Genomic DNA, 72089 nt, shown 5'->3' with positions numbered 1-72089 from the left:
TATATTTTTATGGAAAAATATCATACATACTTCTGAAATTTTCCAAAATATTAAAAATACCCATGTATTCTTGATAATATCAAATCTATCCTTCTTTTTTGTGATACTTGCTAATGTGCCCTTCAATTTAATAAGCTATCTATTTTTTGTTTTTTAATCCTACATCAATGACATTAAAATTAGAAGTTGATGCATAAAATTGCTTTCTTTAATTGTTTGTTGCATACAATAGAAGTTTATATGGCTCGCAACATTGTTAACTTGTCATTGCCATAAACATCTCTCATTTATAAAAAAATATTGTGAGATATTCCTTGCTGCTATAACAATTAATATAAATGGGCAACTAATTCCTATTGCATTAGTATTGTGAATGTTGAAAATAGTGACTATTGACTATGGCTCTTACAAAAAGTGAAGACACCAATTCTTACATCCCATCCACTAAACTACAAACTTTCAAAGTTCACATTTTTGTCTTATTAACAAAAAGGTCTTATTGATGCTATCAATCTTATATTTCCCATATGCAAATACTCATTTTTCATATACCATTTAGTTGAAAAATTACAATGACAATTTAAAAATCCAATGCTTATATGACATCTCTGGGCAGCAATACATGCATCAACTATTTCAAATTTCAACATCAAACTCTCAAAAGTTTAGGCTATATCTGAAGAAGTTGCATAGTATTTGATGAAAATTGGATCACAATATTAGATATTTTCATAATTTGACAAAAACCAATTTGGCCACATGACTTTGAATATTACAAAATCTTTAAATTCCTAGATCTTAGAAGCACATGAGATACTGTTGATTCTGATGCTAAAAATAATTTTTTGTCAATTCATAGCATGGTATAATGAGTGACGTATTATTACAAACGCAATTATTGGATCATTGTCAACTAGTGCACATTAATAAATTCAATAGTTACTGATATTTGCATATGGCTATTGCATCATTCTTTTATTCTATACCATCTTTGAATGCATGTCAGAATACTCATTTGACTTAAATTTATAAAACCACATATATACTTACAATCAATGGCAGCTATCTAGAATCCCATGTGTGCATGCAATTAGCATTATGTTATTCATGTAACAATCAGTTGCTGATTATATTACTTACTTTCAAACTATTCAAGTCTAATAAGAAATTTATGTAGTAGCCATCACCTCAATACGATCCATTGAGCATTGGACAAAACCAAGCAACAATAAAATTGATGTCACTCTAATCCTACCACTCTTCACATGACATATATCTAGTTATCTCCTAAAGGGTCGCATCCATACAAAGGATATGGAAACAACCAAAAGAGTGATTAGATGTAGTCAATGCAAAAATACTGGGCATAATTGCTTATCTTGCAAAAAACCAATTTTATTTTGTTATTGAAGCACTAATTAATGTAATGTTTGATTTTATTTTTAATAATTATATTTTGAATCAAAATATGAAGAAAATTTTGAACTAAATTAAATATATATATATATATATATATATATTTTAAAGGAATATTATTTTATTTTAGACTTAAAATAAATAACATATAACTTTTTATTGATTACAATAAAAAATTGATTGTATATAGCCACGTCCATTATTTTTTTTTAAAGTGTAGCAAGAAAATCTTTGTAATGTAATCATATGACAAATTGCCTAAAAAAACTATTATTTATTTATTTTTACATTAAACTTTGAAGTAGATGTTTAAATTTTTATATTGATACATGTATATTTTCATACATATATAGATGTGTGTATGTCTAATCAAAAATATATTTTTTAACTAAAATTTATAATATAATAATTTTTTTTTTAATTTTTTTAAAATTTAGAATAAGATATAGAACAATATGATTTGTCTTAATTGACACAAATTATCTTTATGTCAGAATATTAAAGATAAATGCATATTAAGCACTCATTGAAATAAATCAAATTTTTATTTTAATATTATTTATAAATTAATCATCAATTTATAGATTTTTTTATTTTTATTATAAAATTATAAAAAATAAAATCCATAAAATTGTAACCATCTAAAGAAATAAAAGTAGGATTTTATTTTATTTATTTTGAATAATATTATGTAATATAATAAAAAAATGAAAAGGTTAATAAAATCTTGTAAATGATAATACAGACATAAATTATTATTTTTATTTATTTTTTGCTATTAAGATTTGGTGGTATCTTAAAATGAATTAATATTTCTAAAGTTACAAAGACACTAGTAAGAGATCTAGAATAAGTACTGAAGCTACCAGATAGAACTTCATTCTTTCACAAATTCTTAAAGTGTCTTACTATCAAAAATAAGTTTGAAAAAATCCCAACTTTTAACAATTGTTATAATTGACTTGTTAGTATCTTGAAAATGTCATTGTAAGATCTTATCTTTTTAAAAATTTAAAAAAAATAAATTATATGTATAAATATGTTCAAATATTTTTAAAATGTTTTAGAAATTTTCAAAAGAAACAATGATGACCAATATTATGTGTAGTTTGGAGATTAAATATAAAACTAAAATGGTTGTTTGAAATTATTATTACTATTTTTATAAAAATTAAATTATGAATGGTTCATTATTTATTGAACTACAAATATAAATATTTTTTTAAAAATCTTAAATATAAATATTTTTTGAAATAATTATTTTTGAATTTAAATAAATAAAAATTGGAATTGAATAAATAAATAAATAACTAAAAGATCTTAAACATCTTGGTGTCAGATGAAAATTTGAAAATTTGAAAAAAATAAAAAATAAAAAATACCACATCTATTTTTTTTTAATTTTTTTGTAATTTTTGGACTAATTTATCTAAGCACCAATTTTTTTTTTTTTTTTTTTTTTTTTTCTAGTGATTAGGTAGCAATTGGTGCATAGATAAATTAATCCAAAAATCATAAAACAACTAGATGTGCTAAACTTAGAATTGCTACCTAAGAAGCTTCAGCAAATCAAAAACTGCAAAAGTTGCAGTTTGTCACCTTTTTCTGTAAGTTTAAAAGCCCACTTGGTCTACATAATCTGATTGTTATTAAGATAATCTTCACTCATTGATTTTAGGTAACGCAGTTGTCAATGCACTTGACTATTAATTGCTCAACTAGTTTGTAATCCAGTTGAAGAAATGTGAGTGTATATTAAGAAGCAGGTCTGGGTCTCAAGGCAGCAACAAATCTCAAGGAGTGTATGATATTCTGAATGCTGGCTAACAGTAACAAAAGAAGAAATAAATTGGTTTCAAAATGAAGAAGATTCAGTTGCAAACCACCTCGGGCTTGATGTGAAGGCCAAGCTCAAATCCGATGCACAGAGTTGCGTCCGTTTCTAGATGATTGGTTTGTGATGAAGCGCAATCCAACGCTCAAGTCCATCGATCATGCTTTGCAATTATCACTAAAGGGAGGAATAGAATACATGGGTATTTTTGACATTCGGCAAATTTCAGGGGCATATATGATATTTTACCTACTTTTATTAAAAATAATGAATTCCAAAAAATACTATTTTTGCAAGAAACATAGATTATTTTTTTAAAAAAATAAAATATTATCTAAAATTTATTTGTAAAAAGAAAATGTAAATGTATATGATTTTGTAATTATTTTTTTATAGTTAATATATATTTTTTATATCAAGATTAATCAAGTAAAAAATCGGTCAATAATTGTTAATATTGAAACTAATATAGACAGCATAACCTAAAGTGATCATGATCACTTTTAGTTGTAATTAACATTAGCATTTTATTTTATTTTTAGTAACATTAGCATTTAATTTAATTTTTTAATTTTAATTATTATTTTTTACTTCAAGAAGTCATACTTAACTTAAAATTTAGTACTAATTATTGAAAATTTTAGATGTGGAACATATATATATATATATATATATATATGTAGATTCGCTGACAGCCCATGAAAAGGGACACTGAGAAGTTAACAGGTTCAACCCATTGAAACTCTCAGTGAATTAAGTGATGGGCCTCGACCCAGGAAATATTCCGGGCAATCCTCCATTTGCGTCAGACCCGGCGGCGCTAACGATTGTTAGCACAGCACATGTGAACACGACATCCATATTAGCTATTTGTGTTTTCCTATCTTCATCGTCGTCCTGGATGATGCACAAGGCATCAACCCAGAGATACTCTAAACCAAATATTTCAACAAGGGAAATGGCGTCCACGATAGACTTTGAAGTAACAACAGAAACGCCACCATCTTCTCTTAGTCTTGCCATTGTCTAACGCTTCAATTGTAACTGTTCCACATCACCCCATACGCAGCTAAGTGCCATACATCTGCAGTTGTGCGGCGCCTCAACGACCTTGCGTCGCTTAACATCGATTGACCTTAGGAGTAGGTCAGGTGCATTGTCGAACCAACACTCTGGGCTGCAAGCGGGATGATTTGCTTCACAGAAGGAGAGCCAATGTTCCTTAACGAGATACCCATTTGTGAGATGCCGATGCATAGACCAAGAAGACTCGAATCTTTGCTCCCGTCCAATGGATCCGAAGCAAAAAGCTGGAGACCAGGACTGTAAGTTGGGTACAATGACTAGATACCGTCACTGTATGAGAAATTTTGCTTTACACCTCCAACCTTAAGATCAAACCGAAGGCGAGAGATGTACTCATATGTATCAGTATCACAATAGTAGTCAGGATGAGTGTGACCAAGTGCTTCGACAGTCATAGAGCACACGGCCGAAGCAGACTGCAGATCCTCGGCTGCACGGACTATGCTTACAGCTTTTAGCGCCAAAGAACAGAATCGACACTCCCTCGCTGTTCTCATAAGGTCATGTAACCCCCACTATCTGACCGGCTCGCTTGAAACCAGACCTCCTTGATTTTTGAAATATTTTAGGAAGTCGCCTGATCTGAACTCACATTCCCTACACAAGCTGTTCTTAAGCAGCTCGCTTCCAAGCTCGATTTCCATGCTATCCATCACTGAGTCAAAGGTTTGCTAGCTTCCAATTCCAAGCTCGGCCACCACACACACAGTAAGCAGTCCAGAGCCGTGATTCAGTCCTCGTACAAAACAATAAGGTTGGCATTTCAATTCATGACGGAGGAGGGCTTTCCCAGGCTGAAAAACAAAGAATGAAGATATTAACATAACCCTGTATTTCAATGTGTCCAAGACCTTAGAACACGGCAAAGCAGGTCGCTGCAGGGAGGAGCTAAATCAGAAAGCGAGGAGATAGTACTTAAGGTTGATTGTGGTGAAAGAAAAAGTGATCGCTACCTCATACATTCGTCTTCTTGTCTGTTGTCTGTTGTCATCCGGTTGGCTATCACGGCACGCAATTCAACAAGCCCCAACCAATAGTATTCCTTGAGAACTGCCAGTGCAGCCAGATTGTCATCGCTTTTGACGTCAGTGATGACCACTATCGATCAGGGGCCGTCTTCTCTCCTTGCGCTGCTAGGCAACACCAGAGAGCGCATCATAAACTCTAGATTTTGGGCTGACACTCTCATATAAGAAAGGCCATCCTTCCCACCATATTGGCGCGGTGGTGACATCAAATCCACACGAGGAAGTCTCCACTTTAGTAATGATTTAGGCGCATACAATAGGGATCGAGACAAATTCAAAGAAAGAAGACGATGCGGCGTAGATGACAGTTGCGCACCTTAACTCTGAACTCCCTCTGAACAAACTCTAACATTCTTTTATCACACACTGGCTAAAGGCTGAGATGGAGCGGACTTACCGCAAGAAGTAGCAAATCGGAAGGAGAAGAGTCATCGCGAAACAGATCGGAAGAAGGGAAACTCAGTCGGTGGTCGATGCCATTCAAGGGAGCGAGAGAGGAGAAGGAAGGCTTGAACAGAAGACAAGGTCCCAAAACCCCAAATCTACGATCGTAGGCATGGAAAGGAGGTGAACAAACAAAAAAACAGGAGAAAATAAAGAGTCCCCAACATTAGTCTTCACTATTGTCTTCAAAGACCCTAATTAGCTTAGTGGTGCGGTCTTCAAGGTGCTCCAACTGGTTTATCAATGGATTACCATGAAATTTAAAAAAAATGGTTAAAAATATCAACATTTTCATCATTTATAGTAACAGATTGGTCTTTGATTTAAAAAATAACACTTGAGATTTTTTAAGTAGAAAGTATTACCATGTGCGTGTTTGTACTGCTATTATTAGTCTATTTTGATTTTAAGATATTTTTTTTGTCTTTTATATTTTATTTTATTCGAATGTGGCGGTTAGAATCATCAAATGTATGTTGGAAATTGAGTTTGGATAGGTGATTGATTTAGAAATTGATGAAGATTTTAACATTGAATGGAGAGCATTGGATTTCTTTTACGTTATAGTTTTTCAAATTTTGAAAATAAGAGTAAGTTTTTTATGATTTTTGAAAGATATTAGAAGAAAAAAGATTGGGGTTTGGGATATCTTGGGAATTGGGGTCGGGGTTTTGAATATCTTCTAAATCAAATCTGCAATGGAAAAATAACCCCGGAATTGAATTCTTGACCTATCAATTAGTCTGGAAGGAAATTTTAGAAATTGTGGGATTTTTTTGGGTAAATTCCATTGAATTTTTAAGGTTTTTTTTAACTATCTTAGAAATTTGAAGAAAATTAAGAGAGATTTCAGTTTGAGAGCCAATTAGAAAAAATAACCTATTGGAAAAATATGATAAGATTAACTAGAGTTAGCATCATTGGCCCTTGAAGAACAAGATATTGTTTCTTTTTAATTATTATTGGATAGAATTAATTAAGAAATTAGAAAAAAAAATCTTAGGGAGGATTTTTTGGACTTCAAGTTGCTTCTATTGTGTTCAAAATATAGAAAAACCTACAGAAATAATATTTACCTCTTGTAGAGAATACTAATCAATTTTCTACTAATTGTTAGATTAGAAAATGGAGAAAATATTCAAACATTTCTTTTGGAAAATTTGGCCTCATCAAAAAATTAAAGATGGTAAAATTAGTCTAGAACAACTTCTTGAACTATCACTAATTCATTAGAAAGAATATTAATAAAGACCAATAAAAATTAAAAAACCTTGTGGGTGGAGTAAATATTTTTGAAAAGACAATTAGGTAGTTAAAAATAGAAATTGATCCTCTCAAATCGTCTTAGAATATAAAATTATGTTGAAAAGACCTAAGACCAAAGTATTAATTAATATAATAGGATCTTTAAAAATTATAATCAAATTGAGTGGTTTTTTACCACCTAAATTTTTTACTTTTTAATCAATAATTAAAATTATTATCTTCAAGACTTTCTAATGACTATCAAAGTAAAAATTAAATAGATTAACTATTAGCTTTAAACTACCTGTGAATATAATTAAAAGCTCCAATGATTAGCTATAATTCTTTTTGTAATTTTTAACATATTTTTAGTAATTTTAATGCTAATATAATAAATTAATAGGTCCAAATTAGTATTTAGTTAATTATGACTTTGATCATATCTTTAGGTTATTAATTAGATGGATACTTCTAATTAATAGATTCATTGACTATTTTAAAACTCAAAAGAAAAAATAATAAATTTAAAAGGTCTATGATTTCTTGAATTACTTTAAATCTTTTTTTAGTGATAAAACTACAATTTTAGTAGAATTTCTTTTCTAATTCTTAGGAATTATATCTTAAATTAATCCACAATCTTAATTTTCAATCCAAAAGTTAATGTTTAATTTGACTATGGTTAGAAAGTCCCTTAAACCTAATTACTCTATCTTCTTAATTAATTTTGAGATTTTTAAGCTTAAATTTTATTTTGCAATTTAATTGGATTAAAAATATAAAGTCTAATTGTTAAATTAATGATGATCTTAAAAGGATGGAGATAAGCTAAATTTTTTGGTGGAGTTTCCTCTCATAGTGATTTTAATCACTACTTGAAGTTGGAAAAAATAAAAATTGGAAAATATCACAAGTGTATTAATTCAAGGCCAATTTGCAATTAGATTCTGGATTTTCCAAGAGTTCATGCTTAAGGGACTTAAAATTGAAGAATGGTGATTATGAAGGCTTCGATGGCAAGAGTCCTTGCTGATTTCCAAGTAGGTTAATTAAAATTAGAATTGTAGTTGAAATTTACAACTAAATTAGCAAATTAATTGGTTCTTATGATTTAGAACTCAGATTTGGGCTTGTGAATAGTTGATCTGAGGATAAAAATATGTTTTAGAGACATTGGTGGTGTTAGTTTTTGAGTTCTAGTCATTTCCAGCCTTGAAATCTGGATTAGGCTGAGAGTTATTGAGGACCCTTGATCTTGATTAGGGATTTTCTAATTTTGATGGTAAAGATGTATCTGCCACTTTTGGGCCTCCTCCCACCTGGTTAAGAGGGCTTGGGTGGCCAAGCTCCCTCTCTCTCCATCTTCTTGTGGCGAAGCCATGGCAAAATGTCCCCTCATCTTGTGAATGCAAATCTTTTTCTTAAAACTTATATGGCCTTGGTTTTAACTCGCTCAGTCTATCTCTTTTTATTTTATTTCTATGAAAATTTGTAAGAAAATTCTAATCACTTTTAGCTTTGTAACGGCATAATGCACGCTTGGTTTGAAGTTGTGATGAATTTTTGGCGAATTTTCAAGATGGCAAGGGTCTACTAGCTTAGCAGAGTAGGAGCATCGGCTTAAAAAATCTATAACTCGGTGAACTTGAACTCAACTTTGATTTGGATTGTTGAAATGAATGCACTCTAAAGTTTAGTTTACTATATAATTTAAATCAATAATTTCCAAGCTATATCAAATTTTAAATGAATTTTTAAATGCAAAGGGATCTACTACCTTGATAGTTTTACACAACCAAATTTGAAAACTTTTAACTTAGTATTTACCAACATTTTTTTACTAATTTATTTTTGAAAAGGAACTATACTAAGTGTGGTTTTAGGAATAATTATATTTGTCAATTTTAAACTATTATCCGATTTTTAGTGAATTTTTAAGTAGAAGGGGGTCTGCTACCTGGGCAGCTCAAGTCACCTTGCTTTGAAAACACATATTTCGGACATCAAACCTCGTATCACCATGAAATTTGGTAGATAGGATAAACTCTAAGTCAACCTCAACCACAAAAAATTTCAAGTGCATAGGAGCTATAGGAAAATGTTGGCAAATTTCCGAACGACAAGGGATCTGCTGCCCTCAACTCGACATACTCTAAGTAAATTTTCCTTCCCTAATCACCTTCTAACCACATCCTTTAGCACCTAAATTGCCATATTATCACTTATTCGTCTTATTATCATTAATAAATATTATTTAATAATTTCAAAGAAATTTTTACCTCACTTTGGAAATTAATCTTAAATTCTTTTCTTCCATCCATTTTTACCTTTTAAGGATAAAATAAAATAAAAAATAAAAATTAATCTGATCTTTTAATTTTTTTCCTATTGCTTTTAATCTTAATATTTAAACTTTTACTTTTAATCTTCAACTTCAAACTTTTTACTTTTAACCTTAACCCTTAAACTTTTACTATTATTACTTTTGAACTTTCACTTAACTTTTAATTATTGATTCTAACTTTATTTTTAATTTTATATTTTAATTTTAATTTTTTAATCTTCCAACTTTCATCTTTTATCTTAAAAATCTTATCATCATGTTAGTGCTGAACTTAAATATTTAAGGCTATTTATTACTAAATTTTCAATTCTAGATGAAGTTTTGTCATCAAAACTTCATCCATAGATAACTTCCTATATAGAACTCTGATTTACATAGTTAATACCCTCTTGGAAAGCCTTAGACTAGCACTCCAGTGTGGTATTCATTATTTATTTTATTTTATTTTATTCTAATTTTTAATTTTCAGAGTTTAAGTTTGATGGAATAAGTCTTGGAAGGTACTTAATTAAATGAACTACAAATGCTAAAAATTAAATCATAAAAATGTGTATCTAACTTGTTGTGTTGTTGGATTAATCTTGATCATTATATCATTTTGTTTTTCCTATCTTATATATGATTTGCATCTCCACATCAATTAATATTGGGCTCTAATCTAAGCTATAATCTAATTAAATTAAATTTAAGTGAGGGAAAAAAAATCCACTCACACTACCCTTAATATTATTTAAAGCTAATATATTTATTTTGATACGTTTATTTATTAAATTATAATTATAATTAACAAAAATTGAAAAGAAAATAAAATAATTGTAAGGAATCAATCAAGTTATTGGTAGCACTCACATTAAGATCATGTAATCAATAAATTTTTAAGATTTAAAAATCTTTAATAACCACAAATTTATAGATTTATAAATCTACCATATGATAGATTTATACTTTGTAATGGTATATTTGGGATGCATTTATGCATGTGTTTTATTTCATATTTGTCATGGTTTATGGCACTTGACATGTTGCAATACATGTTGGCTATTTATACAACACCATATACAAAAAGTTCAATATCACCATGCCCAAATCATATCTTTGTCTATTGTGATGTTTTTGATTATATAATTTTCTACTTTTTGCAATAATTTTGGTATAGATTGAGATGTAATGAGGTCTACTTTTAATTCCACTATAGTTTCAACTGAAAAGAACTTGCATTTAAAGATTATAGCAATTCAAGTGAAAAGAGGTATTTGAGGCTTACTTCACTTTTTAAAATTAGAACTCCAAAATATGTGAATTAATTTTACAAAATATTTATTGGATTATCACTATTATTTTTATAATTAATAAAATTTAAAACTTTTACTATTTTTATATAATTAGACCTTTAAGTAAATATATTCAGATTGAAAAAAATAACTTATAGTACAAGGACATCATGAAAATTCCAAAAATCTAAAAAAAATCTAAAATGTAAAGGATTAGTTTTGTGATATTTTGCTAAAAGGTTGGAGTACCTTATGAATGCTATTGAAAACTCTATTAGTTGATTATACTTATTTTTTCTATATTTCTTCAATTTTTTTAAATTTTAATATTAATATGATTAATTATCTTATTAAAATATATATTTTTAGCTTAATTTAGGCTAATGGATAGTTTAGGACCATTGACTAATAATAAATTCATCTAATTAATAGTACAATACTCATTAAAATGTCTTGGAAATTATAGATCTAATCCTTAATCAATTGAGAAAAAATCTATGTTGATGAAAATTGTTCAAAGTCGATCTAATTTTTACAAATGCAACTTTATCAATTGACATTGTTTAAAAGAGCATTCCAAGCTAATTTCATCTTTTTTAATCTATTGGCAATGTCATAATTACTAAAATAGATGTTTAAAATTCTCCTTCATTATTATAATTTGATTATAAATAAAACATTAATTAATACAATCTAGAAGGAAGAATTATGGTCTCTGAAGGTTTTGTTGTGTTTTTGACACAATAAGAGCAACCTAAGAATGAGAAAATTCTTCATAATTTATTTTTTCTATCTCTCTAATTAATTCCAAATGATTACAATAAAAGAATTAAAATCTCAATTTCCAAAATTTAATCATGGTCAATTTTAATTAAATTTATTATTTTTCTTAATTGGTAATTAATTTTTATTTAAGTTTTAATTTAGAAAAAAGAAATTCTAGTTTATAGTTACTTTTGATTTTATAACATAATTTTAAAATACATATGTTGAATTTTTTTTAAAAAATAGACTTTCTTATCTATTTTTTTATTAACACAACATCTACAAGCTTTTTTGAAATATTTTTTTATTATTTTTAAGCATTCTTCTAATATCTGTATTAAATTCATTATAAAGATAGTATAAGAATAATTTTATAGAATATTTTCTTCAACAAAATATTTAAGTATCTAAAATATATAATTTTTAGATTTTTTTAGTATTTTTTTCTAATATAATCTAAAAATATATATAAATATATAAAAAATATATCAAATATTTTAAATTATAAATTTTATAATAACAAAGATACACACGTTTTTTTTTTTGCAAATTTTTTAGGATTGTATACCAAGTAAATTTAAAAATATAAAATAGAGTATATTGAGTCAAATTAAAATATGTTGTTTATATTTAATATTTTATTGATTAATTGGCTTATATCTTTTAACTTTTGAGAATATCAAAAAAATAATTATTATAATTTAACAATTAAATTAGTAACATGTGTTTTTAGAATCACTTCAATTATATATTTTGTATGACACTAATTTCAAATTGTTTATCGAATAGTTTCAAATTGCACTTAGATGAGAGCATGATTTTTCTATATTTGTAGAAATTGGTCTTACTGATGGATAGATTGGTTTTAAAAAATAAAATTAATTAAAAAATAAAAAAAAAGTTGATGTACTTAGTAGTATAAAATAAAATAAAATAAAATACGGATTGATGTCAATATAAGATAAAAGAATATATTGTGATTGTAGAAAATGTTTAAAATTTTAAAAGTAATTTTAAGTAGGATAAAATACATTGAGAAGAAAAAACAAAGAAAAAGTTATAATATCTACATTTTTGTCTAATAATGTGCTTTTAGAACCAACTTACTGATATTGTTATATAGTTGGATTATAATATTTGATAAATTATATTTTATAGTATAGATTATTACAAATAAATTATCAATAAGATAAAAGAAAAAATAATTGGTTTAGAAGAATTTTATATATATATATATATATATAATTATTTATTATATCAAAAATAAGAATTTTTACTAAAGATTGGATTTTTTTCATTGATAGATAAGAAAAATATATATTTTTTTCATTAAAAAAATATTTAATAATTTAATCTAATTATTACTTTTTCAATGCATTATTTGTATTATATAAAAATTTGATATTTTTATCTTAATATTTTTATTTCTTTAAAAAAATATATATTTAATAAATATGGTGTATATGGTTTAAAAGATAAGTTTAGTAATTATAATAGAAAGCTTGTATTTTTATCTAGATTTAAATTTAATTCAAAATATTTATTTTTTATGTTTAAAGTTATGTATATTTTTAATTTTTAATTAAAAAAATTGATGTAGTTTACTATAAAATATATTCAAAACATACTTCAAAATTAATTATGTAATCATTTTGATATTTTAGAAGATTATAAGATGGTGTTGTGATTCTTTAAAAAATCAAAGCTAAGAATCTTAGCTTGGAAAATGTAAAGATTAATTTTAGTTTTATATATATATATATTGCATGTGTGAGTCATTAAATTTACTCATTATTTGTTTTAGGACAAAAAGATTCATTTAGAGTACTTAAAATCAGAATATGTGGTGAATAGTGTAGAAATACTTAAAAAAATAGAACATTAAAATATTAGTTACAGTGACAAACAAAACCGAGTACAAAATCTGAACACTCATAGTTCATTGATCCTTCCAACTGACACATAAGTCAATTGATAGAATTACTTTTTTATTGTGTGTATTCATCCAGTCCTCTACATGGATGAAAAATCTCATTATCATTTGAGGTAGGGTTTATGAAAAAAGTGTTGTAGAAGCACAGAGACGTGCATACTCAGTTTTGGTTGCTTCTTCTTGCTGAATTTCGAAATTTCAATGTACACTCCTTGTTGCAAGATTTGAGGGCATTTTTTGTTTGTTGTGTTGCTCTTGTTGTGTACTATCTATAGTGAAAGTTGATTTGTCAATTGTATCTCTATGCCTCGGTTGTGTGAATCATTGAAGCACCAAGCATTGGTGCAGCTTAGGAGTGGTGTTTCTACAAGAAAAGTTGCAGACTTACTTGGAATGAGTCAGTCTTCAGTAGCTCATCTGAGGTGGGAGATTAGTGGTGAAATAGAAAAGCAAAGAGGAGGACGTCCAAAGGTTTTAGGAGAGCAAGAGAAGCGACTTGCTGTGCACCTTGTCACTGCTGGTTGTCTCAAAACGGCAAGTGCAGCTGCAAAACAACTTCGAGAAAAAACAGGTAAACACTTCTCAGACATCACCTTGAGGCGTGGTTTGACAGAAGCTGGTTTGGGTGCTTGTGTGCAACAAAAGAAGCTTCTACTTGCCAAAAGACATGTTCTTGCAAGGTTGAGTTTTGCTCATAAATACAAAAATTGGACCATTGATGATTGGAGATGGGTTATTTTCAGTGATGAGACAAAGATTAACCTAATCAACTCAGATGGTAGGTCTTGGTGTTGGTTGAGAGAAGGAGAACGATCTGGACCTAAACATGTTAGTCAAACTGTCAAACATGGTGGTGGTTCAATTATAATTTGGGATTGTATGACTGCTTTTGGACCGGGTGCTTGGTATCAAATTGAAGGTAGAATGGAGCAACACTTGTACAAAAAATATTTAGAAACCTACTTGCAAAGTACCACACAGAATTACAACTTAGATCCTACTAAGGTGGTTTTTCAACATGATAATGACCCCAAACATATGGCAAAAAGTGTTCAGTTTTGGCTCTCTTCACAGCCATTTCAGCTCCTTCGATGGCCAGCTCAATCTCCAGATTTGAATCTAATGGAACATTTTTGGGCTCTTCTCAAACAGCGTTTAAGCCAAGTCACTCCAAGGCCAAGAGGTGTTCAAGAATTGTGGGAGAATGTTTGTAGTATTTATCCTAGTTTTGATGCAAAAGATTGTGAGAAACATACAAAAGTATGCCAAGAAGGATTTCAGCTGTTTTGGAAGCAAAAGGTTATTGGACTAAATATTGAAGTTTGAAGATTTTCTTTGAATAATACTAAATACAAGACATAGTTGTTGATTTGACTTTGTAGAAGGATGTTTAGTTATCAATTTGATGTACAACTTTGTACATGTGTACAAGACTGTTGTCACGGACACAAAATACAGACTTGAAATCTAACAAGAAATTCAAGAAGAAGTGGCAGAACTAGATTAAACAGATGAGTACAAGAACGACACCAGAAAGGTGAGCTAGAACTCCAAGAGATGTGTTGTCGAGACTGAAGAACTCTTCAGCCTCGATCTCTATATATACTCTTACTTAGGAAGCTTCTCGAGCTACTTCTATTAACTAGGAAGCTTCTAGAAGGTTCCAGAGGCTTCCTTTCTAGAAGGTTCTAGAAACTTCTCGAGCTACTTCTATTAACTAGGAAGCTTCTAGAAAGTTCCAGGGGCTTCTTTTCTAGAAGCTTCTAGAAACTTCTCTTCTATAAGGTTCCAGAGACTTCCTTTCTAGAAGCTTCTAGAAACTTCTCTCTAAAAGGTTCCAGAGGCTTCTCTTCTAGAAAGTTCTAAGGAATATGTCCCTAACATCACCCCCTCCTTTAGCTTCGAGGTCTCTGAGAAGCAATGTTGATGATCAGTACCAACGCAAGAAAATGAAGATCTATCGCATAACTTCTGCTATGAACTCCAACTGTTGTTCACGAGGCAAGTGGTTCATCGACCCTTGAAGCCAATGGTAATGGCCCACGCCTTCGACTTCTGACCAAGCATGAACTTCCGTGTCCTCATTGTGAAATTGTCTTGCAAACACGCCTTCTGGCTGACCATTGTAAGCAGGCTCGATCTCAAATACGATCACTAGTGATCGATTACTCGGTATCCTCCGTCGTCGTCGTGGTACATGTAGTTCTTCATCTCGGGGTCACCTTCGTGAGCTACTCGGTTGCGATACTCTGACTGGCATAGTATCTATCTCTTGGCTATTCATATCAAAAGACCAAACTACGATCTATCTTGGAGAAAATAACTACATCAACTACGAATTTTGTTGGTGCTCTCCTCTTTTCTTATATTGTTGGGAGAACAAGCTTCAGAAAGAAGCTATCGTCGAATTGATTTAGGTTTATCAGGATGTCGTTGATGAAACTCCTGTACCTTTTGTGGCGCATTTGCAAGATTTTTAGCTGGCTCCCACGTTCGCTCATTAATGTCATAGCCGCACCAATGAACAAGATATTCTAACTTTCCTCACCTTCGCCGTGAATCCAATACCTTTTCAACCTCGTATTCTTCATGGTTCTTGATTTCAATACTAGGTGGCAGACATTGCACTCTTCCAGGAAAAGATGACTCTCGATAAGGTTCCAACAGAGAAACATGAAAGACTGGATGTACCTTCATAGAAGCCGGTAACTCCAGTCGGTATGCCACTGGATTAATTTGCTTCTGGATGATAAATGGTCCCAATCTTCGATAGTCCAACTTATTTCATGGTCGCTTGGTCTTGATATTTCGTCGAAGAAGCCAGGCTTTGTCTCCAACTTTGAAAGTAGGTGCTTGATTCCGAAATCTATCTGCAGACGTCTTATAGGATTCTTGAGCGGATTGTAATTGAAGCTTCAACATAGTTTGAAGCTCTGATAGTTGCTTCGCAAATCCTTCAGCTGCTGGATTGTTATTTGTTGATGGACTCAATAAATCAAGCTTCGGATGATACTTATAGTTGGAAAAGAATGGTGTTTGTTGAGTCGATGCATGGAGGGTGTTGTTATATGCAAACTCGGCTAGCGGTAGATATGCAGTCCAATCGTCTTGCTGATAGTTGATGCTGCATCGTAAGTACTGCTCCAAGACTTGGTTCACCCGTTCCGTTTGGCCATCAGTTTGAGGATGAAAAGCTGAAGAAAGCTTGATATCCACCTTCAATATTCCAAAGAGAGATCTCCAAAACTTTGACACGAACTGGGTACCTCGATCTGATATGATATCATCTGGTAGTCCATGATATCGATACACATTATTGAGAAAGAGTCTTGCTGTGACTTCACTGGACGATGTCTACTTACAAAGAACAAAGTGTGCCATCTTTGTAAGCCGATCTACCACGACAAAGATGTTATCAAATGAGTTTGATGATGGCAAGTCCGTGATGAAGTCCATAGAAATTGAAGACCATGATCGACGTGGAATTGGCAATGGCTGTAGAAGTCCATAAGGGCGATGCCGAGGATTCTTGGATCTTGAATAGATATCACAGGAGAGGACAAAATCTTTCACATCCTTCTACATTTGGGGCCACCAAAAATCTCGGGAAATAAGCTCCAAGGTCTTGTTGAATCCAAAATGTCCCGCAGCTGGAAAATCATGGCGAGATTGAAGAATTCGGAATTGTGCTGGTCCTTTTGGAATGTACAATCGCTCTTCAAAGTATAAAAGATCTCCCTCCACCTTCAACTTGTCATCATTGGTACGTTGCTTGATATCAATGGCTACTGAATCTTTAATGGTCATAGCACGTACCTGATTTAGGAAGTCAGCATCAAATGATACAATAGTAGCACAAAGTTGAAATCTCTTTGGCTTCAATAACGTTGTACATTGTTGATCAAACGCTGCTTCTCCAGCCTTTGGTGCAAGATACGATCTCCTTGATAAAGCATCGGATAGTCCTTGCTGCTTTCCAGGTCGATAAGTGATAATAAAATTGAATCTAGATAGCGACATATTCCACCGAGCTTGACGCCGATTTAAAACTCGAGCCGACATGAAATACTCCAAATTCTTGTGATCCGTATATACGGTCACTGGATGTGCAGCTCCTTCAAGAAAGTGACGCCATTCTTCGAAAGAATCCACTATAGCAAGAAGTTCCTTATCGTGGATCTCATAATTGATTTCAGCAACAGAGAACTTTCGAAAATAGAATGCAACTGGATGGAGCTTCTTGTCTTCACTCATTTGTGAAAGCACAGCTCCCAAAACAAAATCTGAAGCATCAGTCTCTAAATAGAAGGCCTTTGTAAAGTCTGGATGTACCAAAATTGGAGCTGTAGTAAATGCTGTCTTCAAGTCTTGAAATGCCTTCTCCGCCAAAGGTCCCCATTCCAACTCATCCTTGCATGTTAATCGAGTGAGAAAAGCAGCAACTTGAGAATAATTCTTGATGAAGATCCGATAGAAGTTAGTAAAATCAAGAAAGCATTGTACGTCTCTAACCGTCTTTGGAACCTCCCAAGACATGATTGCTTCTACTTTCTTGGGGTCCATCTTCAAACCTTCTTTAGTCGCAATGAACCCCAAAAACTCCATCTCCGTCTGGTGAAATAAACACTTTTCTAATTTGGCATATAGTCCTCGCTTGCGTAGTTTCTCCAAGACCAAACGAACATGCTTCTCATGCTCTTCCTCATTTTTAGAGAATATTAGAATATCGTCTAAGTAGATGACAACAAAATCGTCGAGGTGTTCTCAAAAAATATCATTCATCATATGTTGGAAAACTGCTGGACCATTGGTAAGACCAAAAGGCATGACATTATACTGGAAATGACCATACCTTGTACGGAATGCTGTCTTCCACTCATCTCCTTCCTTGATTTGTACGAGATTATAAGCTCCCCTTAGATCAATTTTTGTAAAGATCTTCGCATGTCCAAGTTGTTCTAAGAGACTAGAAATCAAGGGTAATGGGTAACGATTTTTCTTTATTATCTTGTTGAGGCCTCGATAGTCCACTGTCACCGACACAAAATACAGACTTGAAATCTAACAAGAAGTTCAAGAAGAAGTGGCAGAACTAGATTAAACAGATGAGTACAAGAACAACACCAGAAAGGTGAGCTAGAACTCCAAGAGATGTGTTGTCAAGACTGAAGAACCCTTCAGCCTCGACTCCTATATATACTACTGAATAGGAAGCTTCTCGAGCTACTTCCGCTAACTAGGACGCTTCTCCAACAACTTCTACTAATTAGGAAACTTCTCGAGCAACTTCCTAGAATCTATCAAAATATTTTAGAACCTTCTAAGAATATTCTAGAACCTTCTAAGAGAATCTTTAGGGAATATTCTAAGAATCTTTCTAAAGGAATCTTTAGAGAATCTTTAGAGAATATTCTAGAAGAATATTCGAAGAATCTTCCAATGTATGTCCATGACATCACCTCCTCTTCTAACTTCGAGGTCTCCGAGAAGCAATGTTGTTATCAGTCAATACCAACGCAAGAAAATGAAAATCTGTCGCATCACATCCGCTATGAATTCCAATTGTTGTTCGCAAGGCAAATGATTCATCGGCCCTTGGAGCCAATGGTAGTGACCAACACCTTCAACCTCTGACCAAGCGTGGACTTATGTGTCTTCATTGTGAAACTGTCCTCCAAACACACCTTCTGGCTGACCGTCGTAGGCAGGCTCGACCTCAAATACAATTACTAGCGATCTGTTGCTCGGTATCCTCCGACGTCGTCGTGGTGCAGGCGGTTCTTCATCTCGCGGTCGTCTTCGTGAGCTAGTCGCTTGAGATGACATAACAAGTATAGTATCTTGACTATCCATGTCCAAAGGCTAAAATGATGAGAGCAAATTATAGTTGCTAACAAAGTTCTACACTATCGAACTATGGATTTTGGAGGTGCCCTCCCCCCTTTTTATGTTACTTGATGAGCAAGCTTCAGGAAGAAGCTATCGTTGAATCGGCTTAGGTTTATGAGGATATCGTTGATGAAATTCTTGTACCTTTTTTGGTGCATTGGCAAGATTTTTGGCACGCTCCCACGTTCGTTCATTGATGTCGTATCCACTCCAATGCACTAAATACTCCAATTTTCTCCTATTACGCCGTGAATCTAGTACCTTTTCTACCTCGTATTCCTCATGGTTTTCAATTTCGATACTTGGTGGCGGACTTTATACTCTTTGGAGAAAAACTGACTCTCGATAAGGTTCCAACAAAGACACATGAAAGACTGGATGTACCTTCATAGTAGCTGGTAACTCCAGACGATATGCCACCGGATTGATCTGCTTCCCGATAACAAATGGCCCTAATCTCCGATAGTCCAATTTGTCACATGGCCGCTTGGTCTTGATATTCCGTCGAAGAAGCCATACTTTACTTCCAACTTTAAAAGTAGGCGCCTCATTTCGATATTTATCTACAGATGCCTTGTAACTCTCTTGGGCAGATTGCAATTGAAGCTTCAACGTCGCTTGAAGCTCCGATAGTTGCTTCACAAATCCTTCAGCTGCTGGGTTGTTATTTGCTGAAGAACTCAATAAATCAAACTTGGGGTCGTATCCGTAGTTGGAGAAGAATGGTGTTTGTTGAGTTGACGCATGAAGAGTGTTGTTGTATGCGAACTCAGCAAGCGGTAGATATGCAGTCCAATCATCTTGTTGATAGTTGATGCTGCATCGTAAATATTGCTCCAAAACTTGATTCACCCGCTCCGTTTGACCGTCAGTTTGAGGATGAAAAGCCGAAGAGAGCTTAATATCCACCTTCAATATCTCAAAGAGAGACCTCCAAAACTTGGATACAAACTGAGTACCTCGATTCGACACGATATCATCTGGTAGGCCATGATAACGATACATATTATCAAGAAAGAGTCTTGCGGTGTCTTCACTTGACGATGTTTTCTTGCAAGGCACGAAATGCGCCATCTTTGTAAATCGATCCACCACAACAAAGATGCTGTCAAATGAATTCGATGGCGGTAGGTCCGTAATGAAGTCCATAGAAACTGAAGACCATGGTCGGTGTGGAATAGGCAATGGCTGGAGAAGTCCATACGGACGATGTCGAGGGATCTTGGATCTTGAACAAACATCACAAGAAAGGACAAATTCCTTCACATCCTTCCACATTTGGGGCCACCAAAAATCTCGTGAAATGAGCTCCAAAGTCTTGTTGAATCCAAAATGTCCCGCAGCTGGAAAGTTGTGGCGAGATTGAAGTACTCGGAGTCGAGTTGGTCCTTTCGGGATATACAACCGCTCCTCAAAATACAGAAGATCTCCCTCCACCTTAAACTTGTCATTATCGACACGTTGTTTGATGTCAAGAGCTATAGAATCCTCAATGGTCGTAGTACGTACCTCGCTGAGGAAGCCGTCATCGATAGTTGCAACAGTAGCAAAAATCCTGAATTTTTCTGGTTTCAACAATGTTGTACATTGTTGATCAAACGCTGCTTCTCCAGCCTTTGGCGCAAGATACGATCTCCTCGATAATGCGTCAGATAATCCTTACTTTTTTCGAGGGCGGTAGGTGATAATAAAGTCAAATCGTGATAGAGACATATTCCATCGAGCTTGACGACGATTCAAAATTCGAGCTGTCATGAAGTACTCCAAATTCTTGTGGTCCGTATAAACAGTCACTGGATGTGCAGCTCCTTCGAGGAAGTGACGCCACTCTTGGAAGGCATCCACTATAGCAAGCAACTCTTTGTCGTGGATCTCGTAGTTGATCTCAGCAGCAGAGAACTTTCGTGAATAGAACGCAATTGGGTGAAGCTTCTTGTCTATGCCCATCTGTGAAAGCACAGCTCCCAAAGCAAAATCTGAAGCATCGGTCTCTAAATAGAAAGCCTTTGCAAAGTCAGGGTGTACCAAGATTGGAGCCGTAGTGAATGCCGTCTTGAGATCTTGAAATGCTTTTGCTGCTTGTGATCCCCATTCGAGCTTGTCTTTGTTTGTTAGACGCGTGAGTGGTGCAGCAACTTGAGAATAATTCTTGATGAAGATCCGATAGAAGTTGGCAAATCCAAGAAAACACTGAACATCTCTAACCGTCTTCGGAACTTCCCAAGATATAATTACTTCTACCTTTTTTGGATCCATCTTCAAGCCCTCTGTAGTCGCAATGAAGCCCAAAAATTCCATCTCATTCTGGTGAAATTGACACTTCTCCAACTTGGCGTAGAGTCCTCGTTCGCGTAGTTTTTCAAGAACCAAACAAACGTGCTTCTCATGTTCTTCTTCATTCTTGGAAAATATCAAAATATCATCCAGATAGATGACAACAAAGTCATCGAGGTACTCCCGAAAGATGTCATTCATCATATGCTGAAAGACCGCTGGAGCATTGGTAAGACCAAAAGGCATGACATTGTACTCAAAATGGCCATACCTTGTATGAAAGGCTGTCTTCCATTCATCTCCTTCTTTGATTCGCACAAGCTTGTAGGCTCCTCTTAAATCAATCTTTGTAAAAATCCTTGCACGTCCAAGTTGATCTAAGAGGCCGGAGATCAAAGGTAAGGGATAGCGATTTTTTTTGGTCACCTTGTTGAGTCCTCGGTAGTCCACGCACATGCGCAGTGAGCCATCCTTTTTCTTGACGAATAGGATTGGTGCTCCAGCTGGCGACTTTGAATGTCGAATAAAATTCTTGGCTAGATTCTCATCGATGTACTTCCGCAATTCTGCCAACTCCGTCTGCGATAGGTTGTATATTGGACCAAAAGGTGGTTGCGCTCCTTCCTCTAAGTCTATGGCACAATCATATGGTCGATGTTCCGGCAGTATATCGGCGTTCTTCTTCTGAAACACGTCTTCAAAATCCCTATATTGCTCTGGTATATTCGATATTGAGATATTCTCGCCGCTAGTTGGAGCTGCATAAATGACAAATGGTGAGCCTTCCTTGGACGATCTTAGGAATGCTCTCGCTCCAATAAACATGGATTTCTTCATGTAGGTTCTACCAACAGGTTTATTATTATTTTTTTCAGGAAATGTTATCCTTCGTAGCCTCCAATCAATGGACGGATTATGATCTTCTAACCAAGAAAGACCAAGGATAACAGGGCTTGATGGGGTTCTAATAATATTAAAAATAACGTGACTACTATGGTCCTTAAACACCACTTCTATAGGTTCTGATTCGTGGGTAACGTTGCCTGACAATAAAGGTCGTCCATCTATCACCTCTACGTGAACAGGTTTGGACTTCTGTACTAAACGGATCTTGTGGCGTTTAGCAAACTCTTCATCTAAAAAACAAGTAGATGCCTTCGAATCCAATAAAGCTAAAGTTTTTTGTTTTTGAGGGCCTAAAAACAAAGGAATTGTAAAACAACGGGCAGGTTGGACAGAGAAGGAGGAACCTGATTGTTGTCGTGATATTAGATTGTCCAGCCGCACGGTTCCTACTGTGGCTGGGCGTCGTCATTTTCCAGAATCATCGCACTTCTAGTCTTGACAGGGTGCCAATTTTGCTTCTTTGGGCAATTTCCAACCTTGTGACCTTCTTCTCCATAGTACAAACATAACCCTTCCTCCATACGCCGTTTCTTCTCTGTTGGAGTAAGAGATCGGACACGCGCCGTGTCGATTTGCATGTCTGTTGCCTCCGAATGTGAGTTTAAGCTATTTTCAGACATAGTCACATCGTAACGAGTCATTTGGTGTCTTGGACGTTGGTCTTGGCGAAGCTGGAATAGGCGGTTGTCACACTTTACAGCTTGGCTAATAGCTTCGTTGAGCGTTTGAGGATCAGGAAGAGATAACAGCAAGTCCTTCACATCATCCTTCAAGCCCCAATAAAACTGACTCACCAACGCCTCTTCACCCCAATTAATGTCACTTGCCAATTGTCTGAAATCCGAGGCATAGACTGATGTAGAGCGTGTTCCTTGTCATAGCGATCGGATCTTTGTTGTAGCCCATCGAACTTTATCATGCTCGCCAAATGCTTCTGCAAACGCCTCCAAGAACGTTTCAAAGTTGCTCAGGATTGGCGATCGCTTCTCGAACAAGGGAATAAACCAAGACAGAGCTTGTGCTGTAAGCAAGGTTCCAACAAGCCCAACACGCGCTTCTTCCGTCGGATAACGTTCGGGCTGTAAAATTGTTATCAACCTGATTTGGTTGACAAAACCTCGAAACTTGGAACGAGTTCCATCAAACTTATCCGAAAGACCAACTCGAGGCTCCTTTCGTTGTAGGACTACTCGATCTTGTTGAAATGGAGGTAGAAGTGCTTCTTCTGGCGCAGAAGTTTGAGGCTGATATGCTTTAGATGGCGCTATCCCAGATGCTCCATTGTTATGGAGTCCTACCATGACTCCTTCGATCTCTGTTGTCCTATGTGACAACGAGGCAAGAGCATTTATGATGGCGTCTAGTTTGGATTCCAAACTTTCAGCCATTTTAACGTCTTAACCTTCGGCTAACCTTCAGAAAGAAGAAAAAAGAGTTTTGACAAGAGGACAATATTGGTTCAGAGGAGAGTACTCCGCAACCTCTAAAACGCCTTAAGACTCCAAGATGAGGGGTAATCCACTCTCTCCAAGAAGAATAAGGCTCCAATATTGAGAAAGAAAAGATATCAGTTTAGAGGAGGGTAATCCGCAACCTCTAAAACACTAGCACACCTTCAAGAAGAGGGGTAATCCACTCTCTAACAAGAAGGAACTAGCTCTGATACTAGTGAAAATGCAGTCTCGACAAACTGTCACGGACACAAAATACAGACTTGAAATCTAACAAGAAGTTCAAGAAGAAGTGGCAGAACTAGATTAAACAGATGAGTACAAGAACAACACCAGAAAGGTGAGCTAGAACTCCAAGAGATGTGTTGTCGAGACTGAAGAACCCTTCAGCCTCGACTCCTATATATACTACTGAATAGGAAGCTTCTCGAGCTACTTCCGTTAACTAGACGCTTCTCCAACAACTTCTACTAATTATGAAACTTCTCGAGCAACTTCCTAGAATCTATCAAAATATTCTAGAACCTTCTAAGAGAATCTTTAGGGAATATTCTAAGAATCTTCTAGAACCTTCTAAAGGAATCTTTAGAGAATCTTTAGAAAAATTCTAAAAGAATATTCGAAGAATCTTCCAATGTATGTCCATGACATCCACACACATCCATAATGATCCATCTTTCTTCTTCACAAATAAGATGGGTGCTCTAGCTGATGATTTTGAATGACGAATGAAGTTCTTGGCTAGATTCACGTCGATGTACTTTCGCAACTCTGCCAAATCCGTTTGCGATAGATTGTAGATTGGGCCAAAAGGTGGTTGTGCTCCTTCTTGCAAGTCTATGGCACAATCATATGGTTGATGTTCCGGTAGTATGTCGGCGTTCTTCTTTTGAAACACGCCTTCAAAATCCTTATATTGCTCCGGTATACTTACTGTTGATATCTTCTCCTCGGTAGTTGGAGCCGCATAAATGAAAAATGGAGTGCCTTCCTTAGATGATCTTATAAACGTTGTCGTGTTGTAACACGAGTATACCATGAAAATATAAAGAAAGGGGAATTTTATTAATGTTCAGTTACCTCGAATATTGGGAGCAACGACCAACTCCAGTGCAAATACTGAGTGGCTAGGTTCAGTCACCCCGTTACAGTCAGCCGAGGCATACTGAAATGCTCCATTCGATTCCAATAACGGGAGTAAGCAGGAAGGAAAAGGACCAATTCACACGATGGATGAGCCTGGTTTGAAGAGCCAATTGGATCCAATTTCGAGAATCCAATCCGGGTCTTAATACTGGACTCTTATCCAATATGAAACCTGAATTGGCCGAGCAACCCAATGTAGTCTAATTACGGGAAAATCCAGGTCTTACTACGGGCCTTAGCCAATCTGACGCGAAGACCAATTGGACCCAATTACGCAAACATCCAGGTTACTACGGGCATCTTACCCAATATGAGACCTGAATTGGTCGGGCGACTCAATGTGGACCTGAGTACGGGATTTCGATTCTGTTTCAGGCTGTCCTATTCTCTATGCCGTTTCAGGAAACGTTGTTTTCGGTAAATGGATCTCTTAAAGGTAAAAACGGAGGAGAAAGCTTTGATGGCGAGAGCCAATTTCGGATCTAAGCTCTGACGGTGGGAGCCAATTTCGGATCCAAGATGGAAGATTGAAGAAATTCAGAGGATAAGGTTAGGGGGAGAATAATTTTTGGGGAGGGTTTTTTTTTTCAGATCAGAGGGAGGGGGGTTTTTTGGATCGAAGAACTAGCTTCAAGTTTTTTTCAAGGTTACTAGTTCGTTTTCATTGGAAGTTTTTGAAGATCAAGGAGATTGGAGAGGAGCTTCATGCTTCGGATCGGGGAAGAAAAGACGGAGAATTGGATTTTTCTTCTTCATAGAGTTTTGGGAAGACTGAGGCAATCGTTGCTGAAGTCAGTGTTGTAATGGTGAATCGAGATTTTTAATGAAGTGGGTGTGATCACTCCTGACTGTTTTGTGAAATCGAGTTACGTCTGTGATTGAAGGATTAAAAGGGTGTCTATAGGATTGAGTATGTGGAGTGAATGAAATTTATTGGATTAATCTAACAAGACAGTCAGTGGATACAAGATCGTAAGTACAAATCGATATCAGAGATTAGCAGATTGGGTTGTTCGGGGTTCTCTGTAACGTCTAGAGACCTACAGGCTGGGGCAAAAAGGACTTTGACAAGCAGTCGAATGGCATCCGTATAGATTTACGGTGTATTCTTGCAGTTGTTTATATTCTAGTAGTCAAAAACTGATAGACTGCTTGACTATTGGCGAATCTCCATACTACCTTCTACAGCCAGACGCCCGACGCGTTCTCGAGCAGGAAAGCACGTAATACGACAATGCTCTTGCTCCAATGAATAAGGATTTTTTTTTTCGAGGTTTTTTACTAGGTTTTTTCTTGGATGATTTTGTGGAAAAAGTCATCTTCCGCAACCTCCAATCTATCAATGGATTATGTTTTTCCAACTAAGAAAGACCAAGAATAATAGGATTTGATGGGGTTCTAATAATATTAAAAATAATATGACTACTATAGTCTTTAAACGTTACTTCTATAGGTTTTGATTCATGGGTGATGCTACCAGACAATAAAGGTCGCCCATCTATGACCTCAACATGAACAGGTTTTGATCTTTGTACTAAAGGGATCTTATGACGCTTTGCAAATTCTTCGTCTAAAAAACAAGCAGATGCTCCTGAGTCTAGTAGAGCTAAGGTTCTCAGTTTTTGAGGGCCGATAAACAGAGGGATTGTAAAACAAAGTGCAGGTTGGGCAGAAAGAAAGGAACCTGATTGTTGTTGGGATATTTCATTGTCTAGCCGCACGGTTCCTACTATGGCTAGGCATCCTCGTTTTCCTGTACGAATACTCCCCTAGTCTTGACTATGCCTCGATTTTGGTTTTTGGGGCAGTTTCCGACTTTGTGGCCTTCTCCACCGCAATACAAGCATAAATTTTCCTCCATACGTCGCTTTTTTTCTTCTATAGTAAGAGATTTGACACGTACCGCATCAATTTGCATGTCTTCCACCTCTGAATGCGAATTCACACTGCTTGCCGACATAGTTGGAGCATGGCGAATTGTATGTTGTCTTGAGCGTTGGTATTGGCGACGTTGAAATAGGCGATTATCGCACTTCACAGCTTGGCTAATGGCTTCATTGAGCATTCGTGGATCACGAAGAGTTAACAGCAAATCTTTCACATCATCTCTTAAACCCCAATAGAATTGACTCATCAACGCTTCTTCATCCCAATTGATATCGCATACTAATTGCCTGAAATCCGAAGCATAGACTGATGTAGAACGCATCCCCTGTCGTAGCGACTGGATCTTTGTTGTAGCCCATAGAATCTTATCGTGTTCACCAAATGCTTCCGCAAATGCTTCCAAAAAGATTTCGAAGTTGTTTAATATAAATGATCGTTTCTCAAACAAAGGAGCAAACCATGATAGGGCTTGTCCCGTAAGTAAGGTTCCAACAAGCCCAACACGTGATTCCTCCGTTGGATATCGTTTGGACTGTAAAACTGTTATCAACCTGATTTGATTGACAAATCCTCGAAACTTGGAACATGTTCCATCGAACTTATCTAGAAGGCTAACTCGAGGCTCCTTATGTTGTAGAACTAGTGGTTCTTGTCGAACCTAAGGTAAAGTTGTTTCTCCAAGTGCAGAAGTTTGAGGCTGGTGTAGTTTAGATTGTGCTATCCCAGATACTCCATCATTATGAAGCCTTGCCACCACTCCTTCAATCTCTGCAGTTCTTTGTGATAACGTAGCGAGGGCATTCATAATAGCATCTAACTTAGACTCCGAACTTTCTGTCATACTAATGTCTTGACCTCCGGCCATTCTGAAAGAAGGACAAAAATGACTCTACAAGAGGCAATATTGGTTTATAGGAGGGTAATCCACAACCTATAAAACGCCTTAAGAATTTCAAGAAGAGGGGTAATCCACTCTCTCCAAGAAGAATAAGACTCCAATATTGTAACAGAAGAAGTATCAGTTTAGAGGAGGGTAATCCGCAACTTCTAAAATGCTAGTATACCTTCAAGTAGAGGGATAATCCACACTCTACTAAGAAAGAACTAGCTCTGATATCTCAAGTTAGTGCAGTCTCGACAAATTGCCACGGACACAAAATACAAACTTGAAATCTAACAAGAAGTTCAAGAAGAAGTGGCAGAACTAGATTAAACAGATGACTACAAGAACAACACCAGAAAGGTGAGCTAGAACTCCAAGAGATGTGTTGTCGAGACTGAAGAACTCTTCAGCCTCGATCCCTATATATACTCCTACTTAGGAAGCTTCTCGAGCTACTTCTATTAACTCGGAAGCTTCTAGAAGGTTCCAGAGGCTTCCTTTCTAGAAGGTTCTAGAAACTTCTCGAGCTACTTCTATTAACTAGGAAGCTTCTAGAAAGTTCCAGGGGCTTCCTTTCTAGAAGCTTCTAGAAACTTCTCTCTAAAAGGTTCCAGAGGCTTCTCTTCTAGAAAGTTCTAAGGAATATGTCCCTAACAACTATGTGTATTATTCCATGTAACTTTCAGATTTATAAAGCAATCATTGAAATTTCTGTAATTGCTCTTGAAAGTTGGCACTTCAGATTTTGTACTCGGTTTTGTTTGTCACTGTATATAAATAAAGAGTAATTACCTTAGTTGGTTTAGTATTTTTATTTATTATTGAGTATTAAGGATTATTTATTAAAATCATTATTTAAATTGGTCTTCTATCTATATGTATTACTTATAATAAAAAAACTATAAATGTTAGTTAGTATTTAGAAGAACCATAAGAAAAAACCTCATGTCTTTTTAGTTAGTTATATATAAAAGTATGATTTATAATAGATTTAAATTAATTTTTTTATTATAAAAATTTATTAAGATAGTAAAATATAGCTTTAAATTGATATTAATATTATAGAAATATTATAAGAATTTATAGAATTTATTTAGACTTTATTTAGAATTTTTTAGGAATTTTTAGAGCAACTTTTAAGACTTTGGTAAAAATGAGTTTTATAACTTTGGAAGCCATTATAAAGAAATGGAGCAAGATTTGAAGGCCATACAAGGCTCAAGGACTAATTGGGTGTTTTTAAAAACCATGGTGAAGTCAAAAATGAATAAATGTTGGTTTTACTAATAGAAAATAGGAGGATCAGTAGTTAGTATAATCTTTGTAAGAAGAGAGGTGCATAAGTTTCATATAGATTGTAGCACCTTGAAAGTAGTTAGGAGGATAAGACTAAGGCCTCGTGGCTTCTCTTAAAGATCCACATACACTACTTGTGAGCTTTGGTGAGGCTCAAACTCTTGATCTCTTAAGTAAGTTATCCTTCAAATAAAAATTATTCACTTAACTTTCTATTTATTTACTTGTTATTTTTAAATCTTCATAACTTACTCGTAGTAATTTGGATTTATATGAATCTTATACCATTAGAAAGATAAAAAAATTATCTATCTAAAAATATATTTATTAGTTTTTTTAATTCTTTTTATTAGGTAAAAATCTAGTTAACGGAATGTGATTAGTTTTGTAGTGTACAATTGCTTGATTGCACTTGTTCCACTTATTTTTTATTGTGTTTCTTTTATTCTTTTTTTAGCTACTTCTACTTCCCACCACTAATTATAAGCAACTTTTAATTGAGGCCATCTTATAATTTGGATTGAAGGATGAAATTTACCTTTACAAGATGCTTTTTATTTATATTTTTCTTTTAACAAAAATTAAAGATTACTTTGTTCGACTAAATGTTTTTTAATTCTTATTTTTAATTCTTAGAATTATTTTTCTAAGGTTAAGTATCTGATTTTTTATTTCCAAAATATATTACTATGATAAATTCTGAAAAACTTAAAATTTCTTAAAAACTTAATATGATATATATAAATATAAATATATATAAATATAAATATAAATATAAATATATATATAAATATAAATATAAATATATATATAAATATAAATATAAATATATATATAAATATAAATATAAATATATATATAAATATAAATATAAATATATATATAAATATAAATATAAATATATATATATATATAAATATAAATATAAATATAAATATATATATATAAATATAAATATAAATATATATATAAATATAAATATAAATATATATATAAATATAAATATAAATATATATATAAATATAAATATAAATATATATATAAATATAAATATAAATATATATATAAATATAAATATACATAAATATAAATATATATAAATATATATATATAAATATAAATATAAATATACATAAATATAAATATACATAAATATATATATATAAATATATATATATAAATATATATATATAAATATATATATATATAAATATATATATATAAATATATATATATATAAATATATATATATAAATATATATATAAATATATATATATATAAATAAATATATATAAATATAAATATATAAATATATATATATAAATAAATATATATAAATATAAATATATAAATATATATATATATAAATATAAATATATAAATATATATATATATAAATATATATATATATAAATATATATATATATAAATAAATATATATAAATATAAATATATAAATATATATATATATATAAATATAAATATATATATATATATATAAATATAAATATATATATATATATATAAATATAAATATATATATATATATATATAAATATAAAAATATATATATAAATATAAAAATATATATATATATATATCAAAAAAATATATTTATTCTAACATTTATTTATATGATTAAGTAGAAGTAAATAAAAGTAGATTTATTTCATAATATTTTTTAGAAAAACTTCTTAGAAGCTTCATAGACATTGCTTTGACTTTACATGTGGTTGTAGTTGATTGGCATATTAGAAACTTCGTCAATAAATTAACCAAGTGTTGATAGCTTGTAGAATAAGGTAATTATATAACATATATATAGAGAACTTGCCTTATAAGTTAAGATACGTGTCTTGCAAAGTCAACATGTTTTAAAGGTCATATAGGACATTGCCATATAGCTGTTAATTAAGAGTATATATGGAGGCAAGAGTGAAGCCTTCTTCAATCTTATCAACATCTTTTTAGTCTTTATTTTTGTTTCAAGACTTTCTAGCATTTTTGTCTTTGACAATAGCTAGTTTAGTTTAATACCATATTATCTTTGAGTGATTTTTTAATTCTTTTGAGTGATTTAAGAGTGTATTAAAGATTTTTTTCTTTAAGATTCATCTCTTTGATAATTTGACAAGAATGCCAACTTACTATTTTTTCTTATTTTAAAAATAAATATATTATCTTTTGAAGATTACAGACTATCTACCTTTAAATAAATGATCTTTTTTTCTAATAATAACTTTTTTTTAAAGAAAGTAGATTATCTCTCTTTGTAAAAAATTTTATTTGATATTAGAAGTTACAACTTATCCTCTTCTAATTTAACTTTTGAATTTGTTTGAATTGTAGATGGAAGAAAGGATTATGGATGCTACTCTCAGCAGAAGTAAAAATAGATTTACAACTATTGCAGATCTTCATGAGCTTGTCAGTACTTCAAGAATAAAAATCTCAAATATTTTCAACTTGAATCTACAAAGTACTATTCTTAGGCCTATGAAAGAAGTTTTGAGTCTATATCAAGAAGTTGTACAATTGAAAGAAGCAAGTAGATTGATCTTAGAACCAAATCTAGGAAGTTTTATTTCTACAAGTATGATAAGAAGAAGGATTAATATGCCTAAGAAGTTTGATGGAATAAGATCAAAATTTCAAGGATTTTAGCAATAAGTCAAGCTCTATTTAAGATTGCATCTCTTCCAATATCTTGATGGATTTATTCAAGTCAAATTTAAAGATGCACTTCTATAAGAACTTAATCTCTCTTGGTTTGTATTTTTAATGAAAAATGATTTGCAACTCTTTTATGACTTCAATTCATTCTTAGAAGTGTTTACAGCCACATTTGGAAAAAGTGATAAAAAAAAAGTAGTAAAGATCAAGCTCTTATCTTAATAACAAAGATCACATTAGAGTAGATTAAAATGTCATCCAAAGAAGATCCAAACTATCATGGATTGAAAGATTCTTAGAACAATGAGAGATGTGTAATGATTTTTAGACTTTATTAATTACTATTGAATCTTTATTTTAAAAATTCTTAAATTACAACTCTACTAATATGTTTGACTTATAAAGATAAAAATTGAGTGGAGTAAAGAAGTCAAAATATTGTTTGATTCTTTAAAAAAAGAATTAATTTTTGTACCAATTTTATATCATGTTGACTTCTCTAAGGCATTTTTTATGAAAACATATATATTAGACTTTCTTTTAGATGTAGTATTATCACAAATGAGAGCAAATAACAAATTCTATTTTGTAGCTTTTCATTCTAAAAACTTCTTAGTAACTAAGACTAATTATGAAATCCATAACAAAGAATTCTTTGCAATCGTGGATTCATTTTAAAAATGATATCATTATCTAGAAGGTGCCTCAAATCCACTCATTATATATACAAATCACAAGAACCTTGAGTACTTCATATTGGCATGTGTTTTGAATTGTTGCCAAACTTGTTGGAGTATGTCTTTATCAAGATTTGATTTCAAGATTACTTATCAATGCAAAAAATAATAAAATTTGTTAGATATCTTTTTTAAACATTCTTATCTTATATCAAAAGAAAGAGATGCATATTTTAATTAACAAAGAATGATTCTCTTGAAGTAAGAGTATTTTTACCTTTAAGTAATAAAATCAACATTAATTGTTGATTCAACCTTTGTCAAGCAAATTCAATTAAGTATGTCCTCTAATCTTCTTATCCATGATATTAAAAATAATTCTTCTAAATCTCATGATACTTTCGTGTTTAAATTATTAAACAATCTATTCTATTTTAAGAGATGATTATATATTCCAAAAGATGGGATATAATTACATGTTGTTTAAGCTCATCATGACTTTCTAGTAGCTAGATATTTTAGATATAATAAGACTTTGAAGCTAATATTAAGAGATTTTTAGTAGCTTCAAATGTAGAAGGTAGTCTAAGAATTTGTATAATTATGTAATATTTTTTTAAGATCCAAAACTCTTCACCATTGACCTTATGGATAATTACAGCCATTATATATTTGAAAATAATCATGGTCTTCTATTTCTATGGATTTTATCATAGATCTTTTAATCTTAAGTTTGTATAATTTTATATTTTTTGTAGTAGATATTTTTACTAAGATGACACATTTTGTACCATATACAAAATCTATCACATGTGAAGAAATAGCTAAGTTTTTTCTTTACAACATCTATCACTATCATGGATTATCCAAAGATATTATATCAGATAGGATGATTCAATTTATATCAAGATTTTGAAAAATCCTTTTCAAGACATTAAAGGTGGATATAAAACTCTCTTTGATTTTTTATCTTCAAATTAATAGACAAACAAAATGGGTGAATCAAGGTCTCGAGTAATATTTGAGGTATACCATTAATTATCATTAAGATGATTGGACAATTCTTTTACCATTGGCAAAGTTTGTGTACAATAATTTGTTACATTTTTCTATTCAATGAACATCATTTTTTTGCCAATTATGATTATCATCCATAACTTGATACTTTTGACTTTTAAAAAATTGATAATCTTATGGCAAAAGATTTGGCAAATTGTTCATTAGAAATACATGAAATAGTAAAGGCACAATTAAAAGAAGCTCAAAAATGACAAAAGATCAATACGATGTTGTATTACGTGAAGTCTTGCTCAAGAATGCACCAAGCACCTGATTGTGGAAGATAGAATAGAAATTACAACAATAAAATCCTAAATCTAATAGAATATTAAATAACTCTAATTAAATCCTTAACAATGCTAAGCAAGCTTCAATCAAATTTAAAAGAAACCTTAAAGAAATTACAAAAGAATCAATAAAAAATCTTAAAAGAATTGAAAAGAAATCCATAATAAATCTTTGGAGAATCTTTAAGAAATCTTAAAAAAATATTAGAATAATTAAAAATATATCTAAATTAAATCTCAATCAAGTCCTAATTAAAATCCTAATAAATTTCAATAAAATTCTAAGCTAAATCCTAAATCCTAAGAAAATCTTAAATCATAAATTCTAAAACAAATCCTAATGTAAATTAGAATCCTAATATCTATCAATTAAATCTTTGAACTTGTTTAAAAATTTAAAAATCTCTTAATCTCTTACTTAAAAAATAATATAAAAAATTTGAAGATAATTGTACTTATCAAATAGAAGAAAAGCCCTAAAATCTGCTTAAGTATTGGCCAACCTCCTACTCTAATCTAAATGTTAAACTTCCAATGCTAGTATCTCCTTTTTAAACCATTCAAATTTTTTTCAATTTCAAATATGTATAGCAAATTCAGTCTTTTATCCTTATATATAAATTTCACTCCAATCAAACTAGTGGATTCCTAAAGATCTTAGAAATCCTAACTTTGCTTCAAAATCTAATTTTTGAGACCTCAACCTACTTGAAATTTTATAACCTTTAATTCAATTGTTTGATCAAAATAAAATTTATAACATATACTATAAACAACTATTTTCATAAGTATTCAAAATTTGAATTTTAGATCTACTACCAAACTCATAAAATTCTCCAAAATGTAATATCTTTTTTATTTCATAAATTCTAGAATCATCTAAAATAATTATAATTTTGTAAAGCTCTTGTAATATCATCACATACTTAAATTATTCAAAATCAATGCTTAAAAAAATCTTATCAAGTTTGCTCTCAAATCCCACTCTTTAATTTGCAAAAGAATCCGAATGTTGCTATAGGTGTTTAATTTTGTGTCTTGAGGTCTGATTTTGACCTAGGTTAATAATTAGTCCTCTTTGAATATCAAATTTTGACTTTTTGAATTAATTTTTGCTATAATCAACTCTTAATTTCTTTTTATATATGTTCATATTCTTTATTTTTCTAATCTATCTTATTTTACCTTATTTATGACCTTATAAAGTAAATAAAAGCTAATTTAGAAAAAGATAGCATTTATATCTTTAATTTTTTTTTGGACTATTTTCTATTTTCTAAGATAATTTATTATAATATTTGAAGTAAGATTTTCTATAATATAATAATTTTTTCATCTTTTTTACTTATTAGTCATATTACATCATGATAGTAGATGCCTATTGCAAGGAACAACTATAATTTACCATAGATGACAAAATATAACTATTTCATTGTAATATCAAGAATACTTGTACTTATGACAAGTTGAACTATCATAAGCTTTGACTTTTTTCTATTTGTGAAGAAATCAAACTTATTACTTTTTGATCATATCTATTGGAGTCTATAAAGATCCATCTTATATTCTACATATCTCTTCTTGAACCATATAAGATAGTGAATATCTTAAGAAGAAGATAAATACCACTTCTTCTTATTGAAGTAGATAATAATCAAGAATTTGAGATAGAAGGAGTCTTAGATTTAAGGTGGTACCAAAATAGATTAGAATATCTTATTCATTAGTAGAAATATGATATTAGTGAATGTCTATGAAAGTCAACAAAGAACCTTGCAAATAGAGAAAAGAAAATTAAAGCTTTTTATCAACAATATTTATCAAAAGCAAAATAAAGAATAACAAATCTTCACCATAAAAGAAATAAGATCGAAGGAAAAAATATCATTCTACCTTCTATCCCTGTTTGTAGCTTTTGTGCATTTGTGACATTAAAGAGATGGAAAACAAACAATGAACAAATTCAATTCAAGAACTTTTAGTTGTTAACTTATCAAATGAAATGTGATAACTGTCACAACCTTCAAGATGATGTAATTGAGATGAAGATCCTTAAGAACGACATATCTTACTTTAAATAGATGATAAAATATAATGTGTTTGATATCATGACCTTGGAAGAAACTCTTGATGTTTGGTGATTTTATTAGAGGCAAGAACAAGTCCTGATAGTTTTCAAATGTTTTATTTGAAAGAAGTTATAAAGATCTCAATAATAATAAAATAATAGGGTGGTCTTTCTACTTTAGTATGAAACATTATCAATGGCTGAGAGGACCTATCAACCATCTTTGAAGAGAACAAAGATCAGAATATGTGGCAAATACAATTTGCCACATCCTGGATTTTTTCAACATATGAAAACCACTCTTCTTAGAATTCATCCCTAGAAGGAGAAGGTAATATCATAGACATACATATTTATTTTAATATTTACCTATATGATTAAGTAGAAATAATAAAAATAAATTTATTTCATAATATTTTTTAGAAAAATTACTTAGAAGCTTTATAGATGCAACTTTGACTTTACATGTGTTTGTAATTCTTTTGAATGATATAAGAATGTATTAAGAATTTATTTCTTCAAGATTCATGTCGTTGGTAATATATATATAAAATTAATATTTAGTATTTCAAAAAAAACAATCTTATGTATCTTTAAAAGTTATTGAATAAAAATCTTATTAAGAATAATTATCATAGAATTAGTTTTAAAACCAATCTTATAATTTGATATCACTTGTACCATCATTATTGATCTTCTTGGTTACTAAAATCAAGTTAAAAATAAATACTAGAAATGGCAATGAAGGATGAGATAAAATAATTTTTTGTGGTTGATGAATAATAAAACTTAATGAATATAGGTCAGAGTAAATTTAATAATAGTTGTAGTTATTTCATTGATTGATGGTCACATTTTTATTTTTATAAATTATTTCAATATTTTATTAAAAGTATTGCATAAACATATTATTGTACAATTTGAAAGATAATATATATATATATATATATATATATATATTATAATATAACTATTAAATTTGAATTATCTACTAACTTTTTTTTATGCTTATTTAGGATTTTAAATGATTTCATCAAATGATAGTAGCATTGTGTTGTAGTATTAAACTAACAATGATTCACTATCATTGACTATTGACTATCAGTCTAGTTAATAGTAGTGAATGATAATAAAAATAATATAAAAACTTCTACAAATTTATATGATAACCTAATAATATCATCAAAAGCATAAAAAAGATAGTAACTTAACTATCACAATTATGGTCTATCTATTCAATTTGTAATATAATAATACATATTAGACTACAAAGATGACTAATTTACACCATTAATTTTGGTAGGTTACTATTAATTTAATTTCTTCCAAATCTATTGCCTTTACAAATATATATAAACATTTGAGCTGAAAATTCCATCAAAGGTATAATCTTCATATTAATAATGATGAATATAAAGTTAAATGAAGCTATTATCTATTATAATAAGCTTAAAAATCTTTTTTTTGCAAATAATACTATTCTATACTCTAATAAATAGAAGAATGTAAATTTTTAGCTTTTTATAAGTATACCTTTGTACTATTCTTAAAAAAGCCTTCACTTATATTAATAAGTCTTATTTCTTAGCTTTTAAAAATTTTAAGCAACAATATTTTTTTCTACTAATAATAAGCTCTATTGAACCATCTTCATTTTTTAAGCTTGATATTATTTCAATAAGTACACTTTCCTCTTTTTCCAAACTTTCATGCTCAAGTCTTAGCCACGTTTTTTACTATACAATTTTATCTTGACATCTAGAAAGTGTTGCAAAGTTAATTCAAGTTTAAAAGATGTCACAAAGAAAACTTTACTTAGGTGAGCACACCAAGATATAATTAATAACTATATCAAAGCATTGTCAGAAATAAATCTTTGACCATGCAATTTTTTTTTTTAAGCTAACATCTAATATATAAAAAATAATATACTTTATAAATGTACAAAACCTCAAACAAACTATGATAAAGAGCAAAAAGACTAAAGATACCTATCTTCTACTAAATTCTACTTTTCTAATTGATCCTTTTTTTGCAACTTTACATTCTCTCTTTTGTCCAAATAATTATTTATTTCTCTCTCTCTTCTAAGAAACAATCTTAAATATCATTTTTTAACATTATTTTTAAATCTCTTATAAAATTTTCTACAATAATCTTAATTTATAAAAAAAATTCTAAATTAAATTTGTTATTGAAGAAGTTTCAACTTTCTCTCTCAAAAAAATCACAAAGAAATTATTTTAGATTAAAGTACATTTATTATTTCCATGTCATTGCTAGAATTTGCAAACATGTAAAATTATTTATTATTATTATTGAAAGATTGGAAACAAATAACATAAATAATAAGTTTGAATAGATTTTTAATAGAATTTTTAAGTTGAATCAAAAATCAATTATATCATTTTTATATTTTAATATATCATACTATCACTAGCTTTGAAGATTTTTCTTTAGAAAATTGGTTTGAGAAAATACTGCTACATTACATATAGAGGTTATTTCAAACAAATGTTTTTGTATTGTAATATGGCTATATGATGAAAATATAATTAAAAATAAATTTTTAATTAATATTTAATCATCTTGATTCAAAAATAATTCAAGAGATTTAAACATGGCTTTTATAGAAGCCTCTTAGTTTATTTTTTTTTATCTTAATAGCTAGTAGATTAAAGGTTGATTAATAACTTTATCTTAAAAATTACCTCTTTTATTACCTTAAAAAGGCTATAAATTAGAAAAAATAAATTAAAAGAGATTAATAATTATTATGGTTGATACTAAAGTTAAATTGAAGGTAGAATTGGGCTAAAAAAATCCTAAGTTTAATTAAATTGATACTTAAGGATCGATCATTTGTAGGACATGGTCGAAATTAAACTTCTAGCCACTAAAACAGCCACCTAGGATAAAGTATGGAAGATTTGGAGATTGATAATTAGGATTGAAGAATTAATTTTAAGCTTCTTTTAAAGGCATAAGGTTTGTTTTCATAGGATCTGAGATGAATTTATAATTTTTATTCAAAGTAAGAGTTTGTATTGATAACTTTGGATCTATACAATACAATTAAGGCTAGCACTCTCAGCTAGTTTGTGCAATTGGTATTACATCTATGGTTCAAAATTTAACAATACTTGATTTATTGAATGTGCTAAGTATGTGTAAAATTAATCTAATGATGTAGTTAGAAGATATATGGTTTTTGGTACCAGAAGGTATTGGAAGTTGGCAGTTTGCAGTTGAGTAGGATTTCTATACTATCTAAAGATCTATTAGTTGAAACAAGGTAGAATTTGGCATGGTATTAAAAGACTTAAAGATCAAGCTGCATATTAATTTTAAGCTAAAGTAAATAATTAGAGAAGGAGGAGTTGCTATTGGAGCATCTACATCAACTTTTGAACTGGTAGCCAAATGACATTAGTGTGGTTTTTTGGATGTTTTTTTCACAATTTGTAAGTTGGATTGGGCTGAATTTTTTTGAACATGTAAAATACTTATATTGGTATTTGTATGAAAAATTTTAAACTAAATAAAGAATTAAAGTAGGGATTATAGCTTGCTAAAGCTCACTTACTAAGATTAGGGCTTATAAAGAAAAATCAAAATTATCTAATTATAAAAGTAACAACATAATTGGAGATTATATATGATTCAAGTTACTAAAAAGAATATTTTTAGCACTTTATACTGAATTTAAGTATTTTTAAATTGAAATTCGAATTGCATTCTACTTATATAGATGAAACCTATTAAGATTTTTTTGATACTTGTAATACACAACATCACCTTCTACAACCAAGTGACTAGTATATTTCCAAATAAGACAACACTTAATATAATAATACTGAGCTATTGTACTTATCATCTTAGAATATCCACAATTTAAAATTTTGACTACTTTCTTACTTATTTATCTACATTATATGCACTATACCTAATCCTAATTCAAATAACTTAAATCTCCAAATAACAGCATGACTGTGATTACCTCTATCATTTGCTTCAATTACAATCACTTAGAATATATGCCAAAAAAGACACTTAAATCTTAAAACTTCCATCTTTTTATGACATTTTATCAAGGATATGAACATCAAATAACTAAAAAGGTCAATATACTCTTGAATCATTCATAAAGACTAAAAAATCATTCAAAAGTGATATAATATTAAATTAGAATGACTATTTTTAAATATAAGAAGATAAAAAAGACTTAAAATAAGACTAAGGATTAAAAAGATATTAACAAGAGTAAAAAGAACTTTACTATTACTTCCATATATACTCTCTAACTAGTAGCTACATGATAATATTCTATAAGACTTCCAATATGTGTTGACTTTACTAAACATATGAGTTAACTTGCAAGACAAGTTATCTATATATGTGCCACACAATTAGCTTATTTTATAAGCTACTAACATGTGTATCTTGTTGCTAATTTGTTGACCAAGTGTTTAGCCTATTAATTAATTATAAACACATGTAAAGTCAAAGCAACATCTATGAAGCTTCTAAAAAGATTTTTTAAAAGATATTATGAAATTAATCTACTTTTATTTATTTCTACTTAATTATATAGGTAATTGTTAGAATAAATATGTATATCCATGATATTTCTTCTTCTTCTAGGAACGAGTTTTACAAGGAGCAGTCATCAATTTTTATAAATCTTGCTATTCTTTATTTTGATTGTAATAGATGTCATCAATAAAAAGCTTCAATTCTCTTTGTTACATTTACAAGATTTTTTGTTGGCTTCTATAGACACTCATTAATATCATATTTTTGCTAATAAACAAGATATTTTAATCTATTTTGGTACTATTTTAAATTTAAGACTTCTTCCACCTCGAACTCTTAATTATTATCTACTTTAATAGGAGGAGGTAGTATTTGTCTTCTTCTTAAGATATTCACTATCTTAAATGGCTTAAAAAGAGATAAGTAGAATATAAGATGGATCTTCATAGACTCTAGTAGATATAATCAAAAAGTAATAAGATTAATTTCTTTACGAATAGAAAAAGGTCAAAGCCTATGATAGTCCAACTTGTCATAAGTACAAGTAGTCTTGATATTAAAATAAAGTAGCCATATTATATCACCTATGGTGAATTGTAGTTTTTTCTTGCAATAAGCATTTGCATTCATCTTTTTTCATTCTCGAGCTCCTTTTAACTGTGTCTTTATTGTTGCATATAATTCTGACAAATAATTTGCCAAAACTTTTGTCATACAATTATCAACTTTTGAAAAGTCAAAAGTATCAAGTTATAGATGATAACCATAATTAATAAAAAAAAGATATTTATTGAATAAAAGAATATATACTATTATTATATATAAACTTTGCCAATAGCAAAAGAATTATTCAATCATCTTGATGATAGTTGATGGTCCGCCTCAAATTCTGCTTCAAAACATAATTGGCTTGTTTTGTTTTTCTATCAAGTTGAAGATAAAAATTTAAAAAGAGCTTTATAACCACCTTTAAAATCTTAAAAAGGATTCTCTAAAATCTTGATATAAATTGAGTCCTTCTATCTAATATAATATCTTTAGACAGTCCATGATAGAGATAAATATTGTCAAGAAAAAGCTTAGTTATTTTTTTACCTATGATAGATTTTGAATATAGTAAAAAATATTCCATCTTGATAAAATGATCTACTATCACAAATATAGAATTATAAAAACTTGAGATTCAAAGATCCATAATAAAATCTATAAAAATAAAAATTCAAAGTTATTTTGAAACAAGTAGTAGCTAAAAAGATCCATTTTTAGCCATTACTTAAATTTAAAAGTATCATGAGACTTAAATAAATTATTCTTGATATCATAAATAAGAGGATCAAAGGACATACTTAATTGAATTTATTTTAAAAAATTTTGAATTAATAGTCAATGTTGATTTTATTGCTAAAAGATAAAAATACTTTGGCTTCAAGAAAATCATTCTTTGTTGATCAAAAATTGCATCTTCTTCTTTTGGTACAAGATAAGAACATGTAAAAAAGGTGTTTAATAAATCTTGTTATTTTTTAAATCTATAAATAATCTTGAAATAAAATCTTGATAAAAAAATGTTCTAATAAGCTTGGCATTGATTCAAAATACATGCCAATATAAAGTACTCAAGGTTCTTATGATTTATATATATATATATATATATAGAATGACTAGAATAGAGGCACTTTTTAGATAATGATACCATTTTTAAAATGAATCTATGATTACAAGAATTTTTTTGTCATGGATCTCATAATTAATCTTGGTTACTAAAAATCTCTTAGAATAAAAAGCTATCAGATATAGCTTATCATGTGCACCCATTTGTAATAAAATAATACTTATAACAAAGTCTAATACCTTTATTTTCATAAAGAATGCATCAAAAAAATTAATATAAAAATAAATGTTATTTTTTAGGCTTTAAAAGATGCTTTAATTTCTTTGTTCCATTCAAGTTTATTTTTATATGTCAGATGTACAAGAAGAATCACAATTTGAAAAAAAATATTCATAAAGATCCTATAATAATTAGAAAAAATTTAAAAATATTGCACATCACTAATTATTTTTGAGATCTTCTAATGTATGATAGTTTAGACTTTCTTTAGATCTATCATAAGTACTTTGTAGGAAATGATGTATCTTAAGAAGTCAACTTGAGTAGTGTAGAATGCACATTTTTTTTTATCTTTGTATACAATCCTCCATCTCTAAGTTTTTGTAACATACAAGAAACATAAAGTTCATATTTTTTATACTATTAGAATAGATTAGAATATAAATTAAATAATAGACAACAAAATCATCAAGAAATTTACAAAAAATATCATTTTTGAGATGTTGAAAAGTAGTTGGTGCATTTGTGAGTCCAAAAGGCATAAATTATATTTAAAATATCTATCCTTAGTTTGAAAATCAATCTTTCATTCATCTCTTTTTTTAATGTAGATTAAGTTGTATGCTTCTTATAGATCTATTTTTGTGTAGATCTTTGCTTGATTGAGTTAGTAAAAAAATCCTAAAATCAAAGATAGGAGATATCTATTCTTGATGGTAATCTTGTTAAGTCTCCAATAGTCTTTGTGCATTTGTAGAGATCCATCATTTTTTTTTACAAATAAAATAGGAGCTTTTATCTAAGATTTTAAATAGTATATGAAGTTCTTAGCCAAGTTCTTATTAATGTATTTATTTAGTACAATCAATTCATTTTTGCAATAAGCTATAGATTAATCCAAATAGTAGTTGAGCTCTTTTTTATAAATCAATTGAACAATCATAAGATTGATGCTCTAAAAGAATATCTATATTCTTCATTTTAATGTCATCCTAGAAATATTAATACTGGCTAGAAATATGACTTGACATCTTTATACCATCAAAAATAGACATGGCATATTTAACAAAAGATGATATTTTTTTTTATCACAATAATGAAAGCTTTTTCACCTACTAATATAAATTTAGATGTACAAGGCTTATGTATTTTTATTTGATTGATGGAATTTTAAATCAAACTACAAAAAATCTAATCTATTTAAAGATTATACTCTTCTAACCATAATAATTTTAAAATAATTAGATTGAAGGGAGATCTTATCACATTAAATATTATTATGCTATTATGATCTTTAATTGCTACATCCAAAAGAAAAATCTCATGGATAATATCTTTAAAAGACAGAAAATGACCATCTATGAATTCTACATATACAAGTTTAATTTTCTCAACTAACAATATTTCTTATTTTTTGACAAAGTCTTTTTTATAAAATAGGCTGAGACTCTTGAATCTAATTAGGCTAAGATTTTGTGATTTTTTGATCTAATGTAAACTTCTATTATGAAACAAGATGAGGGATTAAAAGAGAAAATAGGATCTTTACTAAGTATTATGCAAGATTTCAATTGCACAGATTCTATTGTAGTGAGAGAAAATTATTTTCCAATATATCATCTTTTTTTGTAACTATGCTCTTCATTTTGTAATTCCATTGTTTCTTTAGATAATGTTGAATAGTGTGCTTGGATTCTCTATAATATAGATACAAATCTTCTTTAGAATAATGAATCTTTTCTTGCTCAATAAGAGGTTTAAAATATACCATGCTAATTTATATAGGCTGTAGTATGAACAAATTAGCTTCTAAAAACTTAAAAGATGTCATTATGGTTTGACTTTTATTTTTTCAATCAAATTTTTATTCTTAACATCTTTCAAAGAATCAATTATTACATGTAATGGCTTGAGCAATATATGCTCCAATGAATTTGTTCTTAGTATTTTCAATAACAAATATTTGATATTATCTTTTAATTCATATCAAAGTTGATTAAGAAGGGCTTTATCATTCTAATCTATGTCGCAAGTAAGATTTTGGAATTCACTAGTATATAAGGTAGTTGAATATGATTCTTATTATAGCAATATAAGTTTGGTCTCTCTTATCTTTTTTTAAATATTTTTTTTCAAATATAGATGTAAATACTTCCAAGAATGAAATTAAATCATAGAGTGGTCGTAAATATTTTTCCATCAAAGATATAAACCAAGACAAATCACTTTTTTATAAAAGTGCACTTATAAAACCTACTTAAGCAAATCCATTGGAGTATTGGAAAAGATGCAACTTTAAATAGATGTTAATTTGTTATAGAAATCCTTGAAATTTTGACCTTGTTCCATCAAACTTCTCGGGCATATTAATCCTTGCATCTTTTGTGTTCATAGAAATAAAATTTCCTGAATTTGGTTTTAAAATTGATTTACTTCTTCCCTTCTACTACTCCACTTCTTGGCATAGACTCTAAACTTCTTTCATATGTGTATGAATAATACATCTATGATTCATGTTAAAAATATATTGTTGTATTATGTGAAATTTGGCTTGAGAATGTATCAAGCACCTGGTTGTGGAAGATAAAAGAAAAATTGCAACAACAAGTCTTAACAATTCTAATAGATTTTAAAATAAATTATAATTAAATATTAGTAAATATAATCAAACATCAATCAAATTCAATTAAAATTTCAAATTAATTATACAAAAAATACAAAGAATTCTTAGAGATCCTTTAAAGAAATCATAAAGAAATAACATAGAAATTTTAAAAAATATATAATAAAATATATATATTAATAAAATATTAAAAATAAAAACCTTAATTAAATCCTAGTGAAAACCTTGGTCAAACTTTAATCAAACTTTAATCAAACCTTAGTCAAAACTTGGTCAAAACCTTGTCAATCCCTAAATAAGTTCTAATAAAATCCTAAAAAAATCTTAGTCAAATCTTAATCAAATCCTAATCAAATCCTAATTAAATCCTAAATAAGCTCTAATCAAATCTTAATCAAACTTCAATCAAATCCGAAACAAATCCCAACCAAATCCTAAATAAATCTTAAACAAATCTAATAAAATTCTAACCTAAATTAAATCCTAATATTAACCAAATTCTAATCCAAATCCTAAACCAAATCCTAATCCAAATCTTAAACCAAATCCTAATCAATCACAAGTAATTCCTAAAGCAGATTCAAACCTCAATAATTAATGAATGAACCATTGATTTTAACTCAAAATATAAACACCTCTTAAAAATTAATTTGACAACAAGCAAAAAAAATTTGAAAAAGTTCGAATACACCAAAAATTAGATCAACCCTAAAATCTGCTCAAGTATCGGCAGTCCTCCTACTCAAATCTGAATGATAAATTTCAGCACCAAAATCTCCCTTTCAAACTATTCGATTATTTTCAAATTTTATATATGTATAGTAAATCAAGTCAACTACCTTTATAAATAAATTTTACTCCAATCTAAGTAAAATATTCATAGATATCTAAGAAAACCTCACTTGTCCTCAAAACCTTGAATTCTGAGACAAAAACCTACAAAAACCTTCATGCTTTTTAGTCTAATTGTTCAATCAAATTTAAATTCATAGCACACATCAAGCACAAATACATCCACAAACTTAGAAATTTCACTTATAGATCTATTACCAAACTCCTAAAATTATCCAAAATATCAACCTTATTTTATTTTCCAAAAATCAAAGTCACTGAAAACAACATCGACTTTGCAAAGCTCTTGCAAAGTCATTATCCATCCAAAACCCTCAAAATCAATGTCTATTGAAATCTTATCAAGTTTTCTTTCCAACTCCATTCTTTGATCAACAAAAGAATTCCAGCATCATTGTTGAGACTTAGTTTTGTGCCTTGAGGTCTGATTTCTACCCTAACTGATAACCATTCTTCTTTAGGTATTAATTTTTATTCCATTCAAGGTAAATTCTTCTAAAACCAACTCCAAACTCCTTCCTACATATGCCTTTATCTTTTATTTTTCTAATCTACTTTATTTTACCTTATTTATGGCCTTACAAAGTAGATAGAAGTCATTTTTCTAAAAAAGAAGCATTACTATCAAAAGTTTCATTATCTTCCTATCTTTTATCCATATTTTTTTACTTTATCTTTTAATTTGGCTCTTCTATAATAAGATCTATATTATTATCTTTTACCATATAGTCATGTTACAATATAACAACATGAGATTTCTACTCTTAGAGTATTAACAAACTTGTGAAGATCTACAATAGTTACAAATCTATTTTCACTTCCACTAAGCATAGCATCCATAATATTTTCTTTCATAGACAAGTCAAACAAATTCAAAGAATTAAATTAAAAAAAGATAATCTACAACCTCTAATATCAAATAAAAATTTCTATGAAAAATGATAATCTACTTTTTTTAAGAAAAAAAATCAAAGTTAGAAAAAATAGATATATATATATATATATATATATATATAGGTAATTAATTTTTAATCTTCAAAATATAACAATAGAAGTAGAATAATCCACTCACTTTTAAAACAAAGACAAAAATAATAAGTTAGCACTCATGTCAAACTGTTAAAGATATGAATATCAAATGACTAAAAAAATCAATATATTCTCGAGTCACTCTAAAAGACTAAAAAATTACTAAAAGATAATATATTATTAAATTAGAATGGCTATTGCTAAAAATAAGAAGATAAGAAAGACTTGAAATAAGACTAAGAACTAAAAAAGCATTAATAAGAGTAAAAAAGACTTCACTATTATCTCTATATATACACTCTAACTAAGAGCTATATAACCATATTCTATAAGGCCTCCAATGTGTGTTGACTTTGCTAGACATATGAGTTAACTTACAAGACAAGTTATCTATATGTGTGCCACATAATTAGCTTGTTCCACAAGTTACTAATATGTGTGTCACGTGGCTAATTTGTTGACCAAGTTTCTAGCCTATCAATTAACTACAAATATGTGTAAAGTTAAAGCAACATCTATGAAGCTTCTAAAAAGTTTTTTTAGAAGATATTATCAAATTAATATACTTTTATTTATTTCTAATTAATTTTATAGATAATTATTGGAATAAATATGTATGCGTGTGATACATTTTCAATGATATGAAATTATTATTTGATTAACAAAAAGGATATTATTTAATAATAGTAATAATATTTCTATTGATATTACCAAATAATCTACACATCTTAAAAAATTTATAAAATTAAATTCTATATGCACCAAAGAGATGAAACAAATATTTAGAAAATACTTCAAAATGAACTGCATCTATTTACAACCATAGATGTTCTTAAAAATTATTCAATTAGTAAATTAAATCCTTTCAATATTATTTAAAATTATTTTATAATCAAATTTTTATTATTTTTATTTTTAACACAAATTAGAATATATCTAATATATAAATTATATATGATAAGATATAAATTAAAGCACATTATATCTTTATATCTTATAATTAGACATATATAAGAACAATAAAATTAATTTTTAAAAACTATGACTACATATTTTTTTATGCTTCACTTTTTAAGAAAGATTATTTTATTGATAAGTTATTTTTTTAATTTATTATTATCACAAATAAAAAATACAAAAGACCAAACAAGAAATTGAACAGAAGAATTTCAACAAGAAAGCTAGCAAGAACTTAATTAAACCAAATAAGTACAAGATTAATACTAAAAAAGATGAGTTAAAGCTTCAAAAGATGTATTGTCAAAAACTAAGGATCCTCTCATTCTTAGCTTTAATATATATTAAGTATTAAGAAGCTTCTATAGAAGTTCTCATTTTATTTAAAAAGGAAGCAATCATAGAAAGCTTTTTGGAAAGTTTTCACATTGCTTGAAATCAAAGAAATCTTAAGAAGTTTCTCAAGAAATTTCTACATTGCTTGAAGACAAAGCAATTCAAAGAAACTTCTTAGACAACTTTTTTAATCTTCTTAGAATTTTTTAGAATATATGAAAATATTTTGAGAACCTTTTAGAATCTTTTAGAATATTCTTAAAACCTTTATATTATAATATTCTAAAAATCTTTTAAAACCGTTTAGAACTTAATAAAAAAAATTTGAAATATTTTTTTGAATGTCCATTGTCGTATTGTAACACAAATATATATTTAAAGTATAATCAAAAATCAATTTTTAATTAATATTTAATCATCTTTATTCAATAATAATTTAAAATATTTAAACATGGATTTTATAAAAGCCTCTTAGTTTATTTTCTTGTCTTAATAGCTAGTAAATTAAAGGTTGATTAATAATTTTATCTTCTAGGCTATAGAAATTCTTTTACTACCTTAGAAAGGCCATAAATTGATAAAATTAGATTAGAAGAGATAAATAATTAGCATGATTGATACTAAGATTAAATTAAAGGTAGGATTGGGATAAAAAATCCTTAGGATAGGTTAGATTGATATCCAAAGGTTGACCATTTATAAGACATGGTCAAAATCAAACCTCAAGCCATCAAAATAGCCGCCTATGGCAAAGTAAGGAGGCATTTGAAGATTGGAAATTAGGATTGATAAGCTAGCTTTAGATTGAATTTAAAATTATAAGGCTTTTTTTCAAAGGATTTGGAATGACTTTATAATTATTCTTCAAAGTTAGGATTTATATCAATGATTCATGATTTATCCAATACAATTAAGGCTAGTACTCTTGGCTAATTCGTGCAATTGGTGTCTCATATATATATTTCAAAATTTAACCATACTTGGTTAATTGGATGTATTGATTATGTATAAAATTTTGTATTAATCTATAGTAGAATTGAGAGATATCTAGGTTTTGGTACAAGACAATATTAGAAGTTGGTAGTTTGGAATTGGATAGGGTTTCTATAACATCTGAAGATCTATTAATTGAATCAAGGTAAAATTTGATATGGTGGTAGAAGACTTCAAGATCAAGCTACATACCAATTTTGATTTGAAGTTAATAGTTAGAAAAAGAGAAATTATTACTAGAACATTTGCATCAACTTTTAAGTTGGTAGCCAAGTAACATTAGTGCGATTTTTGGCCTTTTTCTCACAATTTATAAGTTGGATTGGATTGAATTTTTTTTTGAGCATATAAAAGACTTATAATGGCACTTATGTGTAAAACATTTTACCAAGTAGATGGTCAAATTAGGAATTCTAGCTTGCTAAAATTCACCAACTAGGATTAGTGCTTGCAAGGAGAGATAAAAATTATCTAATTATGAAAGTAATAAAGCAATTAGAATTTTTGTATGATTGAAGTTACTAAAAAAAGTATTTTTGAGAACTTTATATTAGCTTTAATTACTTTTAAATTAAAATTTGAATTATTTTGTATTTAGATGGTTGAAACCTATTAGGCTTCTTGGATATTTATAAAATACAACTTTACCTTCCACAGCCAAGTGTCTAGTGCATTCTCAAGAAAGAATTCATATAATACAACATTGTAACATCACCTCCCATTTTAACTCTTAGTTCCACAAGGAGTATCAATTTCATATTTGTAATAGAATGACCAATGCTTGAACATTATCTTCAAGGTTTTCTTATTTAAGTTGACTATAGTTTGGACATTTCTTCTCTCAATGTGTTATCAAATCTTTTGTCACCTTCACCTCTATTTCTTAATTTTTTTAAAATTTTCTTGAACATATTATAAATTTTCTAAAAAAAAAAAAAAAATAATTAATTTAATTATAGATTTTAGTCTAATTATTTTTTAAATTATACAAATGATAAGATGTTGATTGAGTCTTTATTATTTAATTATAGTCTGAGTGGTTTTTTATTTTAGCCAAGATAACAATAATTTTATGAACTAAAATCTTAAAATTTATACTAAAAAAATAAAAATATCAAATTTGATCACTTAAAAAGTAAGAATCTTACTTTAAATATATTTTTTTAAACTATGATTCTACTATTGAAACTATTTTTTGTCAATTTAGGTTCTTCCTTATTTTTACTACTAAATATTCTCTTTGAATCTGATAGACTACTAACCAAGATTTTGTTGTAAATTTTATATTATATATATATATATATATATATATATATTTATTTATTTATTTATTTATTATTTTTATTAGTTTTTTTTGTAGAATGCTATAATATGTTCTAAAGATTTTCTATCAAAAACTTAATATTGCACTTATAATTATTTAATATATGATATTAGTTCAATAACAATTCCAAGTTGTTATAAGTGGCTTGCAAAATGTCTTCTAATAGAAGACATCTAGTTACTTCTATGTTATTATCTTTTTCTTTTTTTTTTTATTTTTTATATAAGAACTTTAGAAGAGTTTTTTTGTAAGAAATCATTTAAATGGCATCCTTCATGAAGTCTTTTACTAGCTTGTAATATTATAATAATATATTATTTTTATATTATTTAATTCCCATAAGTAAGAATAGCAACCAAATTGTAATTCTTTGGTTTCTTAATAAGAATAGGTTTAATATTGTATATTCTAATCTAATTTAAAAATTAATTATCTTAAGTTAATTTAAGTGTCCAAATGTCATATAATTATAATCTAATCTATAAAAATCTATAAAAGAAAATAATTAAGTATTTTTATTAATAAAAATTATTAATAAAATTTTGATCTTTAAAATATAAATTTCAACTAGAAGGATTAGTATAAGGTAACTACTATCTTTCAAATTAAGATTTTAATATGTGAACCAAAATAGTTGTTATCATTGTCTTATTTTTTTGATTTTTTTATTAATATAATTACATAATTTATCCATTTTAATTATTCTTCATCAATAGTACATATAAGAGCTTGAATTTTATTTTTTATTTCTTCTATTGATTTAATGTATTTACAAATAAATGCCTTTACATTATTAATCAACTAGTATGATATAACATGACAAAGTAAATAATTAAAGTGGTATTAAGGCCACTTATTTTGTTTTTTAGATTACTTTGTTTAAAAAAAACTATCATTGCTTGTAATATCTTTTAAGAATAAGTTTCTACATTGTATTTCTAATTGATATTAAACAATGTCAATTCTAATAGCTAGTATGGTATCAGTGCTTAATTTTATATTTATATATGTTTAGATATTTAAATATTTTATTCCTCTTACCTTATACATACTTAGGATAAGCTCCTCATTTCTTTTTAAATTAGCTTTATTTACAATATTCTTATAGCATTGATTATTTCTTGATTCTTTTGAATTCTTGATTTATTTTCTTTCTTTCTTTACATCCTACTTTGCAATTTTTTCTTTAATTGCTGTAATTTATTTTATCGATAGAAAGCTCTTTTTATTTTCATGTAATATGTCATAAACTTTGTTAGTATAATTATTTTTTGAAGTAGTCATGTCCTTCTTGCTATATGTTAAGAATCTTATATTTTTTTAGACATAATAGAATTCTATTTGTACACTGTTTCTTCACATTTTTTTATTTATTCTTTGTTCTTTCTTTTTACTGTTATATATTATTTTTATTTTTGACTATTAAAGTTAAATTTTTATTATGTTTTTAAGGTTTCTTTATTTCTTAATTTTGTCTATGCTATTGATTTTTAAAAAACATTGTTCTAAAATCTGTTTAATTCATAAGTTGATTGGAAATCTAAAATTTTATATATATATATATATATATATATATATATATTTAATAAGTCTTAAATTTATTTCTTTAAAAAATTATTAAAGCTATAGAATCTTTAATGTGGTATTTTGTGGCCAAAACAAATCTACACCAAATTGAAAAGAAGTTGTAATCTATCAAAATTAATTTTAAACAATTTGATCACCACTAATTTTAGTTTTAAATCTTCTCAAAAAATAAACACAATATAATATCTTTATTCTTGATTTCTTATTTTTAAATTAGCACCAATTACTTTCTTAACTTCAGCTATCCAAAATACTTTATTACTTTTTATGTATTTCATTGGATAGCTTCTTCAGAAGAAGGTTTTAAAAAAAGATATTCTACTAACGTTCTTGCTTAATAACAGGGTCATTTAATAGTCTTTTCAAAATTGTTTTAAAAGGGGATTTATTCCAACAAACTAAATCATAATACATTGTTTTTGCAAAACCTTTGGTTTTATTTTTACTACTTTTGCATCAACCACAATTTTTGTTGGATTTGTTTTGAAAAGAAATTCAACAAAACTAAATCTATAGCTACTGGGGTGACTCTTCTCAAGAATACTTGTAGTTGGATGTCATTATCCTTCTTGACTTAGTGCTCATATTGCCTCTAATATGTTGCATTCTTCCTCAATCCAAATCTCTTAAAGTCATTTTTATACTAGTTTATATCCAAGTTGAGCTACTCTTCTTTTATAGCAGCACCTTTTCTAACACACATTCCATACAATTTTATTCTAATAAATTTTAAATTTTATTTTTATTTTGATTTATATTTTCTCCTTCCTTCAACATTTCACCCATTAACTACTGTACATGCCATTCCATGATCTAATTTTTTATCTAATAAGTATGTCCCTTCCAGAATTCAGGAGTTTGTGCCCGTAATAGCTTTAGAGTTACTACAAATATCCAAGTAGCAAGGCACTATCAAAAAAAAACTACAACTGATTTAATGAGCCATATGCAGTTTTACAATACAAAAGAGTTAATACTTACACACACATGGTTTAATTATGCTTTGAGACAAGCGTATGATTACTAACTTCCTTCTGCAAGAACCCTCATAAACGGCTGATGGCTTTTCATGATGCTCTCCGTTGGACCCCCCGAGTTCCCTTTTTGGCAAAGTCTTGAGCGCAGCCACACCCCAAAAACCAAAACACACTATCATTCACGTTCCAAAAGGGACCCTTCTCTCCCTCTTGCTCTAAACTCTCACATCAACTTTCCCCCCTTGTTGCCACTGAGTTCTTGTTTGAATTGTTAATCTTTAATGCTTTTAATTAATAACCAAATTTGATATTGTTTAACTTCATAGTTCATTTGTGAATAGGAGCCTGAATTCAAAAGGTATTGTTAATCTTTAATATATATATATATATATATATACATAGTAGAAATTATTCTTTGGCTTAAAATTAATTTGAATTTGAATTTACTATAATATAGCTAAAAATGACTCTTTTACAATATTTATTTTCTTTTTTGTTAAATATTGGTGATTAGTAGTTCAAAAAATGTGCTTTTCTTTTTTCTTTTTTTGGTTTCTTAAATTTTAAGTAAGTTGGATTATTTTATTAATAATAATAATAATAAGAACAATAAATGTAACAAAGACCCATTAATGCTTTATTATATATATGTATATATATGTATATATATATATATATATATATATGTAGAGAGAGAGAGAGAGAGAGAGAGAGAGAGATTATGTTTCTTTTCTAAATAAAAATGGTAATTTAGAATGTTTTCTGAATAATGAGTTTTACTAAAAGGTTGATTTTCAACATATCATTGATTAAAATCACACTAATGCTGTATAACATTGCAAATTTCAAGTACTGTACTTAGTATTTTGTTTTATTGTTTATTCAAGTATGATTATAAAGGATTGTCTAAAGTTCAATAGTAACATTGAAACGAAACAGAATTGTTTGACAAAAGGAGCAAATTTTCTCTCTAGTTTTTTACAAACATAGTTATACGAAGAAGCTATGAATCATTTACAAAGACTTCTAAAATGTATGATAATAGCCAAGTTTATTGAACATCATGCCCTTAAAAAATTTATTTTGAAGTAAATTTATACATACATATACATATCAAAACTAAAATCAGTATAAAGTTGAACTAAAATTTTCATTGTAAAACAGCACAAAATTTGCGAATTTTTTTCATAAAATATAAATTATCTTATTTTTCAATTTATTCATTCTGCCTTTCCAGCTTAGCCTTTGCTTTGCTTCTATAAATGCTTTGCACCCTATTTAGGCCAGAGAAGAAAAGGTACCCAGGTAGTGAATTAGATAAACAAAAAAAATCCAAATAACTCCTTGCACCAAAACGTTCTAATAAACCCTAAACATTGTCTAATTGGTCAAAAATATTCCTTTAGTGTTTTTTTTTTTAAATCCTCGAATCCTTAACCCTACACCTCTCTTATCAATTTATTTTAGAGACTCCCAACATTTGGTAGTCCATATGTAAGATGCTTACAAATTTTGAGGTATGTATCCAACATTGTTGTGTGTAGACACACATGGATGATAGATATGTGAAATAAAAAGTTTAGAGTGTGTGTTGGGAACGTATTCTGCAAAGTAGGTACATTTTTTATCAAACATGAGATAATATTGGACAAAGTCTTTGGGAAATATGTCAGTGAGTGGGTAGTACATATACTTTTTTTATTTAATGATATACATTTCTTTCAGACATGAGCATATATGCTCTTCTGATTGATATTGTTATTCTTTGCAACATGACGCAAATTTGTGCTGCAGTTTTCCATTACTGTTTAGGATTGAAGTTAGAGAAAAATGCAAATCTGTTATGGTCTTTGTGTTCAGATATTATGGACCTGTGTTTGCGAATTTATGGCTGTAAAATATCCGTATAACGTATCAATAGGGTACAAAATGGCATACTATAGTAAATACATTGAAATTTGCTTTTACTTTTCATAAATAAGCAGTGATGCTATTATTACCTACTTATTGTCAAGCATGAACGTAATAATATTTATCTGTGCATGAGAATTGATGTGTTTGTGAGGTAAGTTTCAAACAAAGATGAGGTTTCGGATTTGAGCGTTTATTACAGTTGCAAAGGAAAAGTCAGGTAATTTCTGTCGCAACACTATACAATCCGTTGTTGAAGAGAATATCATCAAGTGTACTACACATGTGTGCAACAAAGTCATACGAACAGTATGATCGGACAAGGGCTTACCAGTGTGCACAATATAATACAACATGCTGAAGAGGAACCACGCAGACAGGCGTCGGTACTTGGTGTATTCCTCCACCAGGAAACAAGCTGTTTCTTCAACTAAAACTAGGGAGGATTCGGATGTATAGCGGACTACTTCTCTAACTGGGTACAGAGGTAGTATAAATTGAATCTGTATCACATACTATGTACAGTATTTACATAGGAAGAAAAGAAAGGAGAGATAAGGAAACAATCGGCGGTTTCGTTGTTGCAGTCGCGTGATGGTGAGTGCCAACAACAACACCGGCGTGGTCCTTCAATTGAAGGAGTTGCTAGCATAGACTACGGATGGCATGTGCATATGTAACTAAGGGCCTCTAGTGGGTACGACGCAAAACTCTCCTTCCAATCCCTACAGAGGAGCTCACCAATGTGACAAGATCTCCCCATGTCCCTCCTAGCGCTACCAAGGGCAGGAATTCGACGAGAGTGCATCGAAGGAGAGGAGAGCTGCATCAGGTTCGTCACCCGATCAGCATGTCTTGAACTCGTTCGATGATGAGGTTGCGGTTCCTGGTGTAGGTTAGGTTGAAATCTTCTCTGTCCGACAGCAGAAAGCGGTAGACCTCCCAACGTTGGTTGTTCACCTCGTGACGTCCAATGTCAGCCTGCAACAGGAGGAACAAGGATGAGCAGATTTCAGCATTCAGCACTGGCTTCAAGTCGAGTGGTGGATGGGATAAGAAGACGTTGAGGGTTGTGACATCAGGTCGAGTGCGACTAATGAAGGTGGGGGAATATTAACCTGAAAAATGCCGACATCTAGCATCTTCAGAGCGAGAGTGACATCGTAGATGACGCGAGGGCGGCCCCTTCCGCAATTCTCGATGGGGGTTGACACGAACAACTCGGTGTCGACTCCTCGAGTGATGATCTTGATGCGCAGAGGGTTATCGACTGCCTCTCTTACGGAAGAGAGGATCTCTTCTTTCTTGGTTGGGTCGGTGATCTTTTGGCCCTTGGAGTTCAAGAAAAAGACGCTGATCTCACTATTGCCATTATCCAGTGATGCGATTCGCATGTGTGCCACCTGCAGTTCCAGGTCTTTCACGCATCGAAGAGTGTCATACAACAAACCCTTCCGCCTCTTACATGTCACTTGGAGTAGAGTGTGCAGAGGGCTATTGATAGTATCGTGCTTCACATCAATGGTGGCCGAGCAGACATTCTGAACTCCCACAGTATCACCCCTGCTGTTCTCAAACGAAGGAGCATCATCGTAAAACAAATCCTTGGTGAGCCAGGCCGGCGGGGGAAGAATGTCTAACCCCCTAAGCTCCTGACTCGCCTGCCTGATATCACAATGCAAACAGTTCGTTCCCAGCAATTCCTTCACTTGTTGGATCACCTCATCCCCTCGTTTCTTCCAAGGCAGCTTGTTTCTGCAACCACAGTCATATACAAACGCTGTCACCACGAGTACAATCCATTAGCGCCACATCATCTGACTGTAAGTCACATCCTGAGACAGCTCGATCACCTGCGGGTTTCGAAAGATGGGGAGAAGATGGTGGGGGGTTCCACATACCTACTGTCACTTATGAAGAAAAAATTGATGGATTTCTCCTCTGGGGTTGTCGACACCTTCACTTTGTGAATTGTGAACTCAAGTTCCCAAAGCTTTTGTGCTACGTCTGCAATAATGAACCCCCACGAAGATGAGTATCCTCTCAACAACTTAGGAGGACTATCTGTGCGCCTGGTTCGCAGTGATTGAAGTGAAGGCATATGTCGTCAATCGAAACAAGGATCAAAAGGTAGAGACGCAGGGAGAATTTCTGATCACCATTGAGTAGGCCAGTGCGATCGATTGAGCAAACTTGAAGCAGCAGCACTCTCTGTGATAAAGACACTTGAGTGCAATTGGGTAGGAGCGTTGGGAGCGCGGAAGGGCAAGCGTCCTCCAATCGCTGCTTCAGCAATGTCCAGCGTGTGGGCAGTATTCTCTTCCTTGGGATTACCCAGAGCGCCACGAAGCACCACCGACCGTCGGTAGCTAGATCTGCGATAGCATGTGCGACTTCAAATTACGATATGACAAATCGAGAAGGCGTGTGCGATGCTTAGGAAGGCAGAGAAAATTGCAAACTTATGAGCATCCTCTAGATTCTAGTTACCTCCTCTTGTGATGCTCAAGCCGAACTCGAATACAGTACGGGCGATATCACATCCAAGTCCAACTTTGTCAGGGCAGTTGATGGTTATCTCCGTGAGATCGTCTTCAGGTTGTTCTCCCGCACTGACAACCACAAACTCGTCACCGTAGGCCCTCATTGCTCTCATCCCAAATATTGTAGAGAGCTTTGCGTCGAGCAAATGATACTGGCAGCGCTAGAAGGAGGTTTCAATCTTCTCACTCTCTCGAGCCAAGATGTTTTCACAGCACATACTCATCTGCACAACATAACCCAGTTCCCAAAATCAAAGTCAGAGAGATCTTAGTTCTTATGATAGCCAGAATTTTTTTTATTTCAAAAGGAAAAGTTGCGACGGAGTAGAACGCACTCATGCAGAGTGAGATGAAAATCAAAAACTTTACCCCGAATCCCTCTAAAATCCTCACAGAGTGTACCTGCCCGATGTTACAAGGGCATGATCCTTTCCTAGCGTCTCTATCTCAGTTTCGATTGACGAATGAAATGGTTACAGTGTTAGCAGCATCAAATGGCAGGCACGAATGCCAAGTGAGGTTTGAAGCGCTTGCCTACTTTGACGTGCGATGTAACAAATGCATTGATTACTGAACACTACGCGCACAATCGTAACCTCAATGTTAAGCTCAAGCATCACGGTTGGGTGAGACATTTCAGGTGAGCACTGAAGCATTAGAAAGTTAGAAGTCCCGCGATCATGCTCGAAAGATTTAGCAAATTAGTTCTTACGAGCATTGACGTCCAAAGCTAAACTACAATAGTTCACCTCGCAACCTACTTCTTAAGTGTGCTGCGTCTAACTAAACGGACGAAAAGTCTCGCAGATCAAGATACGGATACTTCAAGTCTGGACCGCTTCTGTATCGGGTGAATTAACCAAATCATTACTCCCCTAGTCGGAATACAAAAAAAGAGCAGGGGGGAGAGTGATAACAATAATTATGATAAAAAGGCCTCAAATGTACAGAGGTTTAACTCCGCTTGGCAACTTCCAAACGGAACAGCACGAAACCGGTAGCGATTCCAGCAAGAATAAAACCTATCGCAATAGAAACAATGCTCTTGGGTCTCTCAGCCCATGTCGAAAGTAACATCAAAGGCTCCACCATGGTCGCTGGTAGATGAAATGCCCCGACGTGAAGAGGCTCAACTGAAAGCAGGACAAGTATCCAACTCATTTGGACTTTCGGCGACAGTTCTATGAAGCGAACGCACCTCACGGTAAAGAAATGTGCTGCCATCGCAGTGCAGCTCCCGAGCTCTTGATCTCCATGACCTGAACAGAATAGAACAGAACAGTGCATACCCTCCGCAACCTGCACCCGCACCAGGCGGCTGTGAACTCCAAACCCTTGCTCTCGTTCTTCTCCAGCGCCCAAATCCTCTCCGAATCCATATCCTCTCAGAAGCTAATGGACCACAATTGAAACATGAAGCTCCCCTATTCAAACAGCACTGCTAAATACAATACCACTCTCCTACGAGTCACAAGATCGTCATCCACTCACCAGTACGCGTCTCCACACGAACCTCCGGATATCAACTGGCGAATTCTCACTGACCGCAAATGTCAGGAGCAAAATACACGCTTGATTCCCGACGTTACTCAGTTGAACACAGATTCTGCGAGATTTCTCTTCTCCCCGTCTGTCCCTCTCTCTCTAGTTTCTCGTGACACAAAATCTGCCGAAGTCAACAGCTTGGGAAGCCACGAAATCTCGGATCACCTCCAACACGTGTTGCACCCGTTCCTGCCAACTGGGACGAATTCAGCCCAGTTTGAGTGAGTCGACGACAGCAGGGATTTCCAAAGCTGATGAAGACTGAGATGACGGAAGAATCTTGTTCGTGGGATATCACGAAATGCGCATGCACCCTCCGACTAGCGACTGGTAGACACTCCTCCCCCTCTTCCTTGAGCAGCAGAGAAAGGCAAGCTCCGACAACCCCAACTAATGTCCCACACTTTCCGCTGCGTGCCAGCCCTGGTCACTACACAGCAGAAATCCATCCACAAAACAAAGTTACCCTGGACTATTCCCTCAAATCACTCCACCTTCGACACCTCTAAGAATAGGCCCTCCTCTGTACCGTATGTCGACGACACCCCTGTGTACTTCGACATGATATCATGTGTCCATGAACTACGCTACTAGATCAATCACTCCCATTCTCTTCTATCTCTCTCACTATCACTCTCATCTGTGGGCAAATCGTCATCAGTCGCGAAGAAAAGGACTTATTTGGACTGGATATCGACGACTGTACATCCATAGGCCAGACTCGCGGAATGTACCCCTGACGAGCTGACACTGAGCGGACGATCGAGGTCACTGCCACACACACCACGCCTTCACTACTGCTTCAGATCCGTCCAGCCCCTGTCATGTTCCTACCCTCCCAACGCATGATTCAAGTAGCGTCACGCTCCGCTGCCTGCAGCCGCAACCTGATCGACCCATCGATCATTGATCACAGACAGGAGCGACAGAGAAACATCCATCCTCACGCGCACGAACACACACACACACCCTCACCCAACCACGACCACACACGGACTCATCCCCGCCCACCGGGCCTCCCGTCTCGCATGATCCATTCCTTTCCATTCCTGTGAGCATTTTCCTCTTTGTTTATTCCTTTTTCTGGTTTCCCATCGTCCAACGCCAGAACTTGTTAAGGTTAGCTATCCTTTTTTCCAGTGGCGGCCGACATGAGCAAAAGCTTCTCCTGACTCCCACTTTGCCCCGTCCCGTGCTATTCTTAGTCGCCCAGTCCACCATGGATCGTTTTGACGTGTTCTTCCCTTTCAGAGCACCATTCTTTTCGCATTTAATAATCGCGTTGCGGCATCTTTTTCCGCTCTCAAGTCCCTTATTGCGCATGCACCCCAGCTGCCGCTCTGCCCCGGAACTAGCCACCACCCATGGCCTCGTATCCCATTTCGTAATTACCATCCTTGCATCGTATCTCATCGTGCTGATGAACGTATGCGATGGAATATCTCGCGCCTGTCTCCTGTTGTCGCTCCGGCGCTTTCTAAGGAAGGATCCGTGTCTGCTTGCATGCTTCCGATGGCTGGCCTTAGATTTCGATACTGTTTGTGGTTGCGAGTAGTGATTTGATTGGATTTCAGGCTATACCCCTCTCTCCCATTTATATTAAAATATGTGACTGTATACACACTTCAAAATTGTGGGTAGTAAATGTATTTTAATGTGAAATGAGACATGATTGAGACATGAAAGTTTCAAAAGTGTTTCGTATCATATATAAATGTCCATATTTTTAGGGTGCAGGAAATTTTGAATCGTACGAAAATACGTTTGGACACTGTTTTCTTTTTATATGGAGTGTTCAACAAGCTAATAAACGACTAGATTGTTAATGTACATATGTGAATATATATATATATATATATATACACACAAGTTTGACACCACTAACATGATCCCTTCAAATGATCAATTGAAAAATCTCAACACGAATCTTCTGCTTGGTACATATCCAATAAAAGTGTCATTACAAATTTCCATCACAACTCATTCAGCTATCTAATACTGTCAATAATGCTCTAAAAGCCAAAGTTGATTCCTTGAGTTGACATTGATCACAAAGGAGTGGTGTAGAGTACTCGTATACTAACACATATACAATACGTGAAAGAAGCCAAGGCCATCACAATGCTTCGTGACACCAAAAGATCTGCCGGTGATCTGTATGTACAGAAGGGGCGTGTAAGAATAGACGCTGTACAGTACGAGGGACCAGAACTTTCGCACTGCAGATGGTGGTATCATCTGGGGGTGGAATAGAATATACCTTCTCAGCTTTGGGGCCTGCGCTCAAGGCAGCTGAAGTGATTTAGTCCCTCCACTTTGCACCTTGCAATCGCTCCAGTTCTCTCTATAAATGGCGATGCTCCTTCTCGGAAACCCTTTTTTCTGGCCTTCGCTTTGTCGCTACGTCACCGTGACGCCAATTTTTCATACCCGGTTATGAATTCATTCTCGGTGTCTGCTGATGGATGTGTCCCGTTGATGATAAATGATCGGTTGAGAAAACCGACCATTGATAACAAACAACGAATGTCAGTTTACTTTCGTTCATTCTATGAAAATAAAACAAAATTGTGTTTTAGATCCTGGGGATGTAGGCCAGTCCCGGTTCTGTGAAACATTGCATGTGAATTTCTCGGCGAACTTTCACATTCTGTGTTTTTTAGTGGGCTTACGAAAACATGTGCAGTAAATGTATCCTTTCAAATGTAGTTATTTTATTAATGAATTGTGATGGATGGGAATAGGATGAACGCAATTGCGGCAGGGAGCCTGAGATGATTCAGCGTTCGTCATTGGCAGTGTACTGGAAAGCGGGCATGGTGAACTGTCCTCGGTTCCGCAAGGTGCAATCGTCTGGCGGAGTCTGCATTAGTGATGGAAACGTGAGGCGCAGAGCGCCTCTTGTCGCGAAAAGCACACCCCCGCAGGGCACGCCCAAGGCACCCGGGAGAAACAGTCGGCGAATTTGTGGACGATCCATGGACAGCAGCGCGCGATCATCGGTCCAACCCCTCTCGAGTCAGACTGTTAGTCAGGGCAGGGCAGGGCAAGTTGCATTGCTTGTGGTGACAGAGCTACAAATATCAGGATAAAAGGGTGGAGAGGTGCTTGCCCAAAAATGGGGTCCCATCTGAGGTAGCTCACCCTTCGGCATTACCAACGACAAGAGAAAAGGGGAAGTGAGCACCGTGGAGAAGGAGGACAGTGTGCGAGAGCGAGGCAGGCCTTTTGAAAAGTTGCCAGATCTCCAGGCTACATGCGCGGCTGTCGATGAATTGCCGAAATGGCACCCAAGTTGCTTGGGAACTTGGCACTGAGACATTGCAGTGCAGGGCCCAATTGGGGGAGGCGGGGGGATGGCGGGCAGTGAGGAGGAAACCCTAATTTGAGGAACCAGCGCGGCCATTGAAGGAGAACCCTAATTCTAACTAGCCCACGCGGCTACTCCGCTAGTGAAGCCCGGTTCTCGTTGGACACCGCCCTCAAAGGTGACGCCTTTAGGGCTTCCGGGATGTTTCCTTTGCTCACAAAGTCATAACAGTTCCAACAAATAAACAAACCAACTCAGATATTTAATTAATGAAAAAAGGTGGATGCGGGAGATGGGAGAACGCTGTCATTCTTTGAAAAATGCTTCTTCTGTGCATTTGTGCAGGAAAAACGAGAGGGGTGCTGTGCTCGAAGGTAAGTAGGATCGACATTTAGCAAATCTAAAGAAACCATAACATTAAAATTCACACGGTGACAAATTAATTTATGGGTGCATGCGTGTGTGTGTATGTGAATAAATGTAAGAGTGGGAAGTTATTTAATCTATTTGTTTTACGCGTCTTCTCTTTCAAGTCATTCTTTTCACAGTATCTATGTATGTCGATATATATATATATATATATATCTGTACACTGTCATATATCTTTTATATTACAATGTGCCATTACAAATACTATTTAGTTAGAAGATTCACATTTTATTTTAGCATAAAAAAACAAGAACCATAGCTTGAACTATCCTTTCACATTATATATATATATATATATATATATATTTAATTTGAGATAAAATTATTGTCAATGAAGTATTATATATTTTATCATTTATTATATTTATTCCACACAATAAAATATAAAAGTTATTTTTTTCTAAATAAACACAACGAAGTGTTTATATATATATATATATATATATATATATACTTAATGTGTATGTATTTTATTTTCTAATTTCATATTATAGCCTGTAAATGAAAACAAGCATAATTAGAATGTTGTTATTTCAGTTACAGTGTGTAAAGTTATCCAAATTATTTGGGTTAATAATAAATATACTAAAAAGTAAACCCAAACACATTTTTAAAATAACATTTGATATGAAGTGTTTAAAATAAAATGCCGGTTAAAATGTTGTGGACAATAGTTGTTATAATACTCTCATTTATGAAGGAACAAAAGAAAAAAGAAAAAAGAAAGAAAAACACATTCTAAATCTTTACAATGAAAAAATACTAAAAGATTGTTTTGTGTATTATTAACAACACCATTTTCAGAAATTGTAGAACCTTACTATTTTATGTATATGTAAGATTGTTTTTTTTTTTAATAATGTCATTGCTTACAAGTTTATTGTTTTTTTAGAAAGATAATCTTTGCTGGAGATATTTCTTTAAAAACGAAATAAAAGGAATAAATGAAAATCCAAATTTTAAAATTTTATAAAATAAAATAGAAAAAATTCACATTTTGGTCAATAATCATGTTTTTCTTGAAATTCTGTAAATATAAATATCATTAATCCTATCTTTTTGGGAATTTATAATTTCTTCAACCATATATATACAATTGAAATTAGATCTTTCTAAACTACAAATGATGATTTAATTGAAGATTAGGTGATTTAATTTATAATTACTAGATTAATTAAAATTTGAGTGAAGTCTCAAAAAATGCATATCATAAAGAATAGAATGGAATACAAACTGGTTGATTGAACTTTGAAGAGGTGTTATTTGAAGAAAATTGACTACATTAGTAGTGTAATCTCTTTGTTATCTATTATTATTTAATAATTTAATCTTTATTGATGTGCCAAGCTTGCACATTAGATGTAGGTTTGTATTTATTTATTTGCTTAAGTCCAGCTCAAGAACAATATCTTCATAGCATAGACTATAAAGTTGTAGAATAATCTGTATAAAGTTCTCAGACACATTTCATGTGTGATCAAAAATCAAAAATATATTTTTTCCTAAGCAAAAAGCCTCCATGATGGTCATGGGATTTGAACCTGTGTTTTTATACCAAAGCCTGTATGTAATGCATTAAACAGCTAAATTAACCTATAATAAAGAAACATCTACATCTTACAACTATTGTACTCATCATCTTATTTCCATAAATATGGAGATGAATAGATTATGCACTTTGCATTGTAATAAACGATCATACATACTTATGCTCATTTTCACTTTTAACAAAGAGCTAAAATTTCTAGCTTTGTTAGTGAAAATTATGCAAGATATTTTGAAAGTCAAAATGATAAAATATTTAAATTCATAAATACTATAAAAATCAATAAAAATATTATTTTAAAAATATAAATAATTCTAATAGAATTGATATACTCATAATTTACTTTAAATCATGTATCTATTAGTGAAAAGTAAAATTACTTCTATACCAAAAAAAAAACGAAAGGACATCTTTTCAGGTTCAAGTTTTTAAAAAATAAAAAAATAAAAGTTAAAAAAATGTCTATTATTTTAGATTAGTTTTAAATTTTAAATTTATTCTATAGTTTGTTGAAAAAAATTAAATTTTCTTAAAATAATAAAAAAAAACATAAAGAAATTAAAATTTAATGTCAAAAATAAACCATAAATTATTGTAAGTAGTAATTTAGTCTATTTAAAAAAAAATAATAAGATTTTTTAAAAATTAAAAATATATTTTTTTAGCATAATATATATATATATATATATATTTATTAAAAAATATTTATTAAAATTATATTTTTTATAGTTTTAATTTGTTTTATTAACAAATATTGATATATTAATCAAATTAATAAATAAAATCTAAAATCTATGAGTTTTCTAAATTTTATGATAAATTTAAGCCTTTATTCAATCCATTTTAAAAAATCAAAAGCATTATTTAAAAACTTATAAAAAAGAAAGATTTTATTTTTCAAAGCATGTATTAGAGTATCAAGGACATGAGTCTCAAAGAAAGGAAACTCAATACATTCTTATGTCACTTGAAAAGATTAGAAAGTCATTAAAAGATGATAATATATTGAACTAAAATGGCTATTGCTAAAGATAAGAAAATTAGAAAATCTTGAAATAAGACTAAAGACTAAAAATGGATTGATAAGAGTGAAGAAAGCTTTATTCTTACTTCTATATGTACTATCTAACTAGGAGCTACATGGTGATGTTCTAAATGACCTCCAACATATGTTAACTTTGCTAAATACATGTCTTAACTTACAAGGCAAATTTTCTATAGATACATCATATAATTAGCTTGTTCTACAAGCTATTAACTTGTCTAATACGTGATTAACTTGTTGACCAAGTTTTCAACCTATAAACATGTATAAAGTCAAAGTAGCATCTATAAAGCATTTAAGAAGCCTTTTTAGATGAATTTATAAAATTTATCTATATTTATTTATTTCAACTTAATTACATTGATTACTTAATTACATTGAGCTCTTCTTGATTCTATAGGTGGTGGTGCATGGCCGTTCTTAGTTGGTGGAGTGATTTGTTTAGTTAATTCCATTAACGAATGAGACCTTAGTTTGCTAACTAGTTATACGAAGGATTTTTTCCTTTGTGGCCAACTTCTTAGAGGGACTATCATCATCTAGCCAATGGAAGTTTGAGACAATAATAGGTCTGTGATGCCTTTAGATGTTTTGGGCCACACGCGCACTACACTGATGAATTCAACGAGTTTATAACCTGGACCGATAGATCTGGATAATCTTTTGAAATTTCATCGTGATAGGAATAGATCATTATAATTATTGATCTTCAATGAAGAATTCCTAATAAGCATGAGTCATCAGCTCACGTTGACTACATCCTTGCCTTTTGTACACACCTCTCGTCGCTCCTACCGATTGAATGGTCCAGTGAAGTTTTTGGATTGCAGCGATGCTGGCGGTTTGCCGCCAGTGATGTTGGGAGAAGTTCATTAAACATTATCATTTAGAGGAAGGAGAAGTCGTAACAAGGTTTCCGTAAGTGAACCTACGGAAGGATCATTGCATACACAAAAAAAATTACAAACAACCCCGTTTTTGAGAACATACCTTATTTGTATAAACCACTTTGTTGTTGAGTGGTCGGACTTGTTTTGTATGTCTTTTGTTGCAGGAATGCAACAGAGAGAGCATAGGGCAACCCCGAATACAAAACACATATTGTAAAATGATTTATATATTTTTATTTGAGTGAATTTGTATTGAGATCCTATGAAAAGCTTCCACCTCTTCTTGAGGAGAAGGTTTCATGAGTTGAGATTTTATGAATAATAAAATATAACTCTTAGCAACAGATATTTTGGCTCTTGCAATGATGAAAAACGTAGCGAAATGTGATATGTAGTGTGAATTGTAGAATTCTATGAATCATTGAGTTTTTCAATGCAAGTTACGCCCGAGGCTCGTTTGAGGGCATTCCTGCCAAAGCATCATCGCGACACCCACCAATTCTCTTTATATCTTTTAGGGAGAGTTGAGTGAAACTGGCCATTTAAATTTGTTTTTTTTTTTTTTTTTTTTTTTTTTTTTTTTTTTTTTTTTTTTTAATAAAAGATTGAGTTGGCTGAAATAGAGAGAGAAAATCCGATCGGCATGGTGACATAGTCCACAATCAAGTGATCTAAGCTTGGCCTTAGAATTATTTTGAGTGTGTGATTTGTATCCCCTAGGTTTGGATCCCAAAGCAGGTCCCTTCCCTTCCCTTCTTTTGTTTGAAAAAACTTGAGGAGGAAGAAGAAGAAGAATGTCCTGCAATAAACCTTTGATCTAGAAAGAAAACCCGCTGAGTGTAAGCATATCTATCACCTCCCTAAAGTGTGCAAAGAAGAGGTGACTTACGTGGAAATTCCACCATGAGAGATGGAAGTAAGAAGCGAGTATCAAAAAGGAGAAGTCTCCCAAGTAATGCAAGGACAACACTTGGCGACGATGACTTCTTAGGGAGGTCAGGGAGGACTAAGCCTCAAGGAACTCCCTCGGTCCCATCATGTTGCGATAGTGGCATGAGATAGTTTGTTGGCATGGACTATGAAGGGAGATGCCAGCCTGAGGCAAAAGCCACAGGATTGCATGGCGTTGAGAATGTAACGGGCATAGTCACTTCTCATCGAAAAGAGAGGAACCAGTTCCGGGTGACTAAACCTTGGCGCCTCAAGATTCTCGCCACGAGTTGGGACTAGAGTCGCAGTTTAGGTCGGACAAAGTAAGAGTTGGTCGGTAACTAATTAGAGGGCTGGTTGGATGCAAGTAGCGAGTGCTACTGAATCTTGGTAAAGAATTGAAGAATTACATTAGTATTAGAGTGGGACTAGTTGGCATAAGGCACAGCTAGACCAAGATCGAGTTGTAGTGATAAGACCTAAGCACAGACTTTAGCTATGGCTCGAGGAAAGAGAGTTGTTGCAGGATCAAGTCAGCAACAAGTCGAAATCCAAGGGGTTGGATCTAAGAGGCGCCGCCTGTTCCTGAGCCTCAGAAGATAAGTCACTCTTGTTTCGAAGGGAGTGTAGACTCCATATAGTTGAAAGAAAGTAACACAAGAAACTCGAGAAGGGAAGACTACTTTAAGGAAGATAAAGATGAGTCCTCAAGAGGAAACCATGTCAACACAATCCAAACCTCAAAAGAGGATGAATCTAAAGTTACTGTGTCATTTTCAGATCTCATGAAGCTTGTAAGGGAGGAAGTAGCAAAAAAACGGGAACTTTGGATGGGATCAAAGGGACTTGAGAAGGGAACCTTATCAAAAATCGCAACTCCAAAGAAGTGGAATGATGTGGAGGTAAGGCGGCCTATGAGGAAATTCCTTGAGGAAGTTGAAGTTTGGTTTGATGCAACCGATATTAAGGGCACTAAGAGAGTGAAAACTCTACTTACTCTACTGGAAAGTACTACATTAGAGTGGTATTTGTCAGAAAAGAACAAGACATTGGATGGTATAGAAAAGTCATGGGAAGAAGTTAAAGAAATTTTTTTGGCAAGATTTGTGCCAAGATATCAATACTTCTTAGATGGCATTGCCATGGTCCACTTAAAATAAGGCATGGAAAAAGGATCCCTTAAAAATTACTCTCGTGAATTTCAAGCTAAGATGATGTCTTATAAAAAAATGAATGAGTATTCAAAGCTAGTGATCTTCTATGTAGGGCTAGAAGAAGCCACAAGACAAAAATATTTTGAAAGAGAAAGTGTTTCTGAAACTTTGGATGAAGCATTGGCCTTAAGTGATCAGCTAATGGTAGAAAGCTCCTCAAGTGGAGTGAGCCATAGTGCATAGAAAGAGAAAAGCTCCAACCAAAGCAAAGGCAAGCCAAACAAAAACAAAACCTTCAAAAGAAAATTTGAAATAGAAGACCACAAGGTCAAAAAAGATCAAGGTGATAGAGATAAGAAATCTCGCCATGATAATGACACTTGTTATAGATGTCAACAAAGTGGTCATTTTGCTAGAGATTGTACTAATGAGCCCAAGTCTAATTTTTCAAAGGGCAAAAAGGTATTGAATATCATAAGAGAGGTTATACATATAAACCCTGTTTTGCCTATAAGGCCTAAGGCCATGTTTGAGGAATGACATGTGCAATCATCTTTAAAACAAGGTATAAAGATTAAGGAGAGTCTTCATCTTCGAGCTAGGGCACTTGAAGGAAGATTTGAGGCAAAGTGAAATGTATTAAGTCATCAGAAAGGGTTAGTCTACTTAAAAGGTAAGTAGAAGGATACTAACATTTCATTGTTGCTTGATTCAGGAGCCACAAACTTGTTTGTAAGTTCAAGATGTGTCGCACGCTTAAGGTTCAAGATGGAGCCAAGCAAAGAAGTGGTGAAGGTGGAGTTTACACAAGGAAGCAGTCTGGCAACACAAGTAGTTGCAGGCTTAAGTTTTGAAGTAGGTGACATCCAAATAGTAGAGGATTTTATAGTGTGTGACCTCAGTGGTGTTGATTTTGTGTTAGGCAATACGTTTCTTGACTTTTATGGAGTTGAGATTAGGAGAAGACCTAAACTGGAAGTTATGATGGTTGGGATAGATGAAAAATCAACTATCCTATCTCATACAAGAGAACTTAATTTAGAAAGCTTAGGCATCAACTTGGTTAGTCATGGACAACTAAGTGGTGATACGTTCTATTTATTGCTTCAAGCATATACAATGAATAAAGAAGGTTTAATACAAAATTTAAAGTGTCTATCTCAAAATATTTTGAGTGTACTTAAAAAGTTCAAAGATGTGGTGACTAATGACTTGCCAAAAGAACTACTACCAAGAAAGGTGGTAGATCATAAGATACACTTGGTACCAAGCTCAATACCACCTAGTAAAGCCCCTTATAGACTCAACCAAAGAGAGTTGGAAGAGTTGAAGAGACAACTCACGGAGTTGTTAGCAAAGAGATACATTAGACCAAGCAAGTCACTATTTGGAGCTCCAGTTCTGTTTGTAAGCAAAAAAGATGGGAAGTTTCGAATGTGTATAGACTACAGAGCCATGAATAAGATCACTGTGAAAAATAACTATCCTTTGTCAAGGATAGACGACTTAATGGATAGATTGACAGGAGCCAAATTCTTTACAAGAATAGATCTTAAGTCAGGGTACTATCAAATAAGAGTGGCTAGTGAAGATGTTGAGAAAAAAACTTGTAGAAGAAGGTATGGATCATATGTGTTTGTAGTAATGCCTTTTGGGTTGTGCAATGCACCTGCTACATTTACCACAATGATGAATTCAATATTCCATAAAGAAACAAATAAGTATGTAATCATCAATATTGATGATATTTTGATATATTCCAAGATTGAGGAGGAACATGCGAAGCATATAGAAATTGTGCTTGGTAAGCTAAGAGACAATCAGCTTTATGCTAATGCAAAGAAAAGTGAATTTGCACTCCGAGAAATTGAGTTCCTGGGTCATGTTTGCAACAATGAAGGGATTAAAGCTGATCCTAGAAAGTTGAAGGCAATCAAAGAGTGGGAAGTGCCTCTAACTCAAAGAGGAGTGAGAGCCTTCTTAGGACTAGCAAACTATTATAGAAAGTTGATAAGGAACTTCTCTAAGATTACTGGACCCCTCTCTGATTTATTGACCAAAGACAACAAGAGATTTCAATTAAATAACAAATGCCAGGAAGCATTTGATATACTCAAAAAGGCCTTAAGTACTTCTGGAGTACTTTAGTATCCAAAATTCGATAAGAAATTTGAGGTGCATACAGATGCAAGTGGATTTTCCATAGGAGGAGTGTTAATATAAGAGGGAAGGTCCATTGCATTTGAAAGTAGAAAACTCACAAGAAGCTAGTTGAGATGGCCTACCCACGAAAAATAACTCTTTTTAGTTGTCCATTGCCTCAAGACTTGGAGACATTATTTGAAAAGTTTAAAAACAAAGGTTTTCACTGATAACATCTCATTAAAGTATCTTGAGAGCAAAGCACAAGCCACTCCTAAAGAATTGAGGTGATATGATGTAATCGCTTTCATGAATGTAACCCTCATTCATAAGCCTGGACGTGAAAACTCAGTGCCAGATGCATTAAGTAGAAGAGAGGAACTCATGACTATATTGACCATAGTGATGAATCAAAACGATACACCATTGGAAGTAGAAGTTAAGAAAGATTAGAAAGAAGATGAAGAAGCTAAAGAATTGAATAAGATGTTTGACTACAAATCAATTCCAAAGAAAGGCTTATCTTCTAAGTTTCCTAGACTTAAGATCGTTAAGAGAGTCAATGGATTAATCTACTATAAACAAAGTAGACTCTATTTGCCAGAAGGGCATTTGAGAAAGAAAATCATGTGTGAGTTCCACAACACTCCAAAAGTGGGACATCGTAGAGTACCAGTGACAATGAAAGAATTGTCCAAGAAATACTACTAGCCTAATCTCAAAAGAGATGTAGAAAAGTATGTGGCTTTTTGCACCAAATGCTAAATGAATAAGTCAAATATTCAAAAAACAATGGGTTTGCTAAATCCCTTGCCCATACCAAAGGCACCATATAGATGTTTGTCAATGGATTTCATGACATCTTTGCCAGTGGTGCAAGGTTATGATTCCATCTTTGTAGTGGTAGATAGGTTTAGTAAACATGCAAAGTTCATTCCAACTAAGTGGGGTGATGGTGATGAAAGAACAGCACAACTCTTCTATGATCATTGAATTTGCCAAAAAAGGTATCTAGAGAATATAATAAGTGATAGAGATGCACAGTTTCTAATGGCCTTTTGGCAACACTTTATGAGAAGGTCAAGGACCAAACTCATCTTGACTACTACGTTTCACTCTCAAGGAGATGGTTAAACCGAAAGGATCAATGCAATCCTTAATATGTATTTGAGAAATCATATAACAGCTGACCATAGTGATTGGGTACAGATGTTACCACAAGCTGAGTTTTGTTATAACATCACTCATTCCACAAGTATTGGAATGAGTCCATTCAAGGTAGCTCATGGGTTTGACACATTAAGACCTACTGATCTAGTGTTAGTAAAAAAAAGATGAGGATTCCTCATCCACATTCTTTTCTGAAGAAGCAACAATGTAGGTCTCTAAAAGAAAGCACATTTGGAAAATGGCCACCCATTTTCTGGAACAAGCTCAAAAGAAATGCAAAAGAGTGGTTGATAAGCATCGCTACAAAATTGTACATCAAGTTTGAGAGTTGGTTTGGTTAGACACGACCAACTTGTCCATTTCCAATTCATTGTCACACAAGTGGGTGTAAAGATGGGCTGGACCTTACGAAGTTTTAAAGGTAATACATAAAGTTGTATACCTCATTGATATTCCAAAGAAAGGTAGGTTTCACCCTGTATTTCATATCTCACCGTTGAAGAAATTTATTCCAGATGAGAAAGGATTTCACCATGAACAAGTATTGAGGCCGAAGCTTTCATATG

The 72089-nt window shown here is 31.7% G+C and overlaps 1 protein-coding gene, 2 long non-coding RNA genes and 1 other non-coding gene across 5 annotated transcripts; 2 read left to right on the top strand and 2 right to left on the bottom strand.

Annotated features, from left to right (window-relative positions):
• Positions 1-3499: 3499 nt before the first annotated feature.
• Positions 3500-5962, bottom strand: LOC149989257 (uncharacterized). 2 transcript variants are annotated; one of them, XR_016502935.1, is made up of 3 exons: positions 5762-5962; positions 5290-5466; positions 3500-5130 (listed from the first exon to the last, which is right to left on the bottom strand). It is a non-coding gene; the product is annotated as an uncharacterized LOC149989257 (long non-coding RNA). The 2 variants fall into 2 exon arrangements; XR_016502934.1 differs by having other exon boundaries at positions 5290-5962.
• A 49145-nt stretch (positions 5963-55107) lies between these two features.
• Positions 55108-59906, bottom strand: LOC112282791 (ACT domain-containing protein ACR9). Its single transcript, XM_024520864.3, has 7 exons — positions 58854-59906; positions 58561-58661; positions 57310-57586; positions 56979-57194; positions 56721-56826; positions 55938-56574; positions 55108-55800 (listed from the first exon to the last, which is right to left on the bottom strand). The coding sequence occupies exons 3-7, from the start codon at positions 57473-57475 to the stop codon at positions 55657-55659; spliced, it is 1269 nt and encodes a 422-aa protein (XP_024376632.1). The 5' UTR covers positions 57476-57586; positions 58561-58661; positions 58854-59906; the 3' UTR covers positions 55108-55656.
• Positions 59907-62254: 2348 nt separating this feature from the next.
• On the top strand, positions 62255-62746 carry LOC141045444 (uncharacterized). Its single transcript, XR_016502933.1, has 2 exons — positions 62255-62395; positions 62563-62746. It is a non-coding gene; the product is annotated as an uncharacterized LOC141045444 (long non-coding RNA).
• Positions 62747-66457: 3711 nt separating this feature from the next.
• On the top strand, positions 66458-66610 carry LOC112283026 (5.8S ribosomal RNA). The gene has a single exon (XR_002970005.1). It is a non-coding gene; the product is annotated as a 5.8S ribosomal RNA (ribosomal RNA).
• Positions 66611-72089: the final 5479 nt, after the last annotated feature.

Source organism: Physcomitrium patens, chromosome 5, assembly GCF_059467195.1.
Source record: "Physcomitrium patens ecotype Gransden chromosome 5, ASM5946719v1, whole genome shotgun sequence".
Classification (NCBI taxonomy): Eukaryota; Viridiplantae; Streptophyta; class Bryopsida; order Funariales; family Funariaceae; genus Physcomitrium; species Physcomitrium patens.
Note: the sequence above shows the minus strand (reverse complement) of the source record. Positions and strands in the feature narration are given on the sequence as shown.

Coding starts and splice junctions, on each gene's coding strand:
- LOC112282791 (XM_024520864.3), bottom strand. CDS start 57,475: ATGAGAGCAATGAGGGCCTACGGTGACGAGTTTGTGGTTGTCAGTGCG. Junction 56,827..56,978: donor TCGCACTGGCCTACTCAATG/GTGATCAGAAAT, acceptor TCATTATTGCAG/ACGTAGCACAAAAGCTTTGG. Junction 56,575..56,720: donor TTCTTCATAAGTGACAGTAG/GTATGTGGAACC, acceptor CTGTGGTTGCAG/AAACAAGCTGCCTTGGAAGA.